This window comes from Malus sylvestris, chromosome 6 (genome assembly GCF_916048215.2).
Source record: "Malus sylvestris chromosome 6, drMalSylv7.2, whole genome shotgun sequence".
Classification (NCBI taxonomy): domain Eukaryota; kingdom Viridiplantae; phylum Streptophyta; class Magnoliopsida; order Rosales; family Rosaceae; genus Malus; species Malus sylvestris.
In genome coordinates, this window is record NC_062265.1 from 17495017 (window position 1) to 17567105 (window position 72089).

Genomic DNA, 72089 nt, shown 5'->3' on the forward strand with positions numbered 1-72089 from the left:
TTTCTGATTCATTCGCGCAGTTCGTAATGAACTACAATATGAATAAGATGGATAGTACTCCCTCTGAGTTACTAAATATGTTAGTAACTGCCGAGAAGACTATGAAGAAAGAGAACGTTGTAGGGACTTCTGCAGTAGTCTACAACAAGCCATCCTCTTCCAAGGCCAAGCCGCAAGGCTAAGGCAAAGGGAAGGAGAAGAAGCCACCCACTCCTAAGCCGAAAGGAGGAGTGAGGAAAAAGAAGGCAAAGGAGCCCAAAGGGACTTGCCACCACTGTGGAAAGGAGGGGCATTGGAGGAGAAATTGCAGGTTATACCTTGCAAGTCTTAAGGACAAGCCACAAGGTATGGTTTATGTTCTTATCTTCAATTCTAAATGTTAGATCTTCTAAATATTTATATTTGATATAAAGAGCTAATCACTTGTATGATTGTATATAGGTGGAGAAGCCAAGTAGAAGATGAACAAGCGAGGAAAATGTGGTGAAGGGTTCGGCCACTATGTTTTTTTGCTTACTACTTAGGAAGTTTGTTAGGCATTAAAGATAGTCTTTAAACTTTCTTATTTTGTTAAGAACTTATTATGTGGCTTCATATGATGGAAGATCACTATTAGTGCCTAAATGTATAAAGGTATTTAAATTAGTCTCTAAATGTATAGAGCTAATACTTTTTGTATTAAACATTATGAATGTTTGAATTATCATATTAATGTAATGTGAAGAATGCCTTTTAATATACTATTTCCTTAAAGTAGTGTTATGAATTGAAAATTGTCTTGTTGTATCCTAGATGAGATACAAGAGTTATATCACTTATTGTAATGTGATAACCAAACTTTAGATTTATCAATTATGGATAGATCTCACATGTAGGACATAAAAGGATACAATGAATCTTTAGATTTGGTTCCATTTGTCTACCTATGAGTTCTATATGAATTGACAAAAGTCTAGAGTATCCTTTCTTGAAGAAAAGGAAGATCACATTATAATGATGTGAGTAATAAGAAAAACGTTTCTTATATGGTCATAACTTGAAACACAATGATCAAGATCACTCTTGATTCAATTAGTAGTTTTGAACAAATAATTGGGCATTCTTTAAAAGGTTTTAAAATGTCAATTGTGTTAGTGATTAAACCAAGAAAGAAGTGTCTAAATCTATAAAATGTTTAAAGACTTTAGTCACTTAATAACAAGACATTAACTTAGTGAAGATTGAAACAAATAAGCTTGAAATGTTTTAAAGCTACTACACAATGTCTTCTACCAATGTACTCCACTTTTATACATTTTGAATGTATGAAATGATTTCTCATTAAAGTCATGAGAAATAGTGGGAGGTGTGAAAATGGATATAAACTTGATTGTGATTGGTTTATAGTTGTCTAAAGTATAATAGTACTTGACTATTATTAAGAGTTTGTAATTTTAATTGTTAAAGAACTCAAGCTCTTCAAACGTTAAAATTCTATGTTGTGTGACATTCTAAAGAATAGTCTTTAAATGTTGGTTTCGTCAACCTAGCATAAAATAGTTATATGTTGGGAGTTGTCCATCATTCTCTTTTATGAGAACAAGCTAAGTAACTAAGCATATGGACAAGTTGATGAAACAAAAAGGGAAATAAGTTCAAAATGAGTCACAACATATGATTTAACAACAAGACAATCCAAATTCAACATCTCATGTAACAATATTGCTCTATGTAGTTTTAATAAAGAATTATATCAACCACCTAGAAGGAATGGTTGAGTTTCTATATCCTTAGTAGGAGCCATGCTTCCACTAAAGACTTGGATAATTCTTATATGACTACATTAAAGGTCTTAGTATGACTCAAACTTAAAGTATGGTGTATGACACCATATAATTTAAATGAATAGACTTGATAAAGCAAGTCACACATTTCATGGAATTACTTGAGAAGGAATTCTTTTGTGTATGATTCGTTTAAATAACTTGTGTTAACTAGAGTTGTTGATAGTCTCAAAATAGTTGAGACATCATCAATAAGCTAATGGATCTTAATGATTGTCAATAGATCCAAGACAAGTTAAAGGGAGCAATATGCATTCAAATCAAGAAAATATAATTGTTAATTTTTGAATGAATGCTAAGTTACAAACAAGGCCAGTGGGAGTGATATCATAATTTGAGCAACAAGATGTGAATAAAGTCTATTTGATAGACTTGATAAAACATAGATGTTACTCAAAAATGACAAAACATGACACGGTCAATTTTGAAGTATAGACTTGAAATTGGACTTATTGATATAGCAAGGCTATCTCAATAATGTTATATGGGAATTAAATCTCAAATGTTGTAGATTTAAGGAAGCATTTTCCTACGTAATAGGAAATCACTTTCATAACCCTTATAATGAATGTGTCATAAAATCACAAAAGGGACACATGTATGGACTTGTGAAGTAGATATCCAAAAGTGAAGAACCACAGGGGTTGTCACTATAAGATATTACTAAATCCCAGGATCAGAACCAAAGCAACTGAAAGAGTATTATTGCCTTTAGAGAAAGAAACATCAGAGTGGGACTCTGGAAGCGTGCATTCACTTAGGTTGTTAACCAAAGTAAAAAAATAAGCCATTTTAACAAATGGAACTTCATAATGGATGAAGTACTAATCATATGAATGTATTGTTAGTATTGTACTACAATGGTCTCAAGGTTGGAGCAAAGTTTGTATAAAGTATACAAACGAAATATATGACGATATATTGTTTTAGAAACTGCTTCAAAAGGTGTTTTGAATGAAGGGGTTCTTATAGAACCAATGATTGAATCCAAACCATAAGGTCGTTAGTAGGATACTACGACGTAATGGGGCGATAGCTCAAGCCATGGAATCAAGGTCTCATCAAAGTATTCGAACACAAGAAAGAGACATCATCAAATGTTTTGGAAACATTTGATAAGTAAATCCCTTTTAAATAATAAAAGGGATTAATACATAACCGAGTTAACCTACGAGCATAAGCTCTCTCAACTAGCATGTATAAGATACACTAGTGATTCACTTTAGTGCAAGTGGGAGATTGTTGGAAATATGCCCTGAAAGTCAATCTTTGGAAGAAACCTTTCAGGACAAATGAATCGATGTATAGATGACTCTTATACATCAAATGGCAAAGATACTAATTAAGACTATCTCAATAAACGATATATGTCCTAAATAGTGAATCCATGGACAATGGATCGATTGAAGAAGTAATCTAATGATGTTAGACTACAGAGACCTTCTTCACATAACCATTATGTCCAAAAGGTTCCAAGTCATTGGATTGTCGGAGGGATACTGACAATGCTTAGACCGGTACATACTATGTCTGCTTCAAATGGAAGGATGGAAAGTCTCATCCCATTCGTGTTGTGACACTAAGACAAGTATGTAGGTGCTCATTAAGGGAATGAGTTCACTGAACACAATCGAACGAGAGTACTTGCATGGAGGTCTACTCACATGTCAAGCAAGTAACTTTAATGGTTGGAATAATGTAAGTAGTCCTTTGACCTGAGGCATCATCGTTGTCTTGTGGCTAAGTACTTAATCTTTGATTATGTCAAAGTCATCCCATTCGCGGGTGTCCACGGCATAATTAGGGTTAAGCCACTTAGTCATGAAGGCAAGTGAATGCGCAACAAGGGATCTCTAATTTTCGATAAGAGAGGAAGAATACTCTAAGATATGATTCGGCCGAAGTATCGAGCGTAATAAAGGAAAGCGTTCCTATACGACTCAATTGAATCATATAAGAAGGAATAATCACATTAGGGGTTTGACATAATATATCCATACCCTAGTAATGTGGTTGAGAGTATTGTTTTAGAGAAGGATCGAATTACATTGTAATTCCAACTGAATAGGTTCTCCGAACAACTTCTACATTAGCTTGGGTAGCTATGACATATGGTTAGATGTCACTCATAGCTTGTGAGTTCTTCTAGATGATTAAATGTAGTCATCAAAGAAGAAGGTGAATTAAAAGGAAGTTTTAATTCACTAAGTGATTGAATTAAATATAATCAATTGGATTGATGCCAATCACCTCACTGCCTTGCTAATTAGAACCTAAAATGATTGTACACCGATACACTATTGTAGTGAGTAATTACTGGATGAAGGAAATAATTAATTGGATTAATTAAGTGTTGTGATTAATTTAGAAAGTCTAAAGAAATTATAAAAGCGATAAAAGATCGTTTTGGGCTTATAGAAACGTTCGGGTTTAATTGGGCCCATTGGGCCTAAACCCATTAGGCTTTTATTCAAGCATTGGATGACTTGAAATATATAAAAGCCCAAAGCCCAAATCCAACACAAAGAGGTCGGCCACTTTAAGTGGAAAGGGAGAGATATTTAGTCAAGTTGTTGACTAGGTTTCTTTTTGTCTATATAAGGAACTTTATAGAGATTTATTCCTTAGGGTTTTTATGTGTTTAAAACAACAAAGAGGCAAAAGAAATATCTCTCTAAAACACTACAAGGGCCGGCCACCTTGGGGGTGATTTTACTAACAATCTTTCACCCTTTTGGCTATTCCTCCATCCATCTCACTACACTAGTGGGTGTGGATATTTAGAGGTCTTCTCCTTTGGAGACTAAAGGAGAACCTTGGAGCACTCTTACTAACAAAGTGGAGGAGGCAAGGAGGGAGGCTAGGCTCAAGGACTTTAAGGAGCAAAGGACTTGGAGGTGGTCCATCCTTGGTCTAAAATCAAGATCAGGAGGTATAGATCTATACTTTCACTTAGTTCTTTACTTGAATGTTTTAGATGCATTATATATAAACCTATGAACCTTGAAGGGGATTTGCATGACTATTGCTTTGATATTATTTGATAAATTGCTTCCGTTGCTCATGTATATAAATTTTGAATTGTATATGCATGCTAGTCATTTCGAAATCCCATGTGTTAAACTCATAATTTTCCCTTCAACTCTAGCAGATTCCTTTGCCCTGGTAGAGAAGCATGCACTTTGGGACAAGGCTCAATGAGCAGAAAAGGCGCCTGAGCAGCCTCGAAAATAGTCAGCGGTGACCCAAAGGAAGGAAGACGGGAAGCAGCCCAGCAAGAGCAGGCAAGAGGCCAAGCGCAAGGACCGACACACAACTAAACAAGGCTCGATAACAAAAAACTATTCTAAGTTCTCAATTCTGATTCATCAAATCCTTTGTGATATCAAGAACGAGCCATGGTTCAAGCTGCCAAAACAATCAAAAGAAGATACTTCCAAGTTGGACCATACCAAGTATTGCGCATTCCACCAAGGTCCTGGTCTCACAACTGACGACTGCTACACTTGGAAGAACTTCCTAGATAAGCTCGTGAAGGCAAAGTTGATAAATACTTGGACAAGCCAGATGCGCAGCCAAAAAGGAATACAGATAATGATGAGGAGCTGCCAACCAAGATGATTCGAATCAGTGGCATTTTCCCCAAATCTGAGCACTTGGGGGCCACTAATAACTTCAAAAAGGAAGATCCAGTAGGCTTTACTAATCTCACAAGTCCCAACAGTCGATACCCAACTTGGACCCATTATTAGCTTCACTAAGTTAGATGCAGAAGTCGTCGATTTCCCACACGACGATGCGCTAGTAGTATCTGTCTAACTAGCCCATGCTATAGTTGACAGGATGATGGTTGACAATGGAAGTGTAGTCAACCTACTTCAGCTCCCAGTCATTTAGAAGATGGGCCTAGAAAGCACAATCATACATCGAGCAGAGGTACTTATCAGACTAACGGACACACCTCAACTGCCATCGGCCATATCACACTTGACGTGAAAACATTTCCAGTCGTCTCAAACCAAACGTTCATGATCAAAACCGATCCATCTCCCTACAATAGGATTCTTATGAGACCTTGGTTGATCAACCTGGATGCTATCACTTCCGTCAAGTGTCAAAAAATCTGATTCCGCATCCTGAGAAGAGGAGTCGGAGAGATCAAGTCTGACTAGGCCTCATCTCGATAATGCACTGTGCAAATGTTGAAAGAATCAAAGAATAAGACCTTTACCCCTATAAAGGCTACCGAAGTCCAAAAGGACAAAGAAGCTACCAAATAGCAATTACAACAAGTGGATCGAGAAGATGGCACCCAAGCAGACGAGATAAGATGGAAACCCGAAGAGGACGCCGAAGACATCATTCTTGATCCTCATCGGCCGGAAAAGATGGCTAGAATTGGCTCACGACTAAGCCCAACCAAGAAAGAAGAACTCACGACTTTCATTAGAGGAAACCTAGATGTCTTCACATGGTCACCATCCGACATGCCCGACATTGACCCCAAGGTGGCCTGCCACAAGCTGCACGTTGACCCCACTGCCAAACCGGTGATCCAAATGAGCAGACATTTCACACTCGAACGAGTAGCGATCATTGAGGTGGAAATTGACAAGCTATTAGAGGCCGGATTCATAGAAGAGGTAGCACACTCAGCATGGCTTGCCAATGTCATACTAGTCATGAAGAAAGAGAAGAGAAAATTAAGGGTTTGCGTAGACTACACCAACCTCAACAAAGCATGCCCAAAAGATCCTTATCCTGTCCTTAGATCGATCTATTAGTAGATTCAACTTTTGGGAACCAGCTGCTTAGCTTCTTAGACGCATATTTCGGTTACAACCAAATAGCCATGTATGAGCCCAACAAGGAGAAAACTGCGTTCGTGATCGAGCGGGGCACCTACTGCTACAAGGTCATGCCCTTTTGCCCTAAAAACATAGGAGCCATTTATCAAAGGTTAGTAAGTATGATGTTCAAGAAACAAATTAGGGTAACCTTAGAGGCCTATGTTGACAATATTATGGTAAAGGGCAAGCAGCAATCAAAGCATATTCGCAACTTGGCGAAAACTTTCGACATCTTTAGAAAGTACAAGATGAAGCTCAACCCTACCAAATGCACATTTGGAGTATCTTCGGGCCAATTTCTAGGGTACTTAGTAACCCAACGAGGAATTGAAGCGCATCCCAAGCAGATCTGAGCGATCTTGGAGATGAAGTCTCCAACTACTTTGAAGGAGATCCAAAGCTTGACTGGACGAGCAGCTACCCTCAACCGTCTCCTTTTGCGGTCCACCGATCGATGCAAGTTTTTCTTTCTAAGCTATCAAGAGGGCACAACGAGACAAATGGGGTGAAGAATGTGAAAAAGCCTTCCAAGACTTGAAGAAGTATCTCACAAATGGGATTTATACATCTACCTGGTAATATTTAAAGTAGCAATAAGCTCTACCATCATATGAGAATAGCTGGGGGCCCAACTACCTGTATTCCACAGTTTAAAAACTCTCTTCGATGCTATCAGAAATTCAAAAGCTAACTTTGGCGATAGTTGTTGCAACCCGAAAGCTCAAGTTTTGCTTTCAAATGCACACAATCATCCTCATAATGCACTATTCTGCCCAATCAAGACACATGACAATAAAGGTGTAGACCCTGGCAGATACAAAGTTTTCTGACGAATGCAACAACTCAGCCCAAAAGACACACCAAGGGTAGACGAACCTTGGAACGACACACTCAAAAGCAAGTTTTGTCCTTGTCACCCTAAAAGATTTTACATATGAGCAACATGTATCGGCGGTTGAGCACCACCTTTGGCTGCACGTCTCACGGCCCCGGCCGACCCTTGCTCTATAATTCAACCATAGAGCGGCTTGAAATTGGTAGTTGAGAGTCCCTTACTACCTTTAACACAGCCCCAACTCTATGGCTCCCTACCTCGCCTTCACGTCTAGAATAAGCGAAGCAACAAAGTGGCCCAACGACGCCCTGGAGATAGCCTAGCACGCTCTAGCCGCACATGCTCCACCTGATGGAGACTTTTAGCATTTGTATGTTGACGGTGCATCTAACTATAAAAGCTGAAAAGTAGGCGTGGTCCATGTCACCCTAGACGGCTCAATGCTCGAGCAAGCGATCACTCTATGCTTCAAATCATCCAACAATAAAACAGAGTATACGGCCCTACTAGCAGGCATCTGAATGGCTAAAGACTTGGCAGTGAAGAAGCTTGCAATTCATTCCAATTCCCAGCTAATTACTAGCTAGACTAGGGAATACATGATAAAACATCCAAGGATGGCACAATACCTATAGAAGGTACACAAGAAACTTGAGGCATTTCAGATTTACACCTTTACTCAAGTTCTGCGACAGACAACACCCACGCGAGCGCACTAGCCAGCCTAGGTCTGCCCTCGACCACCAACTCAAACGTTCTATCCCTATGGAATATCTAGACAAGCTAAGTATAGAGGTGGAGCCAGCAGCTGAAGTTCTATTATAGACTACCTCATCAACGACACACTTCCCCTAGAAAGGTTGAAGTCTAGGAAACTCTAAATCAAGGCAGCATGCTACTACTTATGGAGCGACATTCTCATCCGAAGATCCTACACTGGACCACATCTCCATTGCCTAGTGCCTCCCGATAACTTGAAGGTTCTAAGCTCAATCCACGAAGGTGTTTAAGGAAATCACTCCGGAGGCCGATCCTTAGCACAAAAGGCTTTTTACGTGGGCTACTATTAGCCTACCATGCACTAAGATGCTAAAGGAGTTAGTACAAAAGTACAACCGCTGCCAACGCTACAAGCCGGTACTAGCATTGTCTGCCAGCAAACTACACCTACAAACGAGTTTGTGGTCGTTCATGCAGTAGGCAATCGACTTGGTAGAACCTATGTCGTCTGCTACTAAGGGTAGATGCATGATAATCGTGGCAACCGATTAGTTCACCAAATGGGTAGAAGCAGAGCCCATGACGGCCACGACATAGACGGACATAGAGCGCTCCATATGGAGGAACATCATTTGTCGATTTGACATCCTTCAATCCATCATCATCGACAACGGCCCGTAATTTGTGGGCAAAGATTTAGCAAGCTCTTCCAAAAATATGGCGTCAAGCAGCACATGTTCATCCCAAGATATCTTCAAGACAATAGACGGGCTAAAGGATCGAATAAGATGGTCTTGAACTTCCTCAAGAAATCTCTTACCAACAACAAGGGAAAATGACCAGATGAACTCCCCGAATGTCTATGGGCATATCGCACCACCAAAAGATGAGCAACCGAACAGTAAGGAGATGGCCATAAGCTTAGATCTGGCAGATGAGAAGCGCAGGCAAACCATCACCCGCATTGCAGCCTACCAGCAGCATCTCCTTTCTAATTATTGATAGGAGCATATTTATGCGACTTAGCCTACCAGTAGCATCTCCTTTCTAATTATTGATAGGAGCATATTTATGCGACTTAATTGGCTTGTTCTCGTGCATTTACGTTGTGTTTCCTTAGTTATTTTAGTGTTTAAAGTCACTTTTGTGTGTTTTCAGATTCTAAGGCCAAAGGATGCAAGAAGATGCATTTTGGAGCTTTTTGGAGCAAAATCGAGCTTGGAATGATTATCACATGATTGGAGCAAAAGGAATGGATGTAATTGAAGATTTGAAGAAGTTAGGTTTCCTAATCAACGAAGGATTCCTACTCACATGAGGATTCCTAGAAAAACAAGGATTACTACTCCAACAAGGATTCCTACTTGAAGTAGGAAAGTTAAGCCAAGGTTTCCTACTTTGGTTTGACCTTTCCTAAGTGTCCCTAAGTGTTATCAACTTTGAAGGCTTCCTAAGCACTCTAGGACATCAAACACACATTCCTTGCATAATATCACCTTTTGCCGCACACACCTTGCCCATTCCTCTTCCTTGCCGTGCAAGGGAGAGGGTTGTTTCCTAACTCCATGCATTCAAACACTTTCCTAATCTATTTTAAACCCTTGCCGCATATACCTTGCCTTTTCCTTTAATTTTCTGATTGTGTTTCCTATTTCTAGAAGCCTTAGACTTAATTTCTGATTACCTAAATAACCTAGGGTTTTAATTCCTAAAATCCTTTAAATAAACTCTCTTTTGCAGCCACAAAACATCCATATACTGACCATTCATGCCAAAAACACTAGGAGACTCTCAGCCGCACCATTCTACCACCATTCACCCTAGTTTCTGCCCATAAACATACCTTGTTGTCCCATACACCTATCCTAACCATAAACCCATCATTCTACATCATCCATAACTCCCAAAACTCACCCCCAACCCTTGTGCCGCAGCAAAGGAGAGGAAGAAGAAGTACTTGAAGGTTCTAGCCGTTCAACATTGAATCGTTGGAATATTTAGGTGTTCTCTTTCTTATATTTACAATGTATAAATTTGTTTTCCTTTGTTTTGTGAACATGAGGAACTAAGCCTTTTTGGCTAGGGGGTTATTCAATACCATGATTATGCTTGCAAGATGAATTGATTACGTCTAATTGTTATTTCATGAATTGTGAATGCAATTTGCTTAACCGTTTGATTGATGACTTATTTTTGTGTGTTGATTAAGGTGGCCAACTTAGTTTTCATGCAGGAATTTGAAGCTAAAATATAAGGAAGTTTCACCTAATAGTTACAACCTTATATTTGCAAGTAGTGGAGGTCGCTTATAAACGATCGTGTTAAGTGAATTCTTGGCAAATGTTTCATGCTTTTCATAGTAACAATTGCCTCATCAATGCTTATAGTTTTCATGAAGCTTAATGTGTTGGAAGTATGCCCACAAAGCCACTCATTTGATGTAATAGCTTTTTGGAATACTTAATGTATTAAACTTTTATATGTTTAATGAAGGGCAAAGCTTATTGACAGACACTATTTATTGTATCATGTGTTTATGCAATAAGGGAATCCAAGGGAGAGTGACTGGTCTTGAGTCATTGGTGTGACTGACACCAAGACAAGCATGTAGGTGCTCAATAGAGAATGAGTCCACTGAACACGATCAACAAGAAGTTCTTATACTTATGTCACATGAGAACTCATGGTTGGGACAATGCAAAGTAGTCCTTTGACCTGAGGCATCATAGTTGTCTTGTGGTTAGGTCCTTGATCTTTAACTATGTCAAAGCCACTCCGTCAGAGGGTGTCCACGGCATAGTTGCGGTTAAGCCACTTAGCCATAGAGGCAAGTGAATGTGCAACAAGGGATCTCTAACCTTCAAACTGTTTGAGGGAGAATACTTTATGATATGATTAAAAATCTCTAGCCAGAGTATGAATGAGATTTAGGAAATCATTCCAAATCACATTCAAGGTAATCATATAAGTAAGAGAATCACATTGGATAGTAGACATGAATAAACTATCAAACTAAACAATGTGGTCAAGAGTATTGTATTAGAGAAAGACTGTATTGCATTGTAATCCTAAACTGAATAGGTTCTCCACCTCTTCTGATTAGCTTGGGTAACCATGACATACTGCTAGGTGTCACTCATGGTTTGTGGAAGCCCTAAACGTGTATAATCACTAAAGGAAGAATTGAAAGTAAGTTTCAATTCACAATCGATTTGAAAGAGTTCTAATCGCTCACTGCCTCGTTAAAAAGAACCTAATGGATCGTACACCATGTAAGGTAGAGATTGAAGAAACAACGGAGATGAGTAAGGATAATTAAATAGTTTAATCATTTATGGCAAGGATTAATTAATATGATGATTAATCAAACGAATAAGTTCGTTTTAGACCTCGGGTTAGTTTTGGGCGTTAAAGCCCAATGGGCTTCGAATGTCAAGCCCATTAACTTAAGTTGAACTTAATGAATAAAGATTCAAGAGGGCCCAAACAGCCCAAAAGCCATAATATGGCTGGCCATATGTTGAAAGAAAGGCCTTTGGTTCTCTAGGTCACTTAATTGAAAGGACTATATAAAGAACTTTATAGCCAAAATTCTTTTAGGGTTTCTTTTGGAGAAAATTGGAGAGAACATATTTCTCCCTTTCTCTCTAGGAGGCCGGCCCCTTGGAGGAGATTAGCTAGCAATCTTTCCTCCTCCAATGTCACTCATCTTTTCTTCAAGTCCCTCATTGGTGTGGAAAATTAGAGGTTCTCAACTTTGGGAACTTGGAGAATCCTTTCAGCCATCCTCATCCAAGAAATCCATGGATCTAAGAAGCAAGGAATGAAGGCCCTCTCCTTGGGTGATTAGCCTTTGCTTATACAAAGAGGAATCAACAAAGGTATAAGATTTCTTAACTCACTTTGTTCTTGAGTTGAGTCTTGATTCACCCTTCTACTAGGCTTTGAATTTCATGGGTAATGTTTTGTTTTTTAGTGCACACAAGCATGATTCCGCCTTTAAATGTTAATTGCATGCCATAGATGTTGCTCAAATGAACATGTTTTTCATAAAATTTCCTTCACAGACTCCTCTTCATTTCTAGGATCAACTGCGAGGACGAAAGTTTCACCCTTTTAATGATACTCATCTATCTCCTCACAGTACTTTCGAATAATACTTCCATCGTCATAATGCTCAAGGACGGCCATCCATTTTCTTTTTTCAAAGTGAACCTCCCGGGTGCTGTGAGGTCTAATAGCATGGTGAAAAGCCTGAGAACCTAAGTACTCCTGCACGGCAGCCTCCTTCTCAGTTGGGATACTTCTTTTCAACTCAGAAACCTCGATCAAGGCACCATCCAACTCCTTCCTGACCTTGGATGCCTCGAGGGTAGCCACCTCCAACTGTTTTTTAGTCGCCTCAAACGGTTTCTTAAGCCTTACATTCTCACCATTCCGTCTCGTCAACCTCTCCATGGTTTGGTCCTTAAGCTAGATGGCCTCAGTCAAAAGTTTCTTATTCTTTTTTACATCATCCATAAGCTACTTATTCTCTTTCAATTTCGCCTTATACCGCTCAGCCTCTCGCAATCTGTCGTCGTACTCAGTCATGACCTGTATGACAAGACGATCACCATTACCTAAAAATAACAAAGATGAGAAAGTAAGGAAATGACTGAAGGAATATTTTAGGGAAAACATGTTCATTTAAGCAACATCAATAAGCATGCAATTAACAATTAAAGGCGGAATCATGCTAGCATGCACTTAAAAACAAAACATTAACCAAGAAATTCAAAGCCTAGTAGATTGGTGAACCAAAACTCAACTCAAAACAAAGTGAGTTGAAATTGTACCTTTGTAGATTCCTCTTTGCATAAGCAAAGGCTAATCACCCAAAGAGAGGGCCTTCATTCCTTGCATAATAAATCTATGGATTTGGATGGATGAATAGGTTTCTCCAAGTTCCCAAAATAGGGAACCTCTAAGTCTCTTCACCAAGGAGAGATTGGAGAAGAAATGAGTGACCTTGGAGTAGTGGGATTGCAAGATGCACCCCCAAGGTGGCCGGCCTCTTTAGAGAGAAATGGAGAGACATGTTCTCTCCAATTTTCTCCAAAACAAACCCTAAATGAATTTTGGCTATAAAGTCATATTTATACCTTTATTCATTTGAGTGACAAACTTGTAAATAAGTCCAAGTTCACTACCCTAAACAATATGGCCGGCCATTAGGATATTTTGGACTAATTGGGCCTTTGTGAATCATTATTCATTAAGTTGTCATACAACTTAAGTTAATGGGCTTGACGTTCGAAGCCCATTGGGCCTTAAGGTCCAAAACTATCCCGAGGTCTTTAACGAACTTATTCGTTTGATTAATTAACATATTAATTAATCCTTGCCATAAATAAATGATTAAACCATTTAATCATTCTTACTCATCTCCATTGTTTCTTCAATCTCCACCTTACACGGTGTGCGATCCATTAGGTTCCTTTTAGCGAGGCAGTGGGCGATTAAAACCATTTTATATCGATTGTGAATTGAAACTTACTTTCAATTCTCCCTTTAGTGATGACTCAGGTCAAAGGACTACTTTGCATTATCCCAACCATGAGTTCTCATGTGACATGAGTATGAGAACTCTTCGTTGATCGCGTTCAGTGAACTCATTCTCTACTGAGCACCTACGTACTTGTCTTGATGTCACACACACCAATGACTCGAGACTAGTCACTCTCTCTGAGAGAAGACATAGCACGTACCGATCTTGACAGACTGTCAATGCCCAATTGGCAATCCTATGATCAGGAACATTTAGGATGTGTCAACGAAAGAATGGTCTCATGAATCTAACTTCATTAGATTGCATTCTCCCAATCACATATTCCTTGGACTTTATCGTTTAAGCATATAACATTTATATGAGACGGCTCAAACAATAATCTTTGCCCTTTATATTAAACTAGATTAGTTTAACATGTGAAATGTCCGTAAAGTATCATCACATGATTGGTTTTAGGGCACATTTCCAACAATGACAAAGTAACACTCACATAAGAAAATAGGTTCAACATCCGATCGCGATCTGATTCATTCTTAGCTAGTGGCTCGCCGAGCTCATCAAAAGTGAATAGATGCCCTACCAGGAAATTGTTGACATACCCAAAGCTTTTTGGCTGCATGGCAACCTTCATGTCTTTCCAAAGGACATTGCTAGCCTCTTCCTTATCCTTACTCTTGCAGATGGAATTAGGATCACCTCCCTGGCTAGTGTGCTTCATAACTAGAGGAAAGATGGGATCAATAGTAGTAAGAGGAGGCAACAATCGCCTCTCCTCCCCTGTGACTATAGCAGCAGCACATCCGATAGCCCCAGTTTCAGCTTTCCTCAAGGCAGCAATCTTACGGACCTCATCTTGAGACTTAGGTTTAATGGCTGGTCTCACTCAGTGCTTGCAAGCTTCCTTGTGAAACAGGATGTCTTCTGAGGGAACTAACATGGGTGTTTTCCTTTTCTTAGTGCTAGTCTCCCCTTTCTTGCTCACATTCTCCACTGAACAAGGAAGATCAAAGTAAAGAATACAAATTTATATATATATATATATATATATATAATAAAAATAAAAATAAAAATAAAAGGAAAGGAAGAGTAGAGGTCAAGTGAAAGATACAACTTACTCACTCGTCTTTGGCATTCAGGAACTAGGGGCAGGAAACCGTACTTTTGAAATAAGGGTCGTAACTTGCCCAAGTGTCTATCCTCTTTGGGCACCCTCAACACCTTCTCTACGTCAACTAGCTCCCGTGCAGATAGCTTGATGGTCCCTCGCGTCAATGCACGAAGAAAAATGTTAGAAGCAAGAGAAAATCACAACAAATAGCAAATAATGCAAACAATTGATACATTACAACCTACAGTCTGGAAGTGAGTAGGAACAGGTCACTCAGGTGTGACACCTTTAGCATACTCCCAATCATTGTAAAGAAAGCACCAACGGTTTTTCCATGTGCAGTAAGCCTTTTCCTTACTAAAGACAATACGCTCTCTTTCGCTTCGACACGCACACTCCGCATAACCAGTGCATGACTTCACTAGGCGCATTTTATAGCAGTAACGCCACTGATGGAAGGAAGGTTCACCCAACCCACACTTCATCCAAATGATATAAAACCCGATCAAGGTATCCCAGAAACCAAGGTTGAGTTGCCCAGGCGCATATCTGATAAAAGATAGCATCCGTTGCAACCACGGGTGCAAAGGTAGTTCCACCCCTAAGGTCACTAGTATCTGGGTGTATAACATAATATGACCCTTGGGCGGCTCAAAGGGCAATTCTTCACAATGCACCAAATGTATTCTTACACTACAAGGGATACTACATGACTGCCTTAAGGCCTCAAACTGCTTTTTGCTATCTAACAAGTTGTTCTGTAAATGATCCGCTGTGAACTCAAAGTGAAATATGGGTATGGCGTAAAAAACAACCCCCTCACCCACTAACATGAAGGAGGAAGAACCAACATTGGCTAAGGTTTGACAGTTGTGAAGATCATCCAACGTTTCTTTTGTACAAAACTCTAACAAAGGCCCTGAAGACTTCGACATCGCAGGCTCAAACCTAGAGCTAGAGCTAAGGAAGCCCTCATCACTAGGACCTCCAGGCTCTGACATCTACAACAAACAAAAACAAACTCTATCACTACAAGAAGGATCAAAACCTAAGAAGTTCCTAGGGCACAAGGGAAAGCTCAACTAGTTCATCATGTTCTTAACAAAATATATGAATACTAAAACAAAAAGAATGAAAGCATTTGAAATAGTGGAGAAAACTACCAACCTGAAGATGGTACAAAGCACTGTCAGAAACCCTCTCAACTAAAAGAGCACTCTATCTTCAAAAACCACTACAAAATGAGCAAATGAAGACAATGAAAAGAGTGGAAACTTATCATTCTTATAATGGTTCAACATGGCCAAAGAAATTCAAAATTCAAATTCAAACCATGAGAAAGCCCCACATGGAAAGTATGCAAACTTCCACACAAGCTAAGGAGTTTCAAATTTCAAATTTACAGCCCCTCCCCCTTTCAAAAAAAGAAAAAAAAAAGGAAAGGGGAACACAACAGCTTCATCAATGAAGTTCAACCACAAATGTCAAAAGCTTCACACACTCTTGATCAAGATAGTGTGAAGCAAAACCAATTTCTGGTGCCAACAAAAGCTTCAACAAATGGAGGGCAACTACAAATGTCAAAAGCTTCACACACTCTTGATCAAGATAGTGTGAAGTAAAACCTATTTATGGTGCCAACAAAGCTTCACCTACAAAGCTTCACCACAAAGCTTCACCTATAAAGCTTCACCACAAAGCTTCAACCACAAAGATTCACCTACAAAGCTTCACCACAAAGTTTCACTACAAAACTTCAAGACTAAAACATGTAAAAGCCTCACACACTCTTGATCAAGATAGTGTGAAGCTAAATCAAGTTTTAGGTCTTAAAAATAGCTTCAACCTTTCAAGCTATATACCCAAACAAAAACCCACAACCAAAAACCTACAATAATCCTTACCTATTAAACTATTTTCCAAACACAAAACCTTGCTACCAAAAAAAAAAAATATATATATATATATTTCACAAAACTAAAGTTTTTTATCAATCTATGCCTCAATAAGAAGTACAAACAAAAAGCTTTAAAAATCAATTTTCTTATCCTTCCTCTCCATTCACAAAGCCCCTGTTACATATTATACAATTATTTATATACAACTCCAATCATAAACAAAATCACAATTAAGTATTCAAGTGGATGAGTGTTGAACGTCTCAAGTTGCAAACCCACACCCTGCAAATTTGGGAACGACTTCCTGCAACAACTCATTTCTCTAAACCTTCAACCCAAAACCCCAGCTTCCCCACTGTTCTTACATAAACCTTCCCCACCCCTTTCCTTCGAACATCATCTACTGCTTCCTCAACACCCACTTAGCCTAATTTAAAGTCAGGAATTAGGATTTGAGGTTTGCCATCAGAGCATGAAACAAAAAACACCCATGATTATTTTTAGGAGTTTCCGCGAGAAAGTTAGGACATGGGAATTGTCATAAAAAAAAAAAAATATATATATATATATATGTATATGTATGTATACATATATGAAGGAAGGTTGAAGGAATGGAGGGGGAGGAGGACAGTGGGAGCTGCGCAGAAAAAGTGGACAAACTGGGGAAGAAGGCACAGATGGGGGATGTCGGTTGGGTTAGGGTTTTCAGACAAAGGTTGGCCCTCAGGCCAGTTTCAAGCAAGGGCTATGTTTCGAGCAGGGCCATTTTCAACAAAAGCTAGGCCTCTTCTCCTTCCTTAGGCCTAGCAAATAAAAAAAAAAAAAAAAAGACAAAAGTTCAAGTTTAGAAGGCATTGGGCCTATCAGATGAGGCAAAAGGAAATGGGTCAAAGAAAGAAGGAAGCATGGGCTCCTCTCCTCCTTGGGCTCGACAACCAAACAAAACAAAAAAAAAACAACATAGCAACCAACAAGGGCCGCTGGTGTTAGGCCGCACATCAAAAGAAAGCTGGGCACATGCCTTCTATCTCTCTTAGGCCAAGCAAGTGTTAAAAACATTTAAAGTGAAAGCCTTGGGCCTAGGCTTAAAAGGCTTTGGGCTTCTAACATAAAGGGAAATGTTGGACCTTTGTGAAGCTCAAACTAGTTGGAAATATTTTTGGGATGAGACATATATGCAGGTGTGACATAAAAATAAGGCTTCATTACTTTGACAACTTGGCTACTACCAAGACACCTCCCTGGACAACAATCCTCGACCGGAGACTTGGGGGTCTCCTACCATATGCTACTACACCTCGATACTCAGAAATGTCACGACCACCCAGTGACCTAGATCTTTCAAGTCTCCAACCGAGAAATTTTCCTCACTCAAGAAATTAGGGGAGCACTATTTCAACCAACAGGATCCATCCACGAAGTTTCAACATGCAAACTTCAACAACATAAAAAATTCAAAGAACTTAGTGAATGATGCCTTAGTGTATTTAACACAACACGCTATGTTGATGCACAAAACCGGAGGGGTCTTGGAACAACGTGAATCCAACCGTGAATCTGCAAAAAAGTAAAGAACACAGGATGTATTGTGGTTCACCCCAAGGTTTGGGCTACGTCCACACTAATTATGTATTTATCTGAGGGAGAGAGAGCTCTGAGAGTGAGAGCTTTGAGAGGGAATGAGGAGCCTTAGGCATTGGCCTTTCCTAATTGTGAGGGTGAGTGGTCCTTTTATAGAATAAGGACTCATCACTTATTACATATTTACCCTTCTTTTATTACATAGTTACATTTAAGTCCCCCGAGTATTTGTACGAGATCCAAATACGGAGGCCCTAAGTATGGTATAAATAGTAGTCCCCCAAGTCTTCAGTTAAGAGAGTCTTTTGGCTGGAGACTTGAAATTCAGTCCATGTGTAGGCCGAAGTAACTAGATGTTGTTTTGAACTGATGCTCGATATGAGTCGGTGCTCAATCTGAAATGATGCTCAACTAGAAGTAGCATATGATGCGAGCCTACTCAGCTTGTGGCTTATGTTGCCTTGGTTGGCTCGGCTTGTGGCGTTGAAGGTGAGGGAGTCCCTTTTATAGAATAAGGGCTCGCTCCTCAATACAAAAGTGATGGGCTAGAATTGATGCTAGCAGCGAGACGGTTACTTAGTAGGAGGCGATGCTCTCTAATGGTGGTGAGGGAGTCCCTTTTATAGAATAAGGGCTCACTCCTCAATACATAAATAATGGGCTAAGTTTTCATTGAGGGAGTCCCTTTTATAGAATAAGGGCTCGCTCATCAATACATAAATAATGGACTAAGTCCCCCAAGTATATTTCATGAGGCCCAGTTGAGGCCCAATATATGGTGTATAGTGTAGTCCTCCAAGTCTTCGGTCAATAGAGTATGTTGGCTCGATACTTCAAATTAAATCTGTGTATGGGCCGAACTGGCGATTGTTCGGAGGTGGTATTTGTATACCTTGCACTGAAGCTTTGTAGGTGAAGCTTTGCAAGTGAAGCTTTGAAGCTGGAGCTCTGTAAATGAAGCTTTTGAAGCTGGAGCTTTTTGTAAATGAAGCTTTAGAAGCTAGAGCTCTGTAAATGAAACTTTTGAAGCTAGAGCTTTTGTAAATGAAGCTTTTGAAGGTGATTGACATGAGTGATGCTCATGAATGTTTATGTTGATTGACATGAGTGATGCTCATGGATGTTGACATGAGTGATGCTCATGAATGTTTATGTATGATTGACATGAGTAATGCTCATGTATGATTTAAAGTACTAGGCATACTTTTGATCACCTAGTTGGTGGTAAAAGCGGCGGGTTGCCGAATAATTTTTGGAGTACTGGGCGTACTTTTGATCACCTGGTTGGTGGTAATAGCGACGGGTTGTTGAATAATTGTGGAGTACTAGGTGTACGTTTGATCACCTGGTTGGTGCTATTTTGGGTTGATGGGTCTTTGCCCTCCACACAACATTCCAGCCCATTTATATTGGGGTTTGCCCTTTTTTTTTTTTTAATTACCCTCTGATGGGGTTTATACAGATGTCTCCGAAAGATAAGAAAAATAAATTACATCATTCAAAAATAAATCCGACCCTCTGTTTTGCTTTTGCTTTCAGCCTGGTTGCTGCTGGGACCTTGTAGTGGGATGGCAAATAGCTTGGCATTTAAATGTCTGAATTCCTTTATCATCGTGGTCGCTAGACCACTTTCCAGCTGTGTGTTTAAAGGAACCTGCTTTACCTTCACTGCTTTTGCTTTCTTTTTTGTGCAATATGACGCAGCTGGAATCACGCTTCAAAATCTCATGAACACTGTTAAGTTTCCACATGTCCTAAGGGTGAGGTAGGTTACCACTAGTACAGACTTTCTCTTTTCCCCATGCACTGCCATTGTGGGTCAAGCCCCACCAGTCTTTGGGTCCTCATGAATAGGAATATTAATCTTTTCTGGTGCAAGCAAATCTTGAATAGATTCCATGTATAACTTAGTAGTGATCTTTTTTATACCTGCCTGAACTACACTTACAGCTGACTGAGCTGTTTTGGCTAAAGCACATGTGAAAATCTCTGTCCTCCTCCCCCTTCACCTCCGATGCTTCCTTGAGCTTGCCATTTCTTAGAGACTTGGACTGTGAATTGATCTCGATTTCGTTGCGCCTCTCGCTCTCCTCCTTGTTTTTCGACCACGAGCACGAGAACCTTATCTTCCTCCAATTTCTAAATTTAACCCCAAGTCCCACCACCTCACTGTCCTTACCCACTAATCAACTCACCGGAGATTCCTCTTCTCTAGTGTCACTGACGGGTTCCCAAGGATGAGCAGCGATGCGATTTTATGGCCGTCGGATCAAACTTCTAGAAGTTCTTGACGATGGTGACGACCTGATCGGTGACCTCAAATTTGTCGTGGAAGGTACCCCTGACCTCATCGAAAAAGAGACGACGTCAGATAGCGGCTAAAGGGGAGAGGAAGATAGGGGCGGTGGAGCTAGGTTTATAAGGCACGGTTTGAACCTGCAGTCTCAGGTGCTTGAGTAGTACGTTCTTCGCAGAGGCCGCCATTGAGAGCTCTTTCTTCGTTCGTACATGCTGCTACTACTTAGCTACAGTATCAGTCGGCTACAGTATGAGGGAGAGAAAGAAATGGCCTTCTTTTTTCTGTTAAGTGCTTATGTTCGTACTAACGGTAGGTGGAGAGAGAGCCGGAGCTGCATACCAAATGCTTTGAACTGCCAACATTGATATCACAAACAGCGTGGTCTTCCCTACCAAATGATCAATTCCTGTTTTCGCCAACTGATCTCTTTTATTTGGAAGTGTGAGGAAAGTTTTCTAGGCCTTCTCTGAGCTCAGTAGAGAACTAAACTGTTGGGTTTAACTACTTGCCGTTACCATTAAACCAAGGATGGACTATTTGGATTGCTAGGTGTGGTGACTCATGGAATGTAGGACCATGTGGTAATTCATGATAAGGTGACTGACGCATCAAGATGATGTGTCCTGCATTTCATATGACCAAGTAGGAAACTCGATGAACATGAAACAACATCATGCTGCCACGGGTGAGGCCCATATACCGCTGCATGAGGTCGATTTGCTTAGGCCTGGAGAGCTTGGCACCACGGGTGAGGCCCAAAGAAAGTGGGTCGCCGGAAACCGGCTAGACCAGTCCATCGAGTATCTTCGATGTCGACATGTCGAGGTTCCAGAAACTGATGTCCATTGCCCATCTCAGCTTCTTTATCTCCATTCCCAGATTGCTTCTTGTTTCTGGGTTTTTGTGATTTCGCAGATTGACGACGGAGGTGAGAAATTGAGAGAGAACCGACATAACGTTTTGTGTTGATTCCCACAGACGGCGCCAAATGTTGATGCACAAAACCGGAGGGGTCTTGGAACAACGTGAATCCGACCGTGAATCTGCAAAAAAGTAAATAACACAGGATGTATCGTGGTTCACCCCAAGGTTTGGGCTATGTCCACACTCATTATGTATTTATCTGAGGGAGAGAGAGCTCTGAGAGTGAGAGCTTTGAGAGGGAGTGAGGAGCCTTAGGCATTGGCCTCTCCTAATTGTAAGAACTCCTCACTTTTTACATATTTGCCCCTTCTTTTATTACATAATTACATTTAAGTCCCCCGAGTATTTGTACGAGATCCAAATACGGAGGCCCTAAGTATGGTATAAACACGCTGAATGAAGTAAAGCTTATTTATTGATATCTTCGATAAATTATGTTGATGCACAAAACCGGAGGTCTTGGAACAACGTAAATCGGACCGTGAATCTGCAAGAAACGTAAATAACACAAGATGTATCGTGGTTCACCCCAAGGTTTGGGCTACATCCACACTGATTATGTATTTATCTAAGAGGTGAGGGAGAGAACCCCTGAATATGAGAGGGGATGTGAGAGGGTGAGAAGGCTTAAGAAATGGTTTCCCCATATTGTGAGGGTGAGGAGTCCTTTTATAGAATAAGGGCTCCTTACTTATTACATATTTGCCCCTTCCTTTATTACATAATTACATTTGAGTCCCCCGAGTATTTATACGAGGTCTAAATACGGAGGCCATAAGTATGGTATAAACAGTAGTCCCCCAAGTCTTCAGTCAAGAGAGTCTTTTGGCTGGAGACTTGAAATTCAATCCATGTGTAGGCCGAAGTAACTAGATGTCGTCTTGAACTGATACTTGATATGAGGTGGTACTTAAAGTGAAATGATGCTCAACTAGAAGTAGCACATGTTGCGAGGCTGCTCTGCTTGTGGCTTATGTTGCCTTGGTTGGCTCGGCTTATGGCGTTGATGGTGAGGGAGTCCCTTTTATAGAATAAGGGCTCGCTCCTCAATACATAAGTGATGGGCTAAGAGTTGACGCTCGCGGCGAGGTGGTTGTTCAGCTGGCGACGAGGCGGTTGCTCAGTTGGCGGCGATGCTCTCTAATGATGGTGAGGGGGTCCCTTTTATAAAATAAGGGCTCGCTCCTCAATACATGAATAATGTGCTCGAGTTGATGCCCTCTAATGATGGTGAGGGAGTCCCTTTTATAGAATAAGGGCTCGCTCTTCAGTACATGAATAATGGGCTAAGTCCCCCAAGTATTTTTCATGAGGCCCAGTTGAGGCCCAATATATGGTACATAATGTAGTCCCCCAAGTCTTCAGTCAATAGAGGTTGTTGGCTGGAGACTTCAAATTCAATCCATGTATGGGCCGAAATGGCAGTTGTTCGGATGTGGTCTTTGTAGACCGTGCACTGAAGCTTTGTAGGGGAAGCTTTGCAAGTGAAGCTTTGAAGCTGGAGCTCTGTAAATGAAGCTTTTGAAGCTAGAGCTTTTGTAAATGAAGCTTTTGAAGCTGGAGCTTTTGTAAATGAAGCTTTTGAAGTGAGAGCACTGTAAATAAAGCTTTTGATGCTAGAGCTTTTGTAAATGAAGCTTTTGAAGCTGATTGACATGAGTGATGCTCATGAATGTTTATGTTGATTGACATAAGTGATGCTCATGGATGTTGTCATGAGTGATGCTCATGAATATTGACATGAGTGATGCTCATGAATGTTTATGTATGATTGATATGAGTGATGCTCATGAATGTTTATGTATGATTGACATGAGTAATGCTCATGTATAATTTGAAGTACTGGGCATACTTTTGATCACCTGGTTGGTGGTAATAGCGACAGGTTGACGAATAATTTTAGAGTACTGGGCATACTTTTGATCATCTGGTTGGTGGTAATAGCGGCGGGTTGCTGAATAATTTTGGAGTACTAGGCGTACTTTTGATCACCTAGTTGGTGGTAATAGCGGCAGGTTGCCGAATAATTTTGAAGTACTGGGCGTACTTTTGATCACCTGATTGGTGGTAATAGCAGCGGGTTGCCGAATAATTTTGGAGTACTGGGCGTACTTTTTATCACCTGGTTGGTGATAATAGAGGGTCTGGCTCTTTTGGGCATATGGGCCTTCGCTCTCCACATAACATTCTAGACCATTATTTTGGGCCTTTAGATTTTTTATTTTTTTTTACCCTCTGATGGGGTTTATACAGATGTCTTCGAAAGATAAGAAAAATAAATTACATCATTCAAAAAAGAACTACTGGGACTTGGCGACAGCAAGATTTCTCCCTTCACATCAACCTCAGCGGTCCAGCTGTTGGAGGAAAACTTCACGTAAAGGCAGGTTTGGTCAGCAGGCATGGTCTCTCATACTTTGATACTTTTTCATGTTCTCCGAATAGGTTTTTCAAAATGGGAATATGCATGATGAAAGGTCAATATACAGCACGAGATCTGAACACCAACTGGTGTACTCCAGCTGTAAAAGGTCAGTATACTTATTCAAGTGCTAACCTCTTTCCTTTTTTTCCTTTATTCCACTTTTGCTTTCTCAGGAAATGATTTCACATGGCTACCACCCTACAAAAAAGATGCATGGGATGAGTCACTGAGCTTTCTGAATTATTGCTTATCCTGCCTTACATGGTGAAACTGAGTGGAGCTTTGGTTCGAGGAGAGCCCGAAAAATGTGAAAGTGGAACCACATGTCCTTGTTGCACTTGCCACGTCTGTGAGGCATAGGGAGAACATGGAGGTGGTAGCCGCATTGGTTGAGGTGCTGCTGGAAATGGCAGTGCTTAGGCTTCGATCGCAGCCTAGCGGAGTCTCCCACAGCCAGAAGTGGAATCGATGTTGTTCTTTTGCAGAGGCCGAGCCACTTTGGTTGCATGTACTTCTGCTTCCTCCATGGCCCCATGTGCATTTTCTTTTCCTTCATGCATTTCTTGGCGGCGGAACATAAAATTTTAATCAGGCTTTGCAGTCTCTCAACTTTGCCGACAAACACTTCAGGGAATTTTTGAACCAGATCATTGTATTCGTCGCTCACTCAAGCCATCTCGAATTCGTCTTTGAAGTTCATCTCTATGATCACCCTCATTTCCCCCTTCTTTAGACTTGAACTGTTCACCACATCCAAAAATGAGTGCTCTCCTGAAGGAATGTCCAATGAACTCCTCCACTTAGACTTGCACATGGCACTGTTGTAACCAGCATTGCTAAGTCTGCCCGAAACTTCTCTCATGAGGCAGCTCCAGCAACCGCTCGCCATCGGTTTCTCACAACCACACTTCGTCCCTGATCGCTGTATCTCCTTAACAGCATCCCTTGTCAAACTTCTAATCCTCGTCTCTAGAGAACTAGTCCTACATAAGGTAGCTTGTAAAAGTTGGATCCATCGATGAGAGGTGCTGTGAAATGCAACCTTCCACAGTTGCACATGCTCCACCATGAATTTGTACGATCTCTCCATGTTGTTTAACGGCCAACCTGTGTACTCTTTCCACACATCTTTCACAAATATTTTGTATTCATCGCCAAACTCCATGCGGAAAGGCATCACGAATGGCCTCGGAGGAAGTGTTATAGCCGCCGTCGATGTCGTTCATGAGAATCAAGACATTCTTGGTCCTTTCAGCTCCAATATGCACGAGCTCCACCGTCCCCTCATCCTCGTAGTAATCGTCATCACTCTCGTCGTTCTCGCACCCCTTGTGGTGGTTGTGGCGGTGGTGTCTCTAGCTTCTATGGCTGTTGTGGTTGTTCTTGAGGTAGCTGCTCAAGTAAGAATACCCGCCTACCCTCTCAAACACCTTCTCTATTATTGATTTTCTCAGCGACGCCACCGACATCATAATTAAATTACCAAAAAAACCCACAAACATGGAAGAAGGAAGAGAGAGCTCAATCTTGAACAACGCCAAAAGGCAGGAGAGCTCGACAAGATGGATTGAGGGAGAAATAGATGAAGGAGAGCAAAGTGAAAATGGCGAGAGTCAAGAAAGATCCTTGTAAAGAGCACAACATCGGAGACGACGACGACAGCGACTTGGATTGCTTTTGCCTACCCACACTTATATGGGCATGCTACTTTGCACTGGGGGCTCAGTGTCGAAGCATAGCTAAGGTATGTACGTTTAGCTCTTTCGCTGCTTGCTTTGATTTGGAATTTTGGAACCTTATTGTTTCTGGGTTTTTTTTTTAGAATACAGACTGCATGTAATTAGATCTTGCCCATCCCCAATAGGATTCCCTCGGACACCATCATAGCGAGAAAGAGAGAGAGAAAAAGAGATAGCTAAAGCTTAAGAAACAGTAGCAATTACAAAGATGGACAAATCAGAGATATCTGGATATTGGTAATGGGAATGACCCAAACATGTATGCTTCCAAGTGGTTGTGACTTTGGTGCTACAGTGGTGCAATGGTATGATGGTGACAGGTGTAGTAGTCAAATTCACGGTGCTGCAGTGGTGTAGTAGTATGATGGGTTTTGTAGTGACTGTACAGGCATTTGGTTCTTGGGTTTTTGCAGATTCACGGTGGAGGCGAAAAATTGAGACAGAACTGACATAACTTTTCATGTCATTTCCCACAGACGGCGCCAAATGTTGATGCACAAAACCGAAGGGTTTGGAACAACGTAAATCCGACCGTGAATCTGCAAGAAACGTAAATAACACAAGATGTATCGTGGTTCACCCCAAGGTTTGGGCTACGTCCACACTGATTATGTATTTATCTGAGAGGTGAGGGAGAGAACCTCTAAATATGATAGGGGATGTGAGAGAAGTGAGAAGGCTTAAGAAATGGCCTCCCCATATTGTAAGGGTGAGGAGTCCTTTTATAGAATAAGGGCTCCTCACTTATTACATATTTGCCCCTTCCTTTGTTACATAATTATATTTGAGTCCCCCGAGTATTTATACGAGGTCTAAATACGGAGGCCCTAAGTATGGTATAAACAAATTACAAATATGTGCATACTCATGAATCAAAACAAACAAACAGGAGGGGGCCTTCACAAAGGTTGCTCATGAGAAGTCTTAGCACTCGGCAGAGCCACAGAAATAGGAAGCACCTGAGGGTGATCATTTGGAGCCTCAGTACTGGGCAGAACCTCAGAAAGATGAGGCACTGAAGGTTGATCATTTGGAGCTTCAGTACGTGGTACAGCCCCAAATGACGAAGGCAATAAATACCTTTCGAACAAACTCACAAACCTCTGATGATCACTTAAAATCTGACCCTCGGATTCCTGTAACTGGTCAAGCTTTCTTTTCATACTTGTAGCATAGCTATATGCGAGCCTGTGCAACTGTTTATTTTCATGCTTAAGCCCTCTGATCTCCTGTTTGAGACTTATCACTTCAGCCGCCAACGATTCAACTTGGATGGTTCGAGCAAATAGGCGTTGGGCCATCTTAGACACAAAACATACACACTGAACACTGAAAGCCAGGGAATCCTTAACAGCCAACTCATCAAACCATTTGGAAAGTAGTATGTTGTCTTTGGGAGTGAGAAGATTCTTGGCCACCACCGCAGCAGTCATGTCATTCTTCATCACAGAGTTCCCAATAGTAAGGGGACCAGTAAGGGATAAGAAGGATGGGCGCCATATGCTGTCTTGAGGAGACATAGCTACCTCTTCCACAACATTCAAGTCCAAACGACAGTCGGACGGGGCAGATATTTTCAGAAATGATGAAGAAAATATGAGGTACAGTAAATCTCAGAAATACAAAAATAGGGGGAAATTCCTACAAGCGGTAACTCTATGAACGTACTTCCAGAAGCAGATTTTCCTGAGTAAAATTTATTAGCAATCTTCACGCGTGACATTAGCTCCTCGGATACCAAGGATAACTTTGCCAAAGAACTCTGACAAAGTTAAGGCACGATGATGTGAAAAATAAGTTAACACACAAAATTAAACCCTCTTTTTATCAAATGTAGTAAAGTATGTAAGTAGGGATCGTTCTAGGCCGGGGATTAGGAGGGATTGCTAAACACTTGAAAACTGACTTAAAAACATAAAAACAAAATTTAAAACACTAAACTAGACTCAAAGAATGCAAAACTATACTTTAAAATACTTAAACAAACATAAAACTCAAAACAGCAACCTAATGACTCAAAACTGCCTAAAAACCACTTTCTGGGCAGTTTTGAGAACCTAACAAGAACTTGGACGAAGTTGGATGAAAACTTGAATCAAAACACTTAGAAACACAATTCAAAACACCTTCTAACTAATCTAAGACTTCAAAATAAAGGGGGATTTGTTTTGGACGAAAATTGAAAACAAAACAGAAACTTTAAAACAAAACAAATTGTAAAACGTTTTTGGATGGAAAGGATGGATAAAAGGCTAGTTAGGAGGTTCTTCTCCACACATGACACACTTGCAAACAAAATGATTTTCAGTTGTTCTTTCAATAAATTATGAAACTCAACACCCCAAGTTAATTAGATACGCTTAAATTAACCTTCAAGTTCTCCTTAAGTTAATGAATTGGATGGAAAAGCGCATACAACAATTCAAAGCATTCCTCAAAGGTTCCTTACGTGATGAGCACAATAAAGATACAATCAAGAATCATGAAGCACAATGAGAACTATAAGTGTTGACGAGGCATTCGTTACTATGATGAGCATGAAACTAGTGCCAAGAATTCATTCAACGCGATCGTTTTCAAGCGACCTTCACTACTTGTGATTATAAGATTGTAACTATTAGGTGAAACTCCCTCATAATCTAGCATCATATTCATGCATGAAAACTAAGCGTGCACTCTCAATCAACATACACAAATAAGTTATCAATCAAGTAGATGAACGAATTGAATCCGCAACTTATGAAATAACAACTGAATGTAATCAAATCATATTGCAAGCATGTACATGGTTTCGAATCACCCCCCAACTAAGGGGGTTTAGTTCCTCATTCTTGCAATACAAAGATACATAAAATTAGACATTAAAATCAAATGAAAGAAAACACCTAAAATGCTCCAACTTGGAAAGCAAGTGCATCAATGGATCTCCCTTCCTCCTTGTTGCGGCATGAAGCTTGTGGACAGATTTTTGGGTGGATTTATGGTGTAGAATGGATGGGGAATGATATGGAGGGGTTTAGGGTGAGTGTGGAAGAGTGTTTGATGGTTGGAAGGTGGTGGAGAACTAGGCAAAGAGGGTGGAAGAAGGTGGAGTGGCTGTTATGTTTTCTAGGCACTAGAATGGTGTTTTTGGGGTGTTTTGCTTCCTAGGGTGTGTATGGACGAATTTCTGTGATAAAATGATGAATATGGGGGATTGTTGTTTGGCCAAGGGGTGTAAACATGTATTTATAGGCCCCAAAAACCTTAGAAAATCAGGTTAGGCTAGGGATGAAATGCATGGCAAGTTGGTGTGTGTGGTGTGCAATGGTCCAAGGGTGAAAATGAAGTGATGATGCAAAGTGTGAAGGGTAAAATGGAGTGGTGTTGCAGCTAGGGAGCATGAATGATTGTGTACATTGCATAGAGATGGAAAGGGAGGTGAAATGTGTCAACAAATGGGTCAAAGGTGCAACAACATGTGTGACACATGCCCTTGGATTCCAAATGTGAATGATGGAGCATCAATCGGTGCATGTAATGGATGTAAAGGTTGTCTAAAATCTAATGGGTGAAGGGAACAAGAGGTATCAAGCAATTGAGTGAAATAATTAAATGAATTAAAGCATGAAATCAGAAATTATGTAGGGGACAAGAGTGATCAAGCATGGCATGGGAATCCAAAGGGAATTCTATGTGTTTTGCATGGCAAGGAGTGTGCAACTTGGAGTGACAAATTTTTGGGCTGAATTCTTTATCTTTTGGACACTAATTCTTCACATTCTTGGCCTCTTTAGTTCTCAAATTCGTCCATCCACTTTGGCCCATGCATTTGCTATCCATTCCAAGCCCAAAACATGCTCCAAATGCCTCCAAAATGCATCTTCTTGCATACTTTGTACTTAGAGTCTTTCACTTTGCATGTGGGCTTCTTTGCATGTGTATGATTTGTCATTGTTTATCCTTGCAATTACACACACACACTTGCACACACATATGCCCAAAACGTCCATCCTCATGCATGCAATCCATTTGAGCCCAATATTGATCCAACATGCACCAAAATGCACTTTTCTTGCCAAGGTTGTTATTAAGACCTACAAACAAATGAAAATGGCTTTAAACACTAAAATAACTAAAGAAACACAACGTAAACGCACAAGAACAAGCCAATTAAGTTGCATAAATATGCTCCTATCACACGAGAATTTTGAAATTCCAGCTACCCTACTATTACCCACAAGGGTAAAGGAATAGCACCACTACTAGCTAATTGGCAAATCCCTAGATGTGTCAACCTCCATCTTTTATGGCAAAGCATGCTCACAAGAATGCCCAATTTTTCCTCATATCCAATAATACACCTTCAATAGATCTGCTTGTTCAAAAATCGAAGAGGCAACGCTCTCCAAATTTCGAAAGCCAGATCTACAATAAATCTGCTTATTTAAAAATCGAAGGGGCAACGCTCTCCGCATTTTGAGAACCAGATCTTCAACATATCTTCTTGTTCGAAAATTGAAGAGACACCACTCTCTGAACTTCGAGAGCCATATGTCCTTGGATAAAATTTGCCTGCAATCTTCACACGCAACACCAGCTTTTGGATACCACAGACCACTTTGTCAAAGATCTCTGACAAAGTTAAAACATGTGAATCTTGCAGCTCCCACTACATTGCTATGACCGAGAAGGGTAAAGGAACAACATTACTACTTGCTGTTGAGGAAAGTCTTATATATGTCGACCTTCATCCTCTATGGATAGGCAGACCTGCAAAAATGCTCAATCCTTCCTCACATCTGAGAGAGGGCTCCCAACGAAGCCTCTCAAAATACTCAGCTTCTTTCTCCCTCGATAATACCTCTGCAAACCAACCACACCAGAGCAAGAGTATCTCATATCAGGATGAAAAGCAAGAGTATCCCATATCATGCTTTTTCCCTGTCTTTTCCTTTGCCCATGCTCTACCTGCAAGACAAGGAGAAAGAAAGCAATCAGTCGGAACCTGAAATCAAACTTCCGATCTAGAACTGATTGCTTGGAACCTTTGCCTAGTTGCTTACCTAGCATTGCTCTCGAGTACTCATCATCAACTGTTGTCAAGGTCATGAATTCTTTCGGGAAATACATCAAAATAGTTGATATGATATTGACAATTTACACTGAAGCTGCCAAGCATGGATGAGTCGCTGAGAAGTAGTGCTCTGAATGACCATTTAAATGCAAAGGTTGCGCACCACTTCTGTGATGCAAAAGATTGAAGCAAAAGGTTCAACGATGAGCTGGAACAGATCACTACATCATGATGCCCTTCCGGCAAAACCGTACAATCCAGATGGATGAGTCTAAGTCAAATCCAAGCTTGGCATCGCTGCCTTATCTGAAGAGCTCGAAAAGCTTTAACAACCTTTCGTTGGCACCATCGCCAAAGAGCAAAGCCTCGCCATACCACATCCACTACTTTGTCAACAGCAAAAGTATCCCATATCATCAAGGTCGAATGAACTCTTGATTTGATGGACTTGTTTTGACGGTCAAATTCTTGAGTCGGCCTTATACTCTGGAGGAAACCAGAAAACCCTCCAGCCTAGTTCAAGAATAAGCCTGTGCAAAGTTACTTCTTCAAAAGCAAAAGTATCTCTTATCATCTATTCTCCATGTCCTTTTCTTTGTCCTTGTTGATGTCTACAGAACAAGGAGAATGAGAACAATCAGCCGGAACACGAGATCAAACTTTCGATCTGAGACTGACTACTTGGAACTCTGATTGCTTACTTTGTCTGTCACCTCTTTCGGCAGATCTCCTCACTCAGAGACTTGGGGGACTCCTACTATAAGGTTTGTATCACACTTGACCAAGCCCGAAACTACAAGTAAGCTTCAAGTGAAATTGATACATTACCTTGTGCATCTTCATCGGTTAAAGATACCACCCCTGGATGGAGGAAAAGTACTTCTAGAGAAGATGCCACATCTACCTATGAGACAGATAAGGCAAGTGAAAACGATACCACACTTTGGTACTTAGAAGTTTCATGATTATTCAGTGGCTTGGATCTTGCAAGTCCCCAACCGAGGAGCTTCCCTCACTCGGGAACTTAGGGGAGCACTGTTTGTACCATACTTGACCAATCCCAAAACTACTGAGCATCGGTCAACGTTATACCGTCAAGGATACACAAGAGTTTCCCTCCAACCAGGATGCCAATTATAGCGCGACACGTGTCGACATCAAAGGCTAATCATAGCGCGACACATGTCAACATCAGAGGCCAATCACAGCACGACACGTGTCAAAGTCAGAACAAAGCTAAAGACTCTCTTCTATAAAAGGAGATCATTCTCTCACAATATTTCCTAATGTCATTTGTACTAAATCATTCACTAGAACTCACTAAAGGAGAGCTTGAACATATGTACTTGTGTAAACCCTTCACAATTAATGAGAACTCCTCTACTTCGTGGACGTAGCCAATCTGGGTGAACCACGTACATCTTGTGTTCGCTTCCCTGTTTCTGTCCATTTACATACTTATCCACACTAGTGACCGGAGCAATATAGCGAAGGTCACAAACTTAACACTTTCTGTTGTACCAAAGTCCTCATTGATGTTGTGCATCAACAATGTTTTATTTTATTTTGTTTATTTTTCCCAAACAAAGTGTGATCTAAGTTTGGGGGGGCCAAGACGCCATACAAAAGATCCACATAGTGACCATGCGTGTCTTTTAAGTTTCTCAAATATTGATTCTGCACATGTATTTGAAGTTTTGTTCATAATTATGTTTGATAATGCAGCTCATTCATGGATGGAAGATCGTTCATGGATGGAATATCGTGCATGTGCGAGTCAAGAGACGCACAAGCAGGACAACCGAGTTTGCAGTCAGATGGAAGTGGGTGGAGGTTCTTGTTAGTGTTTAGGAGAGTTTTGAGCTAGATTTCTTTGTGTATTTGTAATCAAATCAATCAGTAATTGAAATGAATTTGAAGGTACGTAGTATGATGAAGATGAGATTCAGACGAAAATGGAGTTCATAGCTCCATGAAACTTCATTGGATTAGATCCACAAAACTCGGCGACAAACTAGGCATTACAGCCGTTGCAATCCCACCATTGCACCGTGACTATGATCACATGCATTACACATGCTTTCATTAAATTCTTAACAAAATCGATACGTGTCAAATCATACACCATTAAGATGTTATAATCTTAACTGTTCATTATAAGTCTACTGCAACTATAAACAAAACTCCAGGCTAATTCGAACTTCTTCAACCCAGCAACATCAGAGATGAATTTCCAGCTGCTGTACTTACGTTCCAATAGTTCTTTCTCTACGCCATTATTCGATAGGAATCATAACTTTAGCTAAGAAAATGGCTCACCCACAGCTGGTGAAGTGGAACTGTGGCAATCACCTGCATTCACATGAAATCATCTTTCCAAGGTTTCCCAATTTACAATGTTAGTTTTTGCCCTGCATCAGGAGGTTTTTCTTTTAGCAGCTGCTATGAATCAAGTCTAGCTGAGCTATCTTCACCAGTTCCATCAATGCCTAGCTTTACGCTCTTCAGTTCAAGTTCTTCAGTAGAGCAAAGAAATATATCGTTAAGATTTAAAACCAACATGGCGACATTATATACTGCATATGGAGGTATACATTTCTTATTTCCTGGCTCCTTTTTTTATTCGAAGCTGACTACAAATTAGTTACATTGTTGCTAAATGACTAATAAGCTATTTATCTGTGCTTAAAATCCTTAACCGGGTTCTTTCTTCCTGGAAACGCAGAGTCAAGTGTGGAGAAACTAGTCGTGCTTACAGATTGCTCATCTGATAAGCGTGATGTCGATGGTGGAGAAGTAGAGCGTAAAGAATTCTGGAGAGGTGGAACAAACTTGTCTTCTAGGGCTGCTGGAATCCACAGCAAGAGGAACAACACAATTGGACTTGGCAAGCTTGATCAGCTTAATCTCGGTGTGAACAATCTGAATTCTTAAAGTCATTGCTGTGACCAATCTGAATTCTTAAAGTCATTGCTCGATTATATCCAGTTAGCAACTAGCTAGTTGTCTAATGTTTTTTCTTTTATAAGGTTGAAAGACGTCTTAAGTGAACTTACTCCTCTCCAAAGATAACAATAACAAGATTCAAAGTGCGAGTTGTGGAAAACAACATTTTTTTTTAACAAACCATATTATCTACACTAATGGGAATGAGGGGCTTAGCCTCACTAATGTGGTTTAAATTTAGAACTAAGTGGCGGAAAACAACACCTCTCACTTACAAATGAAGAAGAATACTACAAAACTATAGAACTAAGTGGCAGAAAACAACATTTTACAAAGCAGACAAAACAAAAATGCGTTTGCCGGGAGTCGAACCCGGGTCTATTGCTTGGAAGGCAATTATCCTAACCGTTGGACTACAAACGCTATACGGTAGAGTGAGTGCCAAAATTATATATCACCTTTTTTGTTACCTAAATTATATATCAACATTTTACAAAGAAGATGCATATTCCTGAAATTTTTTGTATGTTTTTTATTCCTCAGTTCTCTGAAGAACCAAACAGTCTTATCATCGATTAACAGTATCGGACATTCGATAACCACCCTGTTTTGGATATGTTGGTGGTGGTGGTTAAAACCTAGTTCCGCCACTGGTTGCGGTGGGTATCCAATGAGAGTTTCAAGAAGCATTTATCTCCAGTTGATATACATAATCAGAATCCCTCGCTATCTCCTCTCCAGTTAGCAAGCTATAAACTTGCAGAACGACGGTAAAAACCAGTAACGTGCATAATGCATAACAAGGAAAAGGTGAACATCGCAACTGGAAAAAAAATGAAGTACAAGGGGACCGATCAACCATGAAAACCGGTGAAAAATTGCTGCATACATGATCCAACAATTGCCAGGTAAATGGGATAAAAGGAGCTAAATTACAACTTCGATAGGTAAATGGTGGTACAAGATTTGGTAGCTTCCTAAACACACTAACTTTATTGAGTCTCATCAAAACTAACCCTGCTCGATTTGGAGCCTCAAAAAAGAGGCAGCTAACAAACCCGCCCTCGCAAAATTTGAAAAAATTAAATTCTTTCTAGTGGTACACGATTACATTGTTGTAGCTCAATGTACCGCAACTCGTTTTCAGGATGCAGGAGCATATTCTTGGATTGCTGTGGCCAGTTTGCTTCTATCTTCCTCTGTTTTCAACCTAATTAAGAAAGTATGCGCCACAACACTATCACTTTCACCACCTTCGCCCTACAAAATCCAAGAGAAATTGCACTTATTATTGGATGATATGAATAACAAGTTAACATTTATGCTTCATGGAGTACCTTGCATCTTCCGAAACTATGTACAAGGCAATTAAGCCCCGCTACTGTTTGAAACTTTGAAGACCCGACAATATGTTTTGTTCTTAACGATTTACTTTACACACCATAAAAAAAAAAAAAACCAGTGACACAGAAAACTATATCAAATTTCCCCACAGAACATACGTGCATGCGTATTTCACTAAGATCTACGAGGATTAAAAGTTCAAAACTAATTAATGGATCAAGAAACAAACACAGAATCCCAGAGAAAAACAATCAGGAGTTTTCTTTGGCAGCCAAACAGCTTATAATAGCCTTTCTGAGGGTCAGATATTTAATCGATAGTTGTATAAACCTGGCTTCTTCTTTTTTCCTTCGTAAAGTTAAATCGACCAAAAATTACAAATTGGATATCCAAATATCAGCATTCTCTTACCGCAGTATGGAATATTGCAACAAGGGAATTCTTCTGTACATTCGTCTTAATGCCAGAATATAACAAGGCATTAAGCTGCACTCTTCCCACCTACCATCAGAAAAGAGAATAAGTTAAACTTCGGCTGAAGACGTACACTTCTAAATGCAATGACTTCAACTCATCAAACAACAGGCCTGACTTAAACAACGAAAAGGGACAACAGAAACTAAAAAATATTATAACTTTAAAAGGACGAAATGGGAATAAAGCAATAGAAATGAAGATTTTCTTCTCTCAAACAAAAGCAAATCTAAGAATTACACCCTTTTGCCAACATACCACACTTCTTAAAAGCACACAATCAAACTAAAAAGCCTAAAGTTATTGTGTCTAGAAGAAAACATACATCGTTTCGAACAATGATTGTTGGTTTTGATTCTTTTGTACCCTTGCTGACACCCTCTTTGCATTTAATACATAGCTTCCCTGTGCCTTTATCTTTCCATGCATCTTTATCTGCTGGATCACTTGACTGGAATAAACGGAGAGGGTGTTGAAAAAGTCAATCAGAATATGCAAGTTACAAACGGTGCTTGGCACATGCAATCTCAGGTTACCAAAACATTAAACAAAACACATACGTCAAAGGCAGCAAATGTAAAATAGACAAAATTGCATCACAGAAATTTCCTATCTAAAAACGGAAGTATCTCAGACCAAAAATACAGCAGTTAATTTGAGCATGACAAACAGATAACATGCATTATTATTTTAATAACTTGACATGAGAACAAACTAAAATTCCTAAAACAGTACCAAATGGCACTTATGAAATGTTCTACAGTGGGTATGTAACTTGATTAATCATCATGATCGCCCGATAAGAGCACCATAGTTGTAGACCTAGGCAAGCCTTTTATGTATGAAATACGGACTAAATGTCTAAAGCTGAGGCTGCCCCTCCTTATTTATTTTTATTCTTCTTTTTGGCTTTGTGAAACATATCAATACAATACCGCACAATAAAATATTAGCATCAGTAACTGCAGTACAGGAGTTAATAAAATGCATGAATGCGCATGTTAAGTCTACTGATATGTATTGTTTAAAACCTCTATTTTCTACATATGGATATATCTATTACATCAACATCTTCATATAACTCAAACGTGGAAAATCCAATATAAGTAATTAAGTATCAATAGACTGATACCAGCACGCATTTTTATAAACTTTGAATGAAAAAAGAGATTAAATACAACATTTGGAAATCAATGAAAGTAAAGAGGGTTTCAAATTTGGTAGTGTGAACAAATTCAGAATGCTATTTATGAATATTATCTTAATGAATAGAGAAGATTACAAAGTTTCATACTCACATACCTTCACATAAAGTTTGCACTTGACTTCATGGACTACAACAACACCCTTCTCTTCAGACTTTTCCACAGATGGGCTTCCAGGTTGCTCCAATCCATTTTCTGGACCAGAACATGAACATTCAGTACTTAAAAAGAATCAAAGACCATATTGAGATAATTTCTACAACTATATCGAGATAATTTCTACAACTATCAGCACAGGTAACCATCACCATTAAACTTTAACAGCTATAAATATGGTGAACGGGATGTAGTACAATGCAAACCCTATATGTCCACAAGCTTGGACCATGAACCTAACACAAAGGCACAAATATAATCACGTCCTGCCACATAGACCCACTAGTGGAACACTAAAAGGAATGCAACTGGAGAGACAATAAATTCAAATTTAATGATCATGAAGTCATAGGCGCATGAGCTTCTTTCCCTTAAATTCTGAAAACCAAGGAAAATTTCTTCATACAGTCAGGAAAATCCAACATAACAGAAGCATTTGAATATGATTACCCAAGTTGCAACAAAAAAAAAAAAATTATTTAGTCAACTCCTGACTTTGCAAGTCAAGGAAGTGCCTTTATTTGTTGGTAGTCTTTAAAACAAAAACAAAACAAAAAGATAAATCAATTGTCCCAGGTTTCCCAAGTGAGGTGTCCTGAATGTGTCAACTTCATCTCCAGACTACTTTTTTTGAATTGGATGTCTACGAAACACTTTAGTATTGGAGGACTCAACATGTAGGATACAGGCATTTACTTAAGGGATTCCATGCTTGACATCACAGGTGCACCAATTGAAAACATACTTAGTTCCATTTATGTTGCAGCAATAGGCTTTAGGTTTCAAATTAATTGACAAATTAACAACTCAATCAAATGCCTAGCCCTTAATAAAAAGGAACAAAAGGTGGTATTTAGCAATAAAAAAGTCTTCTAACAAACCCAATTAAAACCAAACATCGGAAGCTTACAAGCTTCACTCAGAGAAATGTTTCTACATAACAAATGAGAACTCATTCATCAAGACAATAACTATAGTTGGATGCTTAAAGCATATGAAATAATATTATGGCATGGAATCAAACATACATGAAGAGGTAAATTGAGGGGGGAAATTAACAGAAAATAAGAGTAGCAAAGGTAAAAGAGCAAAAACTTATTGTCTCACCATCATCTGCTTCATCTTGCTTTGGGGGAACTGAACTTTGAAATCCTGGTACAAAATTACCAAAAAGAACTAGCGATAAATCAATGACAGGCAGTAAGCAAGTAATAAGTTAATTGTGAAAATATACCAAGCTACTTGCAACCACTTCCAACAGTAGATTAAACATTCTGAACATTTTAGGAATCTACAAACTTTATCATAAAATACTCTGGAAAGAACCGTACAATATCAGTGTTTTCTCCTGGTCAGCATACCCTTAATTACTTGTACCATGTTCTTTCTGTCCATAGAAATAATTCAACATAATTTAGGAATGAAACATTTTTGCTCTACCGTGTAATCTGAATTTATAATCGGATCTACAATGAAACACATCAAGAGTCAAGACCATTTATACCATAAATGAAACATGTCGTTAATATGATACCTACCAAACATGGAAGGGGGCTGATTGTTGAAGGGCAACCCAGGGCTTTGACTGTTGGATAATAATCCAAAACTGGGAGTGCTGGAGAACGCCGCAGAACTCTGAGTATTGGAAGACAACCCTGAGCTTTGACTGTTAGAGAAAAGTTCAAAACTGGGAGTGTTGTGGAAAGCCACAGAACTTTGACTACTAGAAAATACTCCGGAGCTTTGATCATTCGAAAATATTGCCGAGCTTTGACTATTGCCAAATATTTCGAAACTTTCAGTTTTCTTTTGATCTGATCCAGTGCTCTGACTTGTGGAAAACATTCCAGAACTTTGAGTATTGGGAAATAGTCCGGAGCTCTGACTAGTCAATAAGACTGACGAGCTCTGGCTGCCAAATATTTCTGAAGAGCTTTGACTGTTAGAAAATTCTCCTGCAGAACTTTGGATTGTAGGTGTTACTCCTGTGGAGCTGTGGTTGTTGGAGAAGGCACCTGCAGAGCTTTGGCTGTTGGAGAATACTCCAGAACTCCATGAAGCAAAACTAACAGTTGTACCAATTGGTGAAAAAAAGGGTTTTGTCTGATTAAATTTTGTATCACTATTCGCAGACTCGGGAACCATTTTCTTTTCAGCAGTAATACAAGATCCTGCTGCTGCCAAATTTTCTCCTTTTGCAGCATTTACTTTAAGCCAGTTAACAACATCACTGAATTTCTCCTGAAATGAGAGCGTGAATACAGAAACTAAATTTAATAAACATTTACTATATGGTAGAAACGATTTAAAGAGAAAAAGTGAAAGGAGAGAGGGTGGGGATGGGGGAGATAGAGAAACTAATAATGCGAAGGAAGAAAGAGTATGCTGGTGAAAACTTTTGCCATCCCCACACTACCATGCCAAATGGAAATAATTAGGAAGGATATAGAGGTCTTGAACAAGCAATTATTGAATGAACTAATCCAAATGGCTTCTATGAAAGAATTTTATTCAACGTCTCATCTAATTGCTAAGAATATAAAATTACCCAGACAGGATACATATCCTTTCAAACAGATATAAAGTTGAAGAGAATTACGATAATGTTTGAAGCATGAGCTAGATAATCACGGACACCATCTTCCCAAAGTTCATCAGGATGAGTCTTTAGTTGTGTTTGTACCCAACTGTACAAAAACATATTCATAGAGAAAACATTATCAATTCTAAAGGGTCCAAATTCCAATAAACATAAGACAACTAAGGGCCATGATTCTGAGTAGCAGGAATAATTTTGAGAACAAATAGGAAATTTAAATAATGTAGAAACTTCAATATTATATAAATCATATCAAGTCATACTGAGATAATGAAATGCGTACGTAATATTTAATAAAGAAGAATAGTGTCTATAAAAAGAAACCAATTTAGTTGGAAACCTGATAAGAAACTTTGGCATAGCCACATACAACATGATGAAAGCATATATAGTTGTTGCAAGAGAAACAAGATGGACCTTGCAAATTGGGTGTTCAGAGCTCTCACATGCTGCCGAGATGCTGCAGCCCGCTGTGCGTCCAAAGGAGGTGTATCTGTTGACTTCTCTTGAGAAGGCTCTGCCCTATTGGAGTCAAACGAGGATCCCGCCATAATCCTTTTGTTCCGGAACTGCATATGGTGAAAGAGAAAATATAAAAAAATCAACACAGCAACTGACATTCCAAAATCTCTAGCCCCCACACTCCACACCCCACCAATATAAGAAACAGTATTCCCTTGAAAAACTTAAATGTAGAAATTTAAAACCACCAATAACCCCTTTGATGTCTTGCATAAGACCCATAATTAGAGGCGTTCCATACTTTACATCATTAAAAACTTCTGAAACATTAAAACCAAAACCGTTCCATACTTTTCATTATTAAAATCTTCTGTTTCATTCTGAAACCAAACCGAAGCTCAATAATCAGGATGGATGCGGCATCCATATTTGGGAACCAACTAATACCGTGCCGAACCGATGGAAATTAAATATAATATATATATATATATATATATATATATATATATATATTAAATCGATGTGTCCCGTCCCCTTTTAATTGGTTGTTCGGCAAGTTCATTCCTTCGAACCCCATGTAGAAGCTGCTAACCTACTGCCAAGCTCTCCCAAATAATCCCAAAAACCAGATAATTGCTACCGATGTACTTTATAATGGACATCAATGCAAGTTCATTCCTTCAATCCCCATGCAGAAGCTGCTAACCTACAGCCCCTCCCAAATAATCCCAAAAATGACTTCATCCAGATGATTGCTACCGATGTACTTTAAAATGGACATCATTCCAAACCCTTGCAACTAGATATGCTTGCAATTTAGTTCAATTAGCTAAGACAATGAACTTGGGAGCAGCCTCTCCATAAATGGGGGTAAGGCTAGCCGACATTCACCTCTCCCAGACCCTGCGTAAAGTGGGAGCCTTGTGCACTGGGTACGACCTTTTTTAGCTAAGACAATGAACTTAAATGGACTAACAATTGCCTCTTGGTGGCTGCCTGCAACAACCTTCTGGATTTGTGCACCGAGTTTGGACGGTGTCATTTGCTCAACTCCTCTACACTTTTCATGCCATGCTTCTTAAATTTGAGAATTATTTAATATGGTACCGAAGTGATACCAGATCATGCAGAAACTAATTGGTTCGGTATGGTCCGGTACCATTTCCTCAAAACCCCCATACCGAACCATCCCATACCAGTGGACATTTCTAGTATCACCTACATACCGAACCGTCTCATACCGTGCCCACCTCTACCCATAATCACCCATAATGTTTGCCTTGTAATATTTGACAGCCATTGAGCCTACATTGAGAGGCAACTGAGGTCCGAGGATACCAAATGTCCATCGAACAAATGCTTGCCTAGGAAGTGGATTTTCCTTCCATTTTTTTTAGTGAATATTAAGATTTCAATCAAAGCCCACGATTCAGTACAGAAATGCAACAATGAGTATCTAAATACCAACCGACAACGAACCAACAAACCAGACGCCAAAAGAAATAAATTAACAACAGAAAGCCTAATTTATCCGCTTCCGATAAATACAGACATACACCTTCACTATCGAAAGGGGAACTTTAATATTCCTCCAAGTCAAAGCTAATAAGCCTAACATCTTCCTTGACATCAATAAAACCTGCTCCTTCTTACTTCTACCATAACTTCGCCATCTACCCTTCTCCTTAAGAAGAGAACGGCCGCCTAATTTCCTTTTTAAAGTCTGCATATCTTCCACACCCTTTGCTCAGTTTTACGTTATTATTCCTACTTTATTACTTCGCCTACCCCCAAAATCCTTGGTCAGCCCACAAATTGACAAAAGTTGATTTTTTTTTTTAACAAATAATCCCACAATTCCAATCTGTAAAACTAATAAAAACCCAATAACCCTTTTAGATTATGTACTCCTTCATAATATAATGCAAAGTTGCAACCTCTATAGCTAATTCCCCCCTAATCAGCTTAAAATTCAAAACCTTTGGGATTTATTCACACAAAACAATTAAAAAAAATCCGCAGGGCCTCCAATACACTTCAATCCCAAAAACAAAAGCTAGAAATTAGGGTTCCCCCTCCCCCCAAAAAAAATCAATAAAAATTGCATAAAAACAACAAAAAGGTGAAATTTTTAAAAGGGAAAGTGGTACTTACAGGCGAGTCAGAGTTGGAGTCCGATACAGAAAAACGTTTCGGACCTTTCGTCATCATGATTCGGGCTTTCCGGGTTCAAAAGCAGAATAGGGTTCTTCAAAATTTCTCTGCTTTTTCCTTCAGACTGGCAACAGTGCAAGCAAAACGAGGAAAAAATGAAGATTCCTTTTTTTACAATTAAACAAAAAATAAAATAAAGGGAAAGGTGATTAGAGCCTTTGGATCAGGTGGGGAACCAACTTTTAATTTGGACCGTTGCATTGGTTTCCCACTACAGTATTATTTCACGTGGGTTTTTGTATTAATTGGAATTTGAGAGACCACTTGGCTACCGTCCATTTTGTAGTTTTTTTCTTTAGTTAAATTACAGATTGCCTCTTCAGTTTGAGTACAATTACAATCTCCTACAATATTTTTAAAATATTTTAATTTTATACATAAAGTCATGTTTAGTTGCAGCATCAGATGTTCATTAATCAATCTGTTAAATTGATTGCTAAGCGATAGCATGACAAATGTAGGCTCCACATATTTGCTAACTTGGATTACAGACCAATTTAGGAGTGTCAATTTATTTCAAGAACACCAATGAATCTTTTTCTCGGAATATGATTCTATCTAGATCCTCTTTGTGAGGATATTGGGTATCAGTTCATCATATTCGTTTATCAGTCATTATGCGACCAGAAATCATATATTTCAACGTTGATTTGCTTGAGCAATTTCCCAGATGAGAAAAAGGATTGAACATCAGGGTGACATCATGACCACAATATGCCAGAAGCGTTGGAAGAAAGGTGTCATACCGTCCGGTCTAGGAGTCGTGGTAGGTTTCATTTGGAAAACAGCTGCTTTGATTTCCTCCGCATAAAATGACCTGTCTAATTCCTTATTCATCGTAGTCGTCACTCTATTCTCCAAAGGGCGATGCAGGAGGTCAAAGAGCAAAACAGCTCGCTAAAATAGTTAGGCCAAATCGGATAAATGATACATGTGGTTATAAAGTATTCGGAAGATAATCTATGTGCTAAAAAAATTTGGATTTAAACCCTTGTGGTGTACTTCGTTAACAAATTTAGTCTAAAAATGATTTTTCCATTAACTATCTGTTAATACATGGATAAAATTGTACTTTGATATTTGCAACAAAAACATCAATACGCCACCGCCGTAAATAACAGATTAGGAAAAGGTATCTATCATTACCCAATGGAACTGACAAAATAACACATCAGAAGCCCCAAAAAATTCAAATATTGAATTATAAATCTTTTACTTGTTCAATTCTACCGGATCACAACATACAAATACTCCATAAAATCAAGAAATTCTACAACAAGCTGAAAATCTCATAACTTTCAACCAAAAAACAAATCAAACAGAGATATGATTGAGTGGCGAGAGTGACAGGTTGGGAACTTAAAAAGGAATCTCAGAAAAAGTAAAGAGACGTACAAATCGGTACGTAATGAGCGGAGCAAGGTGACGATGGCCATGGCTGACTTAGAGCAAAGTGAGAGAGAGAGAGAGAGAGAGAGAGAGAGAGAGACTAGGAGGAAGTCAAGAAAAGACGATAGGGGGTTTAAATCCGAGTTTGACTTCCCCCCTCCAAACTCTTTGGCTTCCTGTTCGAGTTCGGCTTCCTGCTCCTCGGCGACGAGGGCCCAGGCGCCAGGTTTGGCCCATGGAGACATGGTGGCTCTGTGAAAAACTTAAAATGGTCTCTCCTTTTTCCCTTGCGCAAAGTGAGTTTGGTGGTTGCATAGGGGAGATGCAGGAAGAAGGAGGTGCACACCTCAAAGTACAATTTTACCCATGTATTAATAGATAGTTAACGGAAAAATCACTTTTTGACTAAATTTGCTAACGAAGTACACAAAGGGGTTTAAATCCGAGTTTTTTTTAGCACAAAGACTATCTTCCGAATACCTTACGACTACAAGGATCATTAATTTATCCGGTTTGGCCAAATAGTTAAGCATTGTATCCTCTATTTTCTCATCATCCTCAACCTAGTCATCGTTAGCATTGGTGATCCCCTTTGCAACGAACAATGCTTGGAATTGTTTCATAAAAATATTTCGGGGTTGATTCACAAAGCTTCATACTTAAAATTAAAATCATTCATATTATAAATTATTCACTAAAGATCATTCTTATAAAAAATCAATTAATAAAGATCATTTAGTTAATTAATTGTAGCAAATAGATAGACAATTTGTAATAATTTTACCTATTTCGACCCTTTGTATTTATGCAATTGGATAACTAAACGTTATCATCTTTTCTTAATTTTTTTACAGTTATAATCTATACATAGTTATTATAATATAACTCTGGTCATAAGTACAAAGTTCTGTAAATCGGATCATAATGTTTTTCAGAGGTATTCCTTCACAATTATGTGGAGCCAAACATTGTTAACTATAAACAACTCCAGCTTAATTTGTTTGTAATACATTTTGGCATAATCGAATGCATGAATTTCATAACTATAACTAAACACATTGAATTAAATTATGGTTTATCACATGTCTGCTATTTCAGATGAAAACAACAACAACAATAACAACAACAACAAAGCCTTGTCCCACTAAGTAAGGTCGGCTATATGAATCTTATAACTTTTGTTAGATCCAAGTAGTCCAAGTCTTTTAGATGAAAACATGATTGCTTTAAATTGGATTCTTGTTAAATTTAAAATAAGGATGGTACGTTTTTACCACTATTTCTTTGATCAACATGATCTTTTGGAAGAAACTAACTCCTAGCCATTCCCCTTCACATTAATGCTCATAATTTTTCCCACCAGGGAGCTAAACTAGCTAACATTTGCCTTGTCACCTTCTCTCCTTTCCTTTCTTTAATCCTTGGGGTGTATGGAGAACTAAATTCAAAAAATCAAGTAGAAAGAAAACTGCAGCCCTCAATACTTCAGACCAAGGGCCTTTCCTCTTCTGTTTCATTTGCTGTTCTACTCTTCCCTAGTTTGAAAGAGTTTGCATGTTTGGCAGCAGTATGTGAGATCACACTCCAACCCAGGACTTTGTTTTCGGGCAGCATTTTCATTATGATTCCCATGGCTATCAGCAGCAGCCCTGTCCCGTGTTGATCCGTCAAGGGCTTTGTAAATATCATGTATGAAAGCAACAATGTGACTGCCTTTCTCGCCGTTGTAATCTGCATTACCAGAACAAAATGTAAGTTTACCGGTTAAATGCGTGCATCAATTTCATAATGTAGTTTATTAAGAAGATTAAGAAGCAAAAATTACCATGGCAGTAGTGGCAGCTCCGAAAAGGGCAATGAGGGACAGCACAGATACTTGGCCAACATTTGTGGCTAGGGCTTCAAACACTAAAACCCCGTACACATAAGGATGCTGCAAAATCATTGACAGAAGAATATTTAACGTAAGAAACAGTTTAGTATAACAACTTAAAACACTCTGGGAAGTTCATGGACCATATAATTGTGACTGATTCATAATCTCTTAACTTTTTCCATCTTAAGATCATCAAGTCCTAATTGTCCATTCATCTACGTACACCAATTGATTCATAAATCGTGACTATCCATCCAAGCGCAACCGGCTCTGATAGCACTTGTTAGGGCTGAAGTCAATAAAATGTGAAAATTTTATCTCAGAAAAACCTCAGTATGCAGATGAGATATAACATTTGATACATATTCCCCATTTGGTGTATATATACACAAATATACATGTATCTATGGTCAATGCTGGAGAATTTCATGCATATATGTTCAATGATGAATTCAAAATTAGACAGGCATGGTGGAGGCGTTATTCATGACTCGACTCCAATACAACTCTTCGTGAAATATAAAAACTAAGCAAAGATTAGACATTACTAACTACTAATTACTTACCTCAGAACAAGAATTCCACGCCCTAACCAATTCTCCTGTAAGAATCATGGGTGGAAGCAAAAATGGCAACCCAACTACTGTTGAGCAGAACAACATCTCTGTCTGTAAGAAGTAAAAAGTAACACAAAATTACAAAGACACAGATGTAACTTTTTCTTTTAATCCCAAACTCTACGGCATTTGAATTGAAGAACCGATAAACAATCTACAGGAGCTGAATATTTACCTGTGAAGTATCAGGATTCAAGGTAAAAATTGATTCTTGCAAGTTACCCAAAAATGCATCCATGATTAGAGCACCAGATATCATAATTACACCAACCATGCTAAAATTGGGAGATGTTTTTGCATCTGCTAAGGTGAAAAGGATCAAACCAATCACTAGAAGCGTTGCCAAGATGTATTCCTGAATTGGATATTTCCTTCTCAATCCCGGGACAAATGCACCCATCAACATCACCGGCAATAACTGAGTTTTCGACAAATGTTTTCATAACAATCAGCTGGAACTGAAAAGGTTCACAAAGACCAAAAGCAGATTATGTAAATTTAATGACAGTTTTACCCTTGTGGATTTGAACATTATCTGTGCAGGGTAATTAAGCCAAGCCAAGGATCCCTTGGTCAATCCTTGAGAACCCATAAGAACGGCGGAAAGCTTCACATATGTCTTCCATGGATTCACCATGTTCTTGGTGGTGAAGCCTTGAAGGTACATTAGTGCAATATATACAAACCCTTGTACAAAGGTGAAGTACCATCCATAGCTGCAAAATTACAAAAGATAGTAATTAAGGGCGGGTTCGGAAATGCTTATCTAATAAGCAATTTTGCTCATAAACGCTTTTGCATGATTTTAACTTTTCTACCAAACCAGATTGTGGTTAACTAACCTGAATCGGAGACGATTATACACGTATTCCTGCGATCAACAAAACAGTTACACAAGAAACATAAGGGCTGCTTTTAAATTTGGAAAAACAAACAACTATATCAACTTTTTTCACCAAATATTCATACCAATCAATCAAATAGTAACAAAATAAAGCATGCAAAGAAAAAAATACAAAACAGGTAATTGTAAATGATTTATGCACGTCTTTTTCTTTTCCTCTATGCATTGTTTATTTCTAACATTTGACATTTGAATTAAATAATCAACCAAAAATACTAAAATACACGGATGTATAGAAGGAGAAAAAAGTTGTGCGGAATTAATTTCCTTAATTATATCGTAGAACTAAACAAAAACTATGAACAAAAATGATCAAAAAATAAATACAAAACAAACTTCGCAGATGCCGTTGACAAGGTAACCAAAGAAGAAGCCAGAAGAGCAAATGATGAACTGCCGCCAACTCGGCCTATCAGACAGTGAGATCCCAAACAAGAACCTCGCTTGCTCCTCGTTCTTCATCTTCCCCACAACCCAATCAAAACCCCAAAAACCCAACCTCTGATTAATCACAAAGCTCAAGTTTTTTTTAGATGATGTTAGGAGAGTGACAGAGAGAGGGGAGAGAGTATGAGTTTTCAACTCTCCTCTCTCTCACAGCTGCCTCTTCGAAAGGGAAGGTGGCAACTGGTAGGCCTGGCATTTTGGACCCAACCCGTTAACCCGATCCGACCCAATCCGTTAATATTTGTATTTGGGTGGATGCTTAACGGGTCGGGTCGCTAACGGATGAACCCGTTAACAACCCGTTAAATAACGGGTCACTTTGGGTTAACCCGTTAAACCCGTTAGGTTAACACCCGTTAGCACCCGTTAGTTGAGGATATTTTAGTAATTTTAGTAAAGTCTTAATAACAAAAAATAAACTTTATGCAAAAAAAATAATAATAATAATTGTTAACAGGTGTTAACGGGTGAAACGGGTGACCCGTTAGCTTAACGGGTCGGGTTCAGGTGACCCGTTAGCTTAACGGGTTGGGTTCGGATGACCCGTTAACTTAACGGATCGGGTTGAACCCGACCCAAACCCAATAAACCCGACCCGTTTACAGGTCTAGCAACTGGCAATGGGGCTTGCGAGGAATTTGAAAAGTGGAAGGTTTGAAGGATTTTCCACACCAAGAATCACGGTAGAAGTTGGAGAATTAAAAGAGATTTAGTATGTGAGCAATTTGATTTGTCAAAAGGGAGAGATTTGATGGAGTTGGGTTGGTTTGGTTTTTGGTTACTAGTCTCTTATTAGAATTTGATTGAAAGCTACTAGTTTGTTATTAGTATTTGACAAGTGTACCTGCAAAATTTAACCGACGGTTACCATGACAAAAGAGTAAATACTAAATGGGGCTGCATTTTTCATGCCACTTTCCCTAAACAAATTAGGTGAAACCAACTGTATTATCATGTGACCACTTAAAAGAATCTGAAAAATAGGAATGAGAGGCCACATGAAATTTGTGTGCCAAATACAGTATTGATGGTCACATACATGAGAAAAGGTAGATTGAGATTGACACTTAATGCAAAACTTTTTTCATATTTAGGTTTTCGTAGTTGTTGCAAACCATTTTTAAAGAATTTCGCCGGTACGATGAGAGTATTACTAATTATGAAGAGAAAGATAAATGCAGGGATCATGCGAGACTAATACTCAATTATATAGATCCTCACAAATTAATTTAACATAAAAAAACGATGAAAAAAAAAATCAACATAGGTCATACAGATCCTCACACATACCATAACACAATTCAACTAGGACCATGTAGTTAACAAAAAATAGAATACATAGTTATAGGTTACTAGTTAGTTGGTTAAAGTAGTGTATTCGTCCCACTCCATTTAAGTTCAAGTCTCCACTAAAAGCATTGGCAGATCTACATAGGGATTTGGGTGGTCCCTAGACCCTCTAGAGGTTGGGAAAAACAACTATGAAGATCCTATGCAAAACCTTCGAAAATCTAGCAAGAGACCTTTTAAGTCCACCAAGTGTTTGATGAAATGTCATATGAACATATCTTAGCAACATTAGGCAAGAGGCTTCGTCAATGCTCAGAAAGGGCTCTTGACATAACTTGGGGGATTGCTTTGATAGATGTTGACACATATCGACATTAACACATCATGGTTTGGCATAAGATGATCGACCCTCAAGGAGTTCAATAAAAAAATTGAAGAAAAAAAATTGCGTTCATCTAAATAAAACTAGGGTTGTTAGAATTCTGAATCTGCCATGCAAGGATTTGTAACTCAGTTGGTTAAAAACATCTACCTCTACATGCAAGGTCTCAAGTTCAATTTCCCCAATAAATATCATACAACAACAACAACAACCACGACAACCAAGCCTTATCCACTAAGTGGGGCCAGCTGTATGAATTTTCAAATTTTCAAGCAATTTTCATTAATTTTCCTTATATTTTTTTGTCAAAAAAAAAAAATCAAATATCTAATAGTTAAAAAGTCCGAAGAATCATATGTTTTTCACAGCACCATCAATTTTTTATTGGCATGCCACACGAGTTTGTAGCATAATAAAACTTAAACAAAACTGGTTTCTCTAGTTTCCTCTTGGAGCTGGAAGTTACATTATATATGTAAGCCATTTCAAGCCAATGACTTGCCTTTCGATCCAACATCGTTTAACTAGCTAGATGACTAAATAATCAAGTAATAATTCTTTAAGCAAAGAGTTCCAAACCTCAGCCTCCAACTGCACACCCACCTCCTGTTTTTCACAATCCAACCCTCTCTAGCTCCCCCACTCCTTTTGCATATCTTTCACATAAACTTTTCTCCCATCTTTCACCTCCCATCCCAACAACAACTCCTGTGGCTGCCCATTTATCCAATCCTCCACCTCCTTCATCACCTCTCGCATCACTGCACTTTTGTCACTGTATTTCCCAACAATTGTCTCCCGGCACAAATCCATCACTAACTTTTCTGCCTTCATACTCATCAGTTTATTTGATGTCACTAGTAGAAAAAACAGCTTGCGTGACGACATTTTGCGCGACAAACAATAATTCGTCACACAAGTGCGTAAGAGGCACTTGCGCGACTTAAAAACGTATTTGTCGCACAAAATAAAAAAACATATTGTAAAAAAAAAAAATTGCGCAACGAAAGAAATCGTCGCGCAAGAATACTTAGCGTGACGAATAATTGTTGTCATTACGTAAAGTCAGCAAGAAAACGCGGGGTCAACTTTGACCATTTAATGCAGGTGAATCAAAGGACATTTAATACAGATGTTTGCGCAACAAAGCTTTCGTCGCACAAAGATCTTAACTTTGCTATAAATAGGCGCTTCTATTGTCCTTATTCTTCACAATTATGTTATCCTTATTCTTCATAATTTTGTTCGTGTTGAGATGGCGGATAGAAAGAACGATAAGAGTGTGCACGATGGCAACCCGCATGATTTGAGAGAGCATTTTGAGTTTGCTCATGCTATTGCTGTAGCTATGGGGAATAATTACCCCACTGCTAAGTGGCGTTCTTGGAAAGATGTGCCCAGGACTTTGAAGAGGGCTGTGATGGATGAACTATTAGTAAGTATATTATTGATGGATCAACTATTAGTAAGTATATTATTGATGGATCAATAATGAAGTTTGTGAAATTTTTAGTTATATGTTGGAATTAATTATTTGCATATATGTGTAACAGTGTAAGTAAGTTTTTGATGATGAACCGAAAGAACAATTGATGAAGTTAGTGGAGGATGCATTGGAGGGAGGTTACAATCGGTGGCGTTATGAAGTCTTGTGGGATGGAGTAGGATCATCGAAATAGTAGTTTAAAATTTATGTTTTGTATGACAATATTTAAAATTCAGGCTTTTTTTTATTTTTTATTTTATATAATTTATGTATTTGGACTTAATTAGGTTTCAATTCTTGTTGGGTTTTTTTATTGAGACCTAATGTAAGCACCCTAGCTATCCTCGGTTTATATGTGCTTTTAATCTTTAATGAATATCATACTTATGTTGAAAATAATTGTATGGATTAAGTCATTAATTATTTGTAGAATACATATTTAAGGTATTAACTATTTATAGAATAATATTTTAGGTATTAATTATTTATAGAATAAATATTTAAAGTATTAATTAATTTTAGAATAGATATTTAAGGTATTAAATCATTTGTGAATATTTGTTTGTAATTATAAAGTTTACGTAAACAGATATCTATGTTTACATAAATTTTGTAATTACATTTTTAAGTATCGTTGTGCAATATTGCGCGACGACACCTTCGTCTCTCAATATATTACGTGACGATACTTTGTTGCATAAAATATCTTATGCGCAAAGCACAGTTAGACTGCGTTCAAACCAACCAATTTATTGCGTATTTATGACGCATTTTGCGCGACGGCCTTAGAGGTTTGTGTGATGAATATTTCGTCTCGCAATGGTGTCCTACTACTATATAATCATAGTTTCAGAAGCGTAGTTTTCAAATTTTTTTTGTTTAAAAAAGAATGGCCGATTATGGAGAAGGTTCTGGCAAAAAAAAGTTGTTGTGCAATTAACGAGGTATAGACGGATTCAAGTGTCGTACTTTGAAGGCAAAAATATGGCTGAGGTGTACGCCGAATTTAAGTATGACATTGGGAATTTGGTGCGGAAGGATTGTTCTGCCGAGTTTGAGTCTTGGAAAAAGGTTACTGAGGAGTTGGAGAAGTCCATGCTAAGAGAGTTATCGGTAAGTTTGTGGTAAATAATTAACAATTATTTTTGTTAAAACGTAATATTTTGTTAAATTACTAATTTATTGTTATTGGCATTTGACACACCCCGACTGAGATCAAGGCATGCTGGCCGTCACGTGAGGGTGACGTAGCCATGTGCACAGTACGGAAGCGAAAAAGATAGCAACTATACGAATAATTAAAGACCAGATTACTAGAGTGCACTACTAAACGAAAGTGATAGGAGTTAGTTACAAAAGTGAACACTCATAATCAGAGCATAAAGTCTAGGTGCAGTCCAGTAGGACAAGTACTAGTTACACAGTACCAGGAATGTCCTACTATTATTCAAATAGGTCAGAACAGCCGACGATCCCGAGCCACTGACAACAAGCTTACTTAAAACCTGGAGGGGCGCAAAACAGAAAACGTGAATGGGTAAAAACAAATGTTTTACAAAATCATTTCATTTATCAATATACTAACCTCTCGCTGCAAAACATGTATAATTTTCCCAGAATCAAGATATAAGTATACACAATATATATATATATATATATATATATATATGAAATCATATCAATTCAATTCATGCTTCACATAATCATATTCATATATATGCCATGCCAAAATATAACAAAGTAAACAATCCAGGTAAGAATGATTTCGTAGTAATATGATATGTTAGCCGGAACCCCTGAGGTAGTCTGTACGGCTGAATTCATAGCTCAAAGTTACTCTAGCCGGAGTCACTACAATGACCTATACGGCAACATATTGCACATAAGTCGGAACCACTAAAAATGGGTCTGTACAACAAGATTGGGTGTAATATAGTTATGCTCAATTTTACTCTCTCATAATAGTTGGGCGATGAATCGCTAGTCACCTACGAGTCGGAACCATGAATAAGGTCTGTACGACAAGACTGTGCACTTAAGTTGGATCCAATATGAGCATATAGTGCGGGAGGTGACGTAAAGCCTGTACCTCATATCTCTGGCTAATTCACAATCAGCCTAGGTGCAGCTTTATGAGTTCGACATTACTTAATCACATATCACATATCACATCATCGATGATTCAAACAACCAAACATAACTTACCTGAACTCACCTGTGCCTCCACAACACCACATTTATATATATATGCAACCATGCAATGCATATTCAAAATATAGAAGCATTTGGCATATTATTTCAAAGTATACTTTCCTTAAAAATGCATTTCTGGGAAATATATCAAGTATATAAATATATACTGAAAACAAAAGTCCACTCACTAATATGTCGAAAGGTCGTAGCCCCCGAGTCGCCCGTGGATACGCTCGTCCTAGGGGATAAGCTTCACCTATATACGAATTAACTATAAAAACGTTATTTTTAAAGCACATAGGCAAAACTAGCTAATAACTTCTCATACATTGCTCAAAATAGGTATATGAATATACCACAGTGATCTACATAACCTCAGGATCATCCCCAAATTTTTAGAAATATTTTTGAACCTCCCACGCACCGCCACGCGCCGGTGGGTGCACGGCAAGACGTGCCACCACGCGCAGGGAATCCTGATGGATTCCCTAACTATCGTTAGGAATATTCTTCGAAATATTCCATTAAAACCCAACGGAAACCGTCCAACTAACTGACGCCATGAGAATATTCCGTCAGACTTGACAAAATATTCTTCCATCTCCTACCTCCAGCTCCGGCAACTGTCGTTGGTGCAAGAAACTGGGCAAATTTTCCAACTTCTTAATCGAGCTCATTTTTGCACCATTTTTCATGCAATTACCATCAAAATGAAGTTTAGGAGGTAGACAATTGCATTATACCTCTTTCACACCTCGATTCACGTGAAATTACGTCGGAGAAGTTCTCGAACTCCGACGACCTCTGCAAAGCTCCATTTCGAGCTTCCCGTGGTCCAAATCCTACCAACGATGCACTCCGAGCATCGTGAGGACCTCCTTGAGCTCACTGTGGTCCTAAAATTCACAAAAACTCAAGGGTTTAAAAGTTGATGAATAGTGCCCAAGTCGAAGATCCACTTTATGCCAAAACAAGCAAGAGGACTATGAGATTACCTTTTTGCCTTAGAACGGCTTGAAACCTCCACGAACTGGTTTGGTATATTGTACACCCACGACTCTCTTTCAAACTAGGGTTTCTCGAAGGTTTCCTTATTGAAAATGGGTACCATTCGACTAGTAAGGATCCTAGGAACACACTGGAAACCTCAGAACCTTCGATCCATGCAGATTTTGGGTTTGTTTGAGTGTGTCTGTACGAGTTCGAAGAGAGAGAGAGAAGTCCATATGATAGAGAGAGAGAAGGTAAGTGTGCGGTCCAAAAGTCACCAATCAAAACCAACAATTCCCTTACTTCCAATTGGGTCCAAAAACTTAGGGAAAATAATAAATGGGTCCAAATCCAACTTAAATCACACCATACACTTAACATCCAAGGGTAAAATTGTCATTTCACATCATCGAAAATTAGTTATTCGGGACGAACTGTGACAACATTAATGTAGGTTCATTGGGATGTTGATGAAATCGATGACAAGCAACGGATTTATGTGGACGGGCTTTTCAAGCAAAGTTTCCGGCAGTTAAAGTTTGGTGTGTTGCGGGCGAGGGAGGAGTGAAGTTGATGAAAGTTGACACACCCCGACCAGGAACGAGGCATGCTGGCCGTCACGTGAGGGTGACGTAGCCATGTGCACAGTGCGGAAATGATAAGAATAAGAATATACGAATAAATAAAAAAAAAAGCTACTAAAGTGCACTAATAAATAGGAAATGTTAGGAGTGAGATACAAAAGTAAATACTCCTACTCAGAGCATATAAAGTCTAAGTGCAGTCCGGTAAGACAAGTAATAATTATACAGTACCAGAAGATGTCCTACAATTATTTTATTCTATTAGAACCGCCGAAATCCTCAAAAACCACCAACAGCAAGCTTACCTAAAACCTGGAGGGGCGCAAAACAGAAAACGTGAGTGGGCGAAAACAAATGTTTTACAAAACCATTTCATCATTAAAATGCTCTAACCCCTCGCCATAAAACATGTATAGATTTTCCCAAAAATAGAATATAACATATACATCAACATGTATATAATTATCTCAATTCAAATCATGCTTCACATAACCATATTCATAAGTATGCCATGCCAAAACATAAAATAGAATAAATAATTCAGGTGAGAATAATTTCATGGAAGATAACATATTAACCGGAACCCCTGCATAAGTCTGTACGGCTGAACTCATAACTCATTAGTCAATCTAGTCGGAGTCACTACCATGACCTATACGGCACCACACTGCACATAAGTCGGAACCACTAAAAAGGGTCTGTACGACAAGACCGGGTGTAATATAATTATGCTCAATACTGCTCTCTCATGATAGTTGGGTGATAATTCGCTAGTCACCTACGAGTCAGAACCACTTATGATGGTCTGTACAACATGACTGTGCACCTAAATTGGATCCAATGTGAGCATATGGTGCGGAATGTGACATTATAAACAGGCATATGTCATATCTCTGGCTAAATCACAATCACCCTAGGTGCAGGTGTATGAGCTTAACTTTTCTCAATCACAACTTTAATCACATTCACAATTTATAACTCACTTGGGCTTACCTGAGCGTCCACAGCACCACAATTATATATATTATGCATCATATACTAATTCGCATACGAAATATAAATTTATATGCATGGCATTCAAAACATACTTTCATTTAAACGCATTTTCTGGGAAAATATCAAGTATACAAAAGCCCACTCACTGATATGTCGAATGGTCGTAGCCCCCAAGTCGCCCTTGACTGCGCTCGTCCTCGGGATAAGCCTCCCCTATATGCGAAATAATTATAAAAACGTTATTTAAAGTACATAGACAAAACTAGCTAATAATTTCTCATACAATGCTCAAATGGGGTGTTTGAATATACCAACGTGATCTACACAACCTCACAAACATCCTCATATTTTTAGAAAAAAATTTCGACCACCCATGCGCCGCCCACGCGCGAGCACATGCCAGGCACACTGACGATAACAGTGACGCCGTTAGGAACATTTCGTTAAAAGTAACGGAAACCGTTAAAACTAACCAACACCGTTAGGAATATTCCGTCATCCCTAACCTCAGAACTCCGGCGACCATCGCCGACGCCGAAAATTGGGAATTTCTTTAAACCTTGATATCTCACTCGTTTTTCAACCAAAATTCATGAAACTAGTACCAAATTGAAGCTCTTAACTTGTAGAACATTTCCTTACCTGTTTAAAGCCCCAAAGATCATGGAATCTTGTCGGAAAAATTTGAGGAAAACCAGCCAAACTTGAAACTGACGATCCCGACGTCTAAATCGCTTGGTTTTCTTCTCTGAGCTTCGTGAGGGCCTTCTAAAGCTCCATGTGAGCTTAAAATCCACTGAAACCTTCACTTTTTCGTGTGCATGAACAATGCACCAAATCGGAGGTTAGAGTTCTCGGGGTTTTTGAGGTTTTTAGGTCCTAAAAATTGTACGAATGGACTTAGGAGCTTGTAGGGAACAAGAAGCTTATCTTTTTAACGTTGATCCATGCGTGAATGGTGAACTTGACGTTCGTCCGTACAAGGCTGACGGAAATAAGAGAAAATCGAGTGGGAGGAGAGAGAGAGAGTGCACGGGAAGGAGAGAGAGAGAGAGGGAGTGAAAGTGTGTATGTGTGTTCCAAGTGGGTCACCAACTAACCAAAGAAAATAACATCTAAGTCCCAAAGCATAACACACACACATTACAATTTCACCATCGAAGGATGAAACCGTCATTTTACATCGTCGATAGTAATAATTCGGGACGAGTTGTGACAATCTACCCACCTTATAAAATTTCATCCTCGAAATTACACACAACAAATACATCCACTAATAATCATACAACAAACGTGGATACATCTCTCTCATCTGATCCTCTATATCCCAAGTAGCTTCTTCCACTGAATGATTTCTCCATAATACTTTCACCAAACGCACGGTCTTATTCCTTAGTTCCTTATCCTTCTAATCCAAAAAAAGTCATTGGTTCTTCATCATAAGTTAAATCCGGATTAATTTCCAAGGGTTGAGAAGGAATCACATGTGAAGGATCTGAGACATAATGACGAAGCATCGAAACATGAAACACATCATGTACCTTGGACAACTCTGAAGGCAACTCCAACCTGTAAGCATCCCCACTGACTCGTTCAGTGATCATACATGGTCCAATGTACCTAGGACTCAACTTGCCTTTCTTTCCAAATCGTACAACACATTTCCAAGGTGATAGCTTCAGAAATACCCAATCACCTACATTATACTTCTAGTCAGTGGCATGTTTATCTGCTAAGCTCTTTTTTCGATCATCTGCTTTCAAGTTAGACTTAATTACCTGAACATTTTGAGTAGTCTTGTCCACAATCTTAGGGCCCACTAAAACTCTTTCACCAACATTTTACCAACATAGAGGCGTACAACAAAATTTCCCATAAAGTGCTTCTAATGGTGCCATATCAATGCTTGAATGATAACTGTTGTTGTAGGCGAACTCCATCAAATCCAAACAATCATGCTAGCCATCGCCAAACTGAAGTACTGAAGATCTCAACATATCTTCTAATGTCTGAATAGTCTTATTAGATTGTCCGTCTGTCTGAGGATGATATGCCGTACTATAAAGTAATCATATACCACGAGCTTCCTGAAATGCTACCCAGAACTTGGAAGTAAATCTAGGGTCTCGATCCAAGATAATATTAACTGGAACACCATAGTACTTCACAATCTTTGATATGAATAACTTAGCTAATCGGCTTAATGAATATTTCTCTCTCACTGGAATAAAATGTGCTAACTTAGTAAGCCGATAAACTATCACCCAAATGTTGTCATAACCATTCTGTGTACGAGGAAGCTTGTACATAAAGTCCATAGTAATATTTTTCGACTTCCATTGTGGAATGGGAAACAGCTGGATCAACCCAAACGGCTTCTTCCTTTCAGCTTTAACCTGTTGGCAAATGGCACACCTACTCACATATTCGACAATTTCCTTTTTCATACCCGGCCAATAATAAAATGGTCGAATGGTATGATACATCTTGGTGCCTCTTGGATGCATTGCATATGCTGAAATATGTGCTTCATCAAGGATTTCCTTCTTTAACTCTGCATTATTCGGCAGATACATTCTGCTCCTTTGCATAAGCATACCATCAGTTTCTCCAATCTTGAAATCTTTCTTCTTCCCTTGATTCCTGGCTTGAATTATTTCCTGGGTCTCTTCATCATTCATCTGGGCCTCGAGCACACGATCAATTAAAATTGGCCTAACTTGAAAATTAGCAAGGCAGGATTCCTCTCGATCTTCCATTCCTAACTCCACTCCAATGGACCTCAAATCCGCTAGAAGAGGAACGTGACAATCATAGATGGCATTAAGTCTAGCTGGAGTCTTCTTACTAAGTGCATCCACCACTGCATTTGCATTACCAGGGTGATACTCAATCGTGCAATCATAATCACTAAGCAACTCAATCCACCTCAGTTGCCGAAGATTAAGATCTCTCTGAGTAAAAAGATAATGAAGACTCTTATGATCTGTGAAGATCTTACATTTCTCACCATAAAGATAATGTCTCCAAATCTTTAAAGCAAATATGGTAGCCGATAACTCCAAATCATGAGTAGGGTATTTCTTTTCATGAGGTTTCAACTGTCTCGAAGCATAAGCAATCACCCTACCATGTTGCACCAATACATAACCCAGACCATTCAAAGAAGCATCACTGTAGACCTCAAAATTACCACTATTATCCGGGAGTGCTAAAACAGGTGCATGAGTGAGATAATACTTCAACTGCTGAAAACTTTGCTCACAATTATTATCCCACTCAAACTTAACATCCTTCCGGGTCAACCTCGTCAATGGCAAAGAAATCATTGAAAAATCCTTAACGAACCGTCTATAATATCCTGCTAGGCCAAGAAAACTTCGTACCTCGATGACGGTTCGCGGTTGCTCCCAATTCTCCATAGCTGCCACTTTTTGAGAATCCACTTGAATGCCTTAAGCAGAAATGACATGTCCCAAAAATGCCACTTGATTCAATCAAAATTGACATTTGCTAAACTTAGCATATAACTGGTGTTCCCTCAAACTTTTCAACACCAATTTAAGATGTCTAGCATGCTCAACCTTAGACTTAGAGTATACCAGAATATCGTTAATGAAGACAATAACAAACTTGTCTAAATATGGTTGGAATACTCGATTCATCAAATCTATAAAAGCTGCTGGTGCATTAGTTAACCCGAATGACATCACAAGAAACTCTTAATGACCATATCGAGTCCTGAATGCAGTCTTAGGGACATCTTCACTTTTAATCTTCAACTGGTAGTAACCCGACCTCAAGTCAATCTTAGAAAATACATAGGCACCTCGGAGTTGATCAAATAAATCATCTATACGAGGCAATGGATAACTGTTTTTAATCATTACCCTATTTAATTGCCTATAATCAATGCATAATCTCAAGGTTTCGTCTTTCTTCCTCACAAATAAAACTGGAGCTCCCCAAGGTGAAGTATTAGGCTGAATAAAACCTTTATCCACTAATTCTTGCAACTGAACTTTCAATTCCCTTAATTCAGCAGAAGTCATTCTATAAGGAGTCAAAAATATAGGATTCGTACCTGGAAGTAGATTAATAACAAACTCCACATCTCTGTCTGGCCGCAATCCAAGCAAATCCTCAGGGAATACATCCAGAAAATACCTAATCACACGCACATCCTCCACACTACTAGGAGCATCATTGTTTAGCACCACATGAGCCAAATATCCCTGACAACCTTTCGACAACAATCTTTTGGCTTTCATGGCAGAAATAACACCATGCCTCACCCCACTAGGCTCTCCTACAAATGTAACTTCATGTAATCTAGGACGATGAAATATGACTGTCTTTACATAACAATCTATCTTGGCACGATTATAGTGCAACCAATCAGTGCCCAAAATCACATCAAAATCCATAATATCCAACGGCATAAGATTAGCTGGCATAACAACATCATCCACCATCACTAGACATCCTGGATATACCCGATCCACAAAACATATATCCCCTCTAGGCATATAAAACTCTAAATCATATCCTAGGGGTGTAAGATGAGGTTGGGTCATTTGAGCAAATGTATGAGAAACAACAGAATGCGTAACACCACAATCAATCAATACTCTAGCAAAATGACCAAGAATATTTAACGTACCCATGATTAAATCAGGATTGTTCTGAGCATCTTGCAGTGTCATGTTGTGGATACGTCCCTGATTCTGTTGTCGTCCACGACGACCTCTGTTAGCATGAACACCACGTCCTTGCCTGGGCTGACTAAACTGTCTCGAAGATCCTGCACTACTAGCAGCAATCTCTACCTACTAGGGTTGTCCCCCTTGGTACCACTGGGATCCTCCAGCTAAATGTGGCTGATAAGGCATAACACCTCTTTGATACTGAGGGTAACCACCCTGATAATGAGGATCTTGAGAGTACTGATACTGTCCTGAAGTATAAGGAGCGGCGTCACCCTGATAATGATAAGCACCTCATCGTCCAGTCTGGGCATAACCACTAGATCCTGAAGCTTGCTGGGTCGACGCAGGTGGTGGTAAGGAAGGCTGCTGGGGTCTCTGTTGAGTCTAAGGGCAATGAGCAGCCCTATGCCCCATCTGTCCACAAGTATAGCATGCACTGCTGCCTCTCCTACACTCCACATAATGCCTATTATTACACCTGCAACATAAAGGAGCACCTGAACCACCAAAATCCCTTTGCCTCTGAAATCTCTGGCCTCCAGAAAATCTACCACCTTTCCTCTACATATTAGAGCTCAAACCTCCACTTGAAGAGCTGGAACTGCCATCGCTTCTCTTAAAACTCTGGGTCTTACGAGGTCCCTGAGATGATTGACCTTTACCTTTATCATCTCTTAAAACATCATAAAAATCCTAGTAAATGACACAGGGAATCGATGTCGCTATAGAACGTCATTTCTTCTTAGTACCCAACCTGAAGTGACGGAGCATCTTGACCGGATTAGCAGCAACTTCCGGATCATATCGAGATAAATCAATGAACTTCATGTAATACTCATTTGCTGACATCTTTCCTTGCTTCAAATGGGTAAACTCTTGTTTCTTGCGATCAATGTACTTAGGAGGAATGAACCTTTTCCGAAACAACTGCTTAAACACTTCTCAATCCGCTACAACCTCTGGTGTCATCTGATATGACTCCTGTCTCCACCAGGATACAGGCCCTGACCCAAAAACTAGGTAGTCGTCTCGATCCACCTATCAGAAGGAAGATTCCCTTGACTCTACATCACAAGGAAAGTCTTTTCGACATAATTAAGCCACTTCTCCGCTCTCTCATGTCCTTCATTTCCTATGAAATGATTCAGCTTCAAATTATACACAGTCTCAAGAGGTGTCCTTTAAGGAGGACAGAACGAAGACTGAATGGCATTAACTATAGCTTCCCCTAATTGAGCAATATCGGGGAAACTAGGCTCAACTGAGTGATGGGGCTCTCTACGAGGCAGCATAGTTCTGATAGAAGAGATCACAAAGATTAGAATATTCATAAACTATACAGGATTGCTAAACCTAGGTTCTGATACCAAACTGACGCACCCCGACCGAGAACGAGGCATGCTAGCCGTCACGTGAGGGTGACGTAGCCATGTGCACAGTGCGGAAGCGATAAGAATAAGAATATACGAATAAATAAAAATCAAAAGCTAGTAAAGTGCCCTAATAAACAGGAAGTGTTAGGAGTGAGATACAAAAGTAAATACTCCTAATCAGAGCATAGAAAGTCTAAGTGCAGTCTGGTATGGCAAGTACTAATTATACAGTACCAGAAAATGTTCTACAATTATTTTATTCTGTGAGAACTGCCGAAATCCTCAAAAACCACCAACAGCAACCTGGAGGAGTGCAAAACAGAAAACGTGGTGGGCAAAAACAAATGTTTTACAAAACCATTTCATCATTAAAATGCTCTAACCCCTCGCCGTAAAACATGTATAGATTTTCCCAAAAATAGAATATAACATATACATCAACATATAAATAATTATCTCAATTCAAATCATGCTTCACATAACCATATTCATAAGTATGCCATGCCAAAACATAAAATAGAATAAATAATTCAGGTGAGAATAATTTTATTTATAGGCTGGAATACATGTCAAAATCCCTAAGGATTTGGATAGGTACATGTCAAAATCCCTAAGGATTTGGATAGGTTTTGAAATTAAAGTAGAACAAGGATTATGTAACCAAAACCCAAGTGGAATGGGTTAAATCAATCAGAAAACCAAAGGGGATTAGGTTAGAAAGGTGCGGCACTAATTCTTGCAAGGAAAGGGATACATTTGGCCTAAATCAAAAGGGAAAAGGATTGAGATTTCAGGTTCTAGAGCTTCTAGAAAAGGGGAAGGCACCAGATTTTTAGGTGCTTCAAGAAAATATGTTTTAGCACCAATTTAGGGGTTCTAAAAGGATAAGGGTTGTAGAATCTAAAATATATAGTTTAAATACATAATTATCCCTTAGAAATAGCTGGAATCAAGGCACAAATTGATTTGGATAAGATAGGATAAGATAAGGTTAGGTTAGGCAAGGATAAGATAAGATAAGGTTGGATAAGGTTTTGAATAATGTTCCTTCTTTTGAACTGATTTCTTATCTTCCTTGACTTGGATTTATTTCTTCACTCTTTTCAGCTCATTCCTAGCCACTTGAACTTCAAATTCATCCATCCATCTTGCTCCATTCATAAGCTATCCATTTGGTGCCCAAAACTGCCTCAAAATGCTCCAAATTGCACTTTCTTGCCAACTTTGTCATATAGACCTACAAACACACGAAAATAGCTTAAAACACTATAATAAGCACAAACAAACTATGAAATGCAAGAAAACAAGCTAACTAAGTTGCATAAATATGATCTTATTAGACACCGTTAGGAATATTCCGTCAAAGTTGACGGAATATTCCATCATCCCTAACCTTAGGACTCCAGCGACCGTTGCCGGTGCCGGAACTGGGAAAATGTTTAAACCTTCATTTCTCATCCATTTCTTAGTCAATTTCACGAATTATATACCAAAATGAAGCTTAGGACAAATAGAATAAACCCTTACCAGTTTTAGGACCTAAATCCTACAGGATCTCGCTAGAAAAATCCTCGATAATCCCGCCAAACTTAAAACTTTTTGTTCTTGCTATTCCAACGTCCAAAATCTTCCAACGAACCACTCCTAGCCTCGGGACCTCCTTAAGCTACCTATAAGCTTGAAATCCCCAAAAACAAGAGATTTTATGTTTGCATGAATAGTACCTAAATCAAAGTTCAAAAGAAACTAGGGTTTTTGAATGAGTTCTTACTTAAAAATGGTACCATTCAACTCATATGAACCTCAGGAACACGATGTTGTCCTTTAAACCCTTGATCTGCAACTTTCCACTTGTGTTGTTGTTGGTCCGTACATGAGGGAAAGAGAGAGAGTGAGTCCGAGGAAGAGAGAGCATGGGAGAGAAGAGAGAGGAAAGGTTTGTGTGTGTGTGAGTGGTCCACGTGGGTCACCAATCAAAACCACAAAAACTAATTTCCAATTTGTTCCAAAAATTTGGGGAAAATGCAAGTTTAGACCACCATTTACATGCATAACACACCACAACGCTCACATTCAATGGTAAAATAGTCAATTCACGTCATCGATAATTTATTTCGGGACGGGCTGTGACAATGTGGGTACTTAGTACATGAGTGTGATTTTGTGGTTAGAGTTTTCAAATAAGAACCAAGGGGTGACTCACAGATGAAAACAACCCCTTATCAGAAAATATAAATCTTATAGCCAAGTGAAAATGAAACCCTAGATAAAGCTTTTATAGTGGGCTTTGTTTCAAACAAGAAAAGGGACAAAAAGAGACAAGTGTCATGTGAAGGAATTATTTTGTAAAACATGTTCATTTGAGCAACATCATATAGCATGCAATTAACAATTAAAGGCGGAATCATGCTTACATGCACTCAAAAACAAAACATTTACCCATGAAATTCAAAGCCTAGTAGATTGGTGAACCAATAATCAACTCAAAAATAAGTGAGTTGAAATTAATACCTTTGTAGATTCCTCTTTGCATAAGCAAAGGCTAATCACCCAAAGAGATAGGGGCCTTCATTCCTTGCTTCTTAGATCCATGGATTTGTATGGAAGAATAGGTTCTCCAAGTTCCCAAAATTGAGAACCTCTAAGTCTCTACACCAAGGAGAGATTGGATGATGAATGAGTGACCTTGGAGGATTAGATGACTAGCTAATCACCTCCAAGGTGTTGGCCTCTTTAGAGAGAAAATGGAGAGACAATTCTCACCAATTTTCCCCAAAAATAAACCCTTATTTCACTTAATGAATATTTGGCTATAAAGTCATTTATATAGTCACTTCTTTAAGTGACCTAAACAACCAAAAACCCTAATTCATTCCTTATGGCCGGCCATTTAGGGATTTTTGGGCTTTTGGGCTTTAATGAATCTTTATTCATTAAATTGTCATACAACTTAAGTTAATGGGCTTGGCGTTCGAAGCCCATTGGGCCTTAAGGTCCAAAACTATCCCGAAGTCTTTAACGAACTTATTCGTTTGATTAATTAACATAGTAATTAATCCTTGCCATAAATAATTAAACCATTCAATTAATCTTACTCATTTCATTTATTTCGTCCATCTCTACCTTACACGGTGTACGATCCATTAGGTTCCTTTTAGCGAGGTAGTGGGCGATTAAAACCATTTTACATCGATTGTGAATTGAAACTATTTTCAATTCTCCCTTTAGTGATTACACACGTTTAGGGCTTCCACAAACCATGAGTGACACCTAGCCGTATGTCATGGTTACCCAAGCTAATCAGAAGAGGTGGAGAACCTATTCAGTCTGGGATTACAAATGCAATACGGTCTTTCTCTAATCTAATACTCTTGACCACATTGTTTGGTTTGATAGTTTATTTTCTCATGTCTACTATCCAATGTGTGTCTTGTGCTTATATGATTACCTTGAATGTGATTAGGAACACATTCCCAAATCTCATTCATACTCTGGCCAGAGATTCAAATCATATCAGAGAGTATTCTCCCTCAAACAGTTTGAAGGTTAGAGATCCCTTGTTGCGCATTCACTTGTCTCCATAGCTAAGCGGCTTGACCCCAACGATGCCGTGGACACCCTCCTGGTGGGATGACTTTGACATAATCAAAGATCAAGGTCTTAACCACAAGACAACTATGATGCCTCAGGTCAAATGACTACTTTGCATTATCCCAACCATGAGTTCTCATGTGACATGGAATATGAGAACTCTTCGTTGATCGCGTTCAGTGAACTCATTCTCTATTGAGCACCTACCGTACTTGTCTTGATGTCACACACACCAATGATTCGAGACTAATCACTCTCCCTGAGAGAAGACATAGTACGTACCGATCTTGACGGACTGTCAATGCCCAATTGGCAATCCTATGATCAGGAACGTTTAGGATGTGTCTACGAAAGAATGGTCTCAAGAATCTAACTTCATTAGATTACATTCTCCCAATCACATATTCCTTGGACTTTATCGTTTAAGCATATAACATTTATATGAGACAGCTCAAACAATAATCTATGCCCTTTATATGTTAAACTAGATTAGTTTAACATGTGAAATGTCCGTAAAGTATCATCACATGATTGGCTTTAGGGCACATTTCCAACAATCTCCCACTTGCACTAGAGCCAATCAGCTTGATCATCAATGATGATATCTCTTCTGTAGTCATTTCATAAATGGCTGAATAGTAGGCCTAGACAGTGGATATCTATATGTGTTATCCATAGAAGCAACCTTGAGAATAACGACGTCACCATTATACATGATTATCAATCATGTGGTTCAGTCTCTCATTTGTGTTCGGATCTTGATGAGACCTTGATTCCCAGGCTTGAGCTATCGCCCCATTAGTGTCATACACTTTCTGGTTGGAACCGAATAGAGAGTTCATAAATGAACTTTCCCATCCAAACAACATTGTTGTAAACTTCTATATGGCAATATATCTTGCATTCATAATGGAACACACTAAAGTCATTACTTTAATGTTTCCATCCAAATATCTCTTTAGTCATAATAAAGAGATATTCGTTTATCTCTTCATTCATAATGAAGAAACATCCAATGATGGATTAGATTCATAATCTAATACATTTACGCTTCCATTACGTTACTTTGATTCTTCCTCGATCTTTGAGGAATTTATCCTTTAGTATTTCTTAAATACTTAAGGACTCACTTGATAGTTGCCATGGTTCTGATCCTGGGCTTGCACTGATATCATCTTGTACCGTTCTAGGTACAACTCATATCAATGTTTTTCATACAATATGAAATACATAAATCACCTTTCTGCGTATGCATAAAGGATTCTATTTACGCATTATTTCTTTGGGAGTCAAAGGGGCACGTTCCCTTTGAGAAGGGCAACTTACTAGTCTCACTAGAATCGTCCTTCTATTGAAGTTTATCATCATATGAGAAACTTCCTAGCATCCATTGTCTATTATTAGGCATTGATATAATCCAATTATATCATGAAATATATCATTATAGATTTCCATCCCATGTATATAGACTATATCTCCCATATACATTCTATCTTCATATAATGTATTAAAGTCATAACTTTAACAAAGAAGTATTCTTTTCATTTCCAAAATTAATATATCATATATATTTAATTTTTAGGAACATGATTAACTCCCACTAATCTTTTGTAAAACTAGTAAACAAAAGATTCGTTTACATCTTTATGAGAAATCAAACGATTTGATCATTTTTCTCATAAAATGCAAATAGCTCCCACTAACTTGCTAAGATCCATGATGGATGGATCTCTACAACTTTCATGTCTTGTGATTTATAGTTTTAGACATATATTATCAAGACTATCTTAATAATGGTTTCGAAAACCCATATTATGTCCAAACATTGAATCACCATTTAGTTGTAGTTAGCAATCTTCGAATTAATTGAAACCAAGACTATCTCAAAGATGGTTTCTTCAAAGTCAACCATTCTCTTTGATTGTAGTCACCTTAAGCTACCAATTAGCTTTGAAGGTTTCATTATTTCGAGTCAAATGGTACTTTACCATTTCCTTGAGTATATATCGTATATGCACTCAATGTAGTCATAAGGATTTTCATTCTTATTTCTTTCGAATTAAGAGGTGCAACTCTATGACATAGTCATAAAGTTCAAAACCATTCAACTGAGACGGTTTATAAATCCTTATCGACTACCTTGGAGCTTGTGGTGTAGGAACTAGGTTGTTATATTTGTTGATTACTTTCTTGTCTCTCAAAGAACCCATTCTTTGAGTTCTATCTCTCGTTCATTTGCTTTTAGGCAAATCACATTGTAGAATTACAATGAACTACCCAACAAAACAACATTTGTTAGTTGGTTTATAGAAGCGATATCCAAAAGTTATTTTAAGGATATCCTACAAGATTATTATCAAACAAATATTGCTTGTTAGCACACAACCCCAAATCTTTAACATGCTTAAGATTTGTCTTTCTTTTCCAACTACATCTTATGGAGTCATGAAAATATTGGAAGATCTTCTCATTGACAATCATATTGTTTTAGAAGTATATATCCTATATATGGGTAATTGATAATATCTAACGAACTAAATCTTATTCAAGTTCGTTCTTCTCCTAATGGAGAAATACATTATCTTATGATGCTATTTCCTTGATATCTTTCAAGGAAACTTATCTAAAGTGTTACCTTTCCTTGGATCAAATCTAAGGAGGTAAATACTTTAGATGTCTTACTCATCAACTTACATTTCTTGAATTCTTTGAAACATTTTTCAAAGTATTCGGACTTGTGTTTATTCAAAATAAACTATAGTCCAACCGAGAGTGATCTTCGGTGAATGTTATCCAACATGAGTAGTATTATGTTTGTGGACAAGTGCCACTAACATTTAAGTGAATTAACCTCAACAACTTTGTGATTCTTTCTTCTTTCCAAAAGAATAAAGATTCGAACATTTCGCCTCTATACAATTTTAACAAGAAGGTATTGGATCCGGATCTAACGATCCAAAGCGTCCATTTATGACCAACTCGTAATTTATGTTTTAGAGGTATCACAACTTTAGTTGGGATTAGTCACTACCCTGCAACCTTTTGGGTTTTAAGCATCATTATTTTCTAAACAGTTAACACCACCATATTATCTCTACTATAAAGATAATTAATTAGATTACCATAATCTAATCATTGATTAATAAAGAACATTGTTTTGTCAAACAAAACATTTATCCATTTCACATAGTGACGGAATTTAGTTCCTTAAAATTGGAATATAAAGACAATCTATGTTTTTCCAATTTCTTTGGTAGTTCATATGAGGAAGTAGGTACCATCTGCTTTCGCAGAGATCTACATTTGATTCACGCTTCGAATGTGAAGTACTTTCTCTTCTCTCATTAATCTTCTACTTCTTATTAGCCACACTTTTACAACGATTGTAAAACATAGTCACTAATACGGAATCAAGCATTCAAGTAGAAGAACCAACTGTTTTGAACTTTTCAAGAACAATTTACAACACCTTCGAAAAGTGTGTTCTTGACACTTGCAAGACATTTCTTGCAAATACCCCTTCCAATGTCCATCCTTTCATAAAGAAAGTTTGTTCCCTTGGAGTTATTTATCTTCTTTATTTGACTTTCACCTTTGACTACATTAGTCATGGTCCCTAAACTCTCACTATCTCTCTTGAAACCTTTTTCAATTGTGTTATACACATCAAACAATTTTGGAGAGCATGTGGTTTATTGTTCACTATATAGTTTACAATAAACTTAGTGAACGATTAGGATAGGGAAACAAAGGTGAAGTCCTTGCCTAGTTTCCGTCTCGTTAAGTGGTTTATCACTTCAACACTTAATGATTCAAAATCATCATAAGTCCATGTTAATGGACTATTTTTGTCAACCAACCATTATGTTCTAAACATAATTACAAACCTTCAAGAGTTGTACAAGGCAACTCTCATTTCTTCATACAACAATTTGTAAGTGAAGAAACATGGCACATAAAGTGTTCATGCCTTTGTGCTTTCTTCTCAAGTTCTTTGTTCATTTAACAAAGAAACAAGCACTAAGTGTTTGCATTGACTAAGAGTTGTTCAAAGCAACTCCTATTTCTTCATACAACAAATTGTAATTGAAGAATTATGACATTAAAAGTGTTGTCCTCTTTATGATAGACCTTTTCTAACATATTCTTCTAATGATACATTATCAATAGTAAGATTGTGAGGATGAGACTACTTTGGTACTTTTACAAGCCATTAAAGACAATCTATGGTTTTGTAGTACCAAGTCCGTAAACTAAACGTTCGGTTTTGTCAAGTGTTGGATAACGTTTGCAAATATATTGGTAATCAAATACATAACGAATATAAATTGATTGATTTTAAGCCATTTGATTTGGGTCTTTAAATCAAATAGCACCACCCACTATTTTTGGCAAATTCCATATCCCTCATAGGAATTCGAGAGTTTTGGATGAAACTCCTAGTAGGTTATGGGAGGCTCACTATTACCAAGCCCACCTCACGATGATACGATATATGGCTAGCAACAATAATAATGAGAGAGTACGCTTACTCATTTGCAACTCATGCAAGTACCCATCTTATTTGGCCTCTAGAGAATGTAACCTCACAATGATATGATATTGGTTCCATTGCACTTAGTTAAGTTCTTCCCACCATGCTTAGTGTGTGAAGGGGTTCAAGAATAGCCTCACGATGATACGATATATAGCTATCCTCGTTGCCTACACTCACCTCATCATATGTATATGGATTCCTCCTGAGTATAAGCATGCACTGTGTACTCCCCCATGATAGGGTGAAGCCGGTGTACAAGTCATAAACGATTGGATCCCACCACGGTGGAAGGCCACGAAGAGATATTCTAAACATCTCTTGCTTATCAACTTAATATTGGTTTGGTTGAGGGTTTTAGGTCTCATCACATATAAACATACATTTTAATCTCTATTAAAACTATTTTGGTCCTATTACAACTATTGGTCCATCCCTTTGTTTTAGTTGTACATAATACTCCCACTATGCTTTTAAAACGATTTTTAAAGCAAGAGTATATTATACTACTAACATAAACTTTGCATTCATTTGATGGACTACATAGTTGCCTTAGGGCCTAAGGATGATTATGAACCTTTGTTTAGATTCAACACGAGCCTTGTGTTGAACCTCGGTCTAGGAATGAAGATTGATTTTAGTTACGCGTTTAATCACATTAAGGCGTGTTGTCTTATGGGCGTTGGACCCAACTACTTCATTTTCATGCATATCATATAAAGCAAGAAAGAAGTACTTCAAAGTAAATGTGAGCTTATGCTCATTACAACATTTGCATATAACAAATTACTTTAAAGTAAAGAAGAGCTTAAGCCCTTTTACAACATTTGATCAAATCAAATTACAACCAAAATCTAATCTACACATTCCCATGGTTCAAACAAATTTGAAACGCCTTTCACATAGCTCAATTATATTAGGCTTAGGTTCATAATCACCCTTTAATTAATTAACACTTTAACTAATTAATGAATGCAACATTTTCATTTGGTTTTTGTATCCATAAGATTGATTTAAATGGAGCTAAACAAAATGAAAATCCAATTCTCATTTAAAGAGACAAAACAATTTTGTTCTCATCCTATTTGGGCCATCATGCAATTAACCTCAACTTTTGGGCCATATTGCAATAACAAAAACTTTTGGGGTCACTTTGTATAATACACAAAAGTCACAACTTCATGTAAATACAACTAGAACCCAAACTTTTAATAATGCAAAAACATCATTAAAGGATCAAAACAATTTGTCCTTTAGCGTTTTTGGACCTAAACGTAAAAACGTAAACTTTTGGGCCAAAGTGCAAATACACAAAAGTATCAAAACTTTATGTAATTGCATAAAAGCCCCAAAAGTACTCCCTTTGAGGGAGTGGCCTGTTTTAGGGAGAGGATAAGAGTGGTGTGTGTGTTGATTTGTAAGTTTTGTCAAAAAACATGCAAGTGTATGTAAAAGGATATGTTTATGAAATAATTCAATCATTATTATTTCAATCATCATTTATACAAATAATTAACACTTTAAATACATGATAAATCATTTAAAAACATATCACATATACTTTATGAAATAATTCAAAACTTTGAATCAATACACCAAACCTTTTTGTTCTTGGCAAGAACATCAAGAACAATGAAGAACATCCATGAAAAACCCAAATTTTTCCATGAACTTTTTCCACCCAAAAACATTCCAAAACCATTCTTACTTAAGGGAAATAACATCTAACCAAACTAGGGTACTTAGGGGTTCCAAAGAACACATTAAAACACTTTTAACAAGTCAAACAAGAACCCAAAAATTCACCCTTTGATTTTGGCCGAATTTTCCCAAAAGCATGGCACCAAATTTTAGCTCCAATATTCATGCTCATATGAACAACATCTACAACATTTGAGATAGCAAATTTTCCAACAAAATTTACTTTCAAAGAAGCAAGAATAAAGCTTGTAACAATTACAACTTTTAGATCACATACTATGAACTACAAAACCCAAAAGGATTCACCAACTACTAGACCTAGGCTCTGATACCACTTGAATGAATTATTTTGTAAAACATGTTCATTTGAGCAACATCATATAGCATGCAATTAACAATTAAAGGCGGAATCATGCTTACATGCACTCAAAAACAAAACATTTACCCATGAAATTCAAAGCCTAGTAGATTGGTGAACCAATAATCAACTCAAAAATAAGTGAGTTGAAATTAATACCTTTGTAGATTCCTCTTTGCATAAGCAAAGGCTAATCACCCAAAGAGATAGGGGCCTTCATTCCTTGCTTCTTAGATCCATGGATTTGTATGGAAGAATAGGTTCTCCAAGTTCCCAAAATTGAGAACCTCTAAGTCTCTACACCAAGGAGAGATTGGATGATGAATGAGTGACCTTGGAGGATTAGATGACTAGCTAATCACCTCCAAGGTGTTGGCCTCTTTAGAGAGAAAATGGAGAGACAATTCTCACCAATTTTCCCCAAAAATAAACCCTTATTTCACTTAATGAATATTTGGCT

General features: G+C 38.6%; 2 protein-coding genes, 1 non-coding gene and 2 pseudogenes across 5 annotated transcripts; all 5 read right to left on the bottom strand.

Annotated features, from left to right (window-relative positions):
* Positions 1–12752: 12752 nt before the first annotated feature.
* LOC126625478 (uncharacterized) lies at positions 12753–15519 on the bottom strand (annotated as a pseudogene).
* Positions 15520–24261: 8742 nt separating this feature from the next.
* Positions 24262–25179, bottom strand: LOC126625479 (uncharacterized; annotated as a pseudogene).
* An 8927-nt stretch (positions 25180–34106) lies between these two features.
* On the bottom strand, positions 34107–34178 carry TRNAG-UCC (transfer RNA glycine (anticodon UCC)). The gene has a single exon. It is a non-coding gene; the product is annotated as a tRNA-Gly (tRNA).
* A 412-nt stretch (positions 34179–34590) lies between these two features.
* Positions 34591–42321, bottom strand: LOC126626651 (uncharacterized). Of its 2 annotated transcripts, none has more exons than XM_050296024.1 (9): positions 42150–42321; positions 39951–40102; positions 39534–39621; positions 38473–39175; positions 38042–38110; positions 36876–36973; positions 35899–36024; positions 35511–35600; positions 34591–35015 (listed from the first exon to the last, which is right to left on the bottom strand). In XM_050296024.1, exons 1-9 carry the CDS (start codon positions 42204–42206, stop codon positions 34899–34901), a joined length of 1500 nt encoding a protein of 499 aa, XP_050151981.1. In that variant the 5' UTR covers positions 42207–42321; the 3' UTR covers positions 34591–34898. The 2 variants fall into 2 exon arrangements, with proteins under 2 accessions (XP_050151981.1, XP_050151982.1); XM_050296025.1 differs by having other exon boundaries at positions 38042–38086; positions 42150–42318.
* A 2273-nt stretch (positions 42322–44594) lies between these two features.
* Positions 44595–47620, bottom strand: LOC126626652 (UDP-galactose/UDP-glucose transporter 2-like). Of its 2 annotated transcripts, none has more exons than XM_050296027.1 (7): positions 47332–47620; positions 46934–46962; positions 46606–46807; positions 46363–46509; positions 46041–46142; positions 45424–45531; positions 44595–45329 (listed from the first exon to the last, which is right to left on the bottom strand). In XM_050296027.1, the coding sequence occupies exons 1-7, from the start codon at positions 47455–47457 to the stop codon at positions 45084–45086; spliced, it is 960 nt and encodes a 319-aa protein (XP_050151984.1). In that variant the 5' UTR covers positions 47458–47620; the 3' UTR covers positions 44595–45083. The 2 variants fall into 2 exon arrangements, with proteins under 2 accessions (XP_050151984.1, XP_050151983.1); XM_050296026.1 differs by having other exon boundaries at positions 46267–46509.
* Positions 47621–72089: the final 24469 nt, after the last annotated feature.

Bases quoted from the DNA above. Each gene is read 5' to 3' on its own strand.
- LOC126626652 (XM_050296026.1), bottom strand. From the start codon at position 47,457: ATGAAGAACGAGGAGCAAGCGAGGTTCTTGTTTGGGATCTCACTGTCT. The intron at 45,532-46,040 runs GTAAGTAATTAG...ATGATTTTGCAG, and splicing joins CGTGGAATTCTTGTTCTGAG to CATCCTTATGTGTACGGGGT. The intron at 45,330-45,423 runs GTAATTTTTGCT...CTGGTAATGCAG, and splicing joins GAGCTGCCACTACTGCCATG to ATTACAACGGCGAGAAAGGC.
- LOC126626651 (XM_050296024.1), bottom strand. From the start codon at position 42,206: ATGATGACGAAAGGTCCGAAACGTTTTTCTGTATCGGACTCCAACTCT. The intron at 36,025-36,875 runs GTATGTGAGTAT...CGTTTATTCCAG, and splicing joins AGTGCAAACTTTATGTGAAG to TCAAGTGATCCAGCAGATAA. The intron at 35,601-35,898 runs GTATGTTTTCTT...TTCTGATGGTAG, and splicing joins CAATCATTGTTCGAAACGAT to GTGGGAAGAGTGCAGCTTAA.